The 71,888-nt window shown below is 43.7% G+C and overlaps 2 protein-coding genes and 1 long non-coding RNA gene across 5 annotated transcripts; 2 read left to right on the top strand and 1 right to left on the bottom strand.

Annotated features, from left to right (window-relative positions):
- Positions 1-13,315: 13,315 nt before the first annotated feature.
- sv2a (synaptic vesicle glycoprotein 2A) lies at positions 13,316-57,089 on the top strand. The gene is made up of 12 exons (XM_088905293.1): positions 13,316-14,136; positions 27,351-27,531; positions 27,687-27,838; positions 28,885-29,018; positions 32,899-32,988; positions 37,549-37,659; positions 39,454-39,542; positions 42,605-42,769; positions 44,753-44,886; positions 46,060-46,263; positions 46,999-47,158; positions 49,343-57,089. The coding sequence occupies exons 1-12, from the start codon at positions 13,533-13,535 to the stop codon at positions 49,524-49,526; spliced, it is 2,208 nt and encodes a 735-aa protein (XP_088761419.1). The 5' UTR covers positions 13,316-13,532; the 3' UTR covers positions 49,527-57,089.
- A 3,150-nt stretch (positions 57,090-60,239) lies between these two features.
- bola1 (bolA family member 1) lies at positions 60,240-64,806 on the bottom strand. Of its 3 annotated transcripts, none has more exons than XM_088905618.1 (2): positions 64,701-64,806; positions 60,240-62,662 (listed from the first exon to the last, which is right to left on the bottom strand). In XM_088905618.1, the coding sequence occupies exon 2, from the start codon at positions 62,642-62,644 to the stop codon at positions 62,201-62,203; it is 444 nt and encodes a 147-aa protein (XP_088761744.1). In that variant the 5' UTR covers positions 62,645-62,662; positions 64,701-64,806; the 3' UTR covers positions 60,240-62,200. The 3 variants fall into 3 exon arrangements, with proteins under 3 accessions (XP_088761744.1, XP_088761745.1, XP_088761746.1); XM_088905619.1 differs by having other exon boundaries at positions 64,751-64,800; XM_088905620.1 differs by having other exon boundaries at positions 64,759-64,787.
- Positions 64,807-65,024: 218 nt separating this feature from the next.
- LOC148815379 (uncharacterized) lies at positions 65,025-68,937 on the top strand. The gene is made up of 3 exons (XR_016086080.1): positions 65,025-65,104; positions 65,527-65,651; positions 68,793-68,937. It is a non-coding gene; the product is annotated as an uncharacterized LOC148815379 (long non-coding RNA).
- The last annotated feature ends 2,951 nt before the right edge of the window (positions 68,938-71,888 follow it).

The following is a 71,888-nucleotide window of genomic DNA, read 5'->3' as shown; positions in this document are numbered from 1 at the left end:
TATAGGTGAAGGGGATTAGGTGGGAAGAAAAAAGAAAATGTGCTCATTTAATTTTACTCTTTGCATAAGTAGCAACAAATTAACATACGTTTGTACTTGGTGGAAACAACTTTGACAGCAATAATTGTTTTTTGGGTACATCTCTACCAGATCCATCCAGTGGGAGCTCGTAATCCTTACCCATTCTGCTGGCAATATTGCCCTAGTTCTTTGTGGATTGTTGGAAGACTGCAATCTTAGGATGTTGCTTTTAAATCTACTGGATTCAAGTAGGATTTGGACTAAACAGCTCAATCTCTGTTTGTCAGACCGAGCCAGACCGCGTCTGTGGGTCTCACTGAAATGTGAATTTTTGGCACTCTTCTTGCCTGCTTCTAGGTTTTTTCTACTAGGATTCACCTGTTCTTTGCACCATCCAGTTTCCCAGAAGATTCGATTTTATTCGCAACCGGAGGTAGCATATCTCATTTTCAGTTGCACTGAATATTCAAAACCTACTATTGAAATGTGAAATATTGAGAGGAAGAAATTCTGACTTATCCCAAATTTCTCAATTGCCTTGTATATATCTGAAAGATGTGATATTACGTCATACACATAAAATCAAATGTTGTAATTTTTCTGATATACCTCTATACCCTTAACCTGTGCCGATGCTCTATAATTTTTGAAAATAAGGGCTCTGTGGCTAAACTGAAAAGCAAAGGTGAGAGAGGACACCCCTATTTAATACCCCAATTAAAATGAAAAGAACTTGATGAGCAGTTATTAATCATTGTCAGTGCTTATGGCCTTCTATATAAAATTTGAATCAATTTAATAAAATTAGGATGATAACCATACTACTCCAGTATATTAAAAAGGTAACTCCATTCGGTTCTATCAAGCTTTTTCTGCATGAACTGTGGATACAGTAGACAATGACTTAATACATTTACCATGAAGTATCAGATTATGGAATTTTCTTGTGTTGTCTGATAAATCCTCTTTGATCTTGATGTGTTAGTTTTGGTTGACAATATCTTTGCCAGAATCTTATTGTCCATGTTCATTAAAATAATTGGACGATAGTTACCACATAACAAGGGATGTTTGCCCATTTTATGTATCAATTTTATTAAGGATTCCCTGAATAATAAAGGTGGAGTACCTGTTGACCATTTGTTATTAAATGCCTGCAGCAGAAGAGGACTAAGTTGAAGCTGGAACGTTTGATAAAATGCAGCAGTGGAGTCATCTGGTCCAGGCAATTTATTAAAAGAAAAACAGGCAATTATCTCTATTAAAGGTAGTATCTTCAAGAATATTCCTTTCTTGTGTGAAGAGTTTCAAAATATTTATATGAGGATGATGTGGATATCACCTAATATACTTCAGTCTTTGGATGTACCTGTATCTAATTTTTAATAATAACTTAAAAACACTTATTTTATTTCCTTCTGATCTTTGGTGGTCGACCCACCCGCCTTGCTAATACTGCACATATTATTGTGCGCCAGACCTTTCCTCAGTCTTCTCTGCCTTTTCTCTCTCTTGACCATGCCTAAGCTGGGCTCTGTTCACAGAAAACTCTGTTTTTGGCTTTCAACAAATCATTATAACTTAGCTGGCAAGAAATCAGAGTACTCCAATCTCGATCATTAAAACTTTGAGACATCTTTGGCTGTAAGGCTTTGAGACAGCAGTACTGATTCCTTTATTTCTCTTTGCTTTTTGTCGTAACTAGCTACTCTACTAAATTCCCCCCTTCGACAACACTTGAGGGTCTTCCATCGGTGAACGGAGTTTGCATTGATCTGCATTCATCCTGTAACAATGACTTGTTGATTTCCATCTCCCCCTTAACATTTGTGTGCCAGGTGGAGTGAATTTTAATTGTAGGGGGCTATGTCCCGAGATAACAGTAGGGTGGAAAATAGTGTAAGATATCATGTGTAATAAAGAAATAATCTAATCTAGAAAAGGATTTATGTCTATTAGAGAAAAAAAATATTACATATATATAGTCCCTCTCTTTAGGATGAATGGTTCTCCATATATCTGTTAAGTTATGTGTGTTAATCAACTTATTGAGTTATTGAGTCCTTACTGAGTCAGCAGCTTTCCTGATTTATCTATATTAGGGTTCATACCCAGGTTAAAGGCTCCTCCAAGAATTATAGAGGTGTTTTTAAAATATATGAGTCTGGCTTCTGTTGCTGTAATAAATACCGGGTTATCTAAATTAGAGCCATATGAAGTATATTGACAAGCATGACTAAATGTGAGTTCCATCTACCGCTTAAGAAATAAATCTACCATTTTGATCCTCAGTTTTATTCTCTAGCACAAATGGCACATATTTATGAATTAAAAATGGCGACCCCCCCTCTCTCCAATGAATTACCTGAGACGAAAACATGACCAAACCAATCAGGGAGATACAGTGAATGTCTAAAGATTTTAAATGGGGTTCTTGCAGAAGATTCGCTTGTGCTTTAAGCCTCTTTAAGCGATTAAGAATCTTCTAGTGTTTAGTTGTATCGTTGGCGCTTTTGACATTCCCTTTCACAACGTTAATACAATCGTGCATCTTTAAATCTCAGCTATAAATAGGAAAGGAAGAGACTGCTCATCGCAGAGTAACCATTATAACAATAGCTATTATCCCTCTCACCCAGAGTGTCCCCTGCAAATTCCTCGTCCCCCGTCCCCACCAGTATCCCCTCTCGGACCTTTCACTGTGGCCCTTACCACAGGGGACCATTTCTCTCTCTCACACTAAACCAAAGCAAGACATTAATAACTGGAGGGAAAAAAATGAACGGACATGAGGGCAAAGTGAAAAAGGGTTAAATGAACTAGTCATCTCCACATGGACTTGTTTTTTAGCAGCCTTAGGAATGGTGACAGGATATACTGAGGTAAATTAGTTTTCCTCACAAGCAAGTTGTAATTTTCGATTCTCGGAAGAGCCCGGCATTAAGGTATAATTTATTTACTACAAGACAGACATTAATGCCCTGCTCTCGCATGCACTTTCCCGACTACAGCTTCCTTCTCCTCGCTGCTATCTCCTGGGGAAACCGATAGTTAAGAAAAACCCCTTTCTCTCTCTCTCCTTCTCCATCCCCATCGTGTTTCATAACGCGAGAGCCGTACCGCAGTGGGCCGTGGTTGAGCTGTTTGTGAAGGTCCTTCAGTCCTCCTTTGCCCATCATGAGAACCTCCTGAATACCACCGGCCTGAGCCTCATCTGTCACAAATGCTTTCACCCCCTCCTCCGTTTGCAGCTCTTTCTCATTTTCCTTCACCCCCCCTTATAATGCTATTTGTCCTCATGCTCCCACACCGGATGTCCAGGGCTCATTTTTATGTCATTTTGGTGAGCGCAGCGACTTTCCCACTTGGTGTTTTGTTCTCTTCCCGAAGGTCTTCAGTCAGAGTATTATTGAGGGTCATTGCCTCTCGTAATTTGCCAACGTCACTGACAACTTTCTGCAGCAAATACAGTTTCTGCAATTTGTCAGATATTAATAATAATAATTGCTTACACTTATATTTCTGGAGACACCACTCAAAGCGCTTTACAGGTCATGGGGATCCCCTCCACCACCACCAGTGTGCAGCCCCACCTGGATGATGCGCCAGTCCGCTCCCCACACACCAGCTCTCAGTGGGGAGGAGAGCAGAGTGATGAAGCCAGTTCAGAGATGGGGATTATCAGGAGGCCATGATTGGTAAAGACCAGGGGGAAATTTGGCCAGGACATTGGGGTAACACCCCTACTCTTTTGTAGAGACGCCCTGGAAATTTTAATCCCAGAGAGAGATTCAGGACCTTGGTTTTACTTCTCATCCTAAGGACAGAGACTTTTGACAGTATAGTGTCCCTGTCACTATACTGGGGCATTAGGATCCACACAGACCGCAGGGTGAGCGCCCCCTGCTGGCCCCACTAACACCTCTGCCAGCAGCAACCTTAGTTTTTCCCAGGAGTCTCCTATCCAGGCTCACACCTGAGCTTCATTGGGGTGATATGGTTGCTGGCTGAAGTTACCTTTTCAAACAGCGCATAGCTGCTGAGACAGCTTTCCTGGCTGTGCCCTCGTCAGACTCACTCAAACCCGTGTCAGTGTGTCCTGGTGTGAGTGTATAGCTGTCCGCTCGTGTTGACTCATAACTCCGCAGAAGCTGTCTATGTAGCCCTCAAGGTCTTTATTTTTAGAAGACCCACTTCTATTAGCATCCAGTTTCATCAAGCCAATTACACAGCAATTTCACATCCCGTTTTCGAGCGATCAAAGGTGGAGCCTCGGCAATTCTATTTGTCCGCCATCTTGTCTGCCTGTCAATCAGGCTGATGTCTGAAATTTGAAATCCAGCAGAGGGAATGCAGAGGGACAGATGCATTTGCTCTGATTCATTTGCTTGATTACCACTTGGATCTCCTCATGTTCTTTGAAAATGCGACTCATTTTGCATACAACCTCATTTTGCGGCTTTATCACTTTGAAGTGCATCATGTTCGTTCTGAATATAAACTCCTGCTTGAAAGTGTGCTGATGGCCAGCTCAGACAGCAACACCATGTGAATAAGTGGAAACGTCACGGGGTTGAATATGCACGGCACTGTATGTTTGCTGCCCATCCAGGCATTAACAGTGCGAGACTGGCCCACTTCCCTAACTGGCCAGCAGAATATGCCTTACTGCTCCAGTCGATGCCTTCTGCTCGATGTGGCTCCAAGTGTGCACTAGGAAAAGTCTTCACTCCCTCTGTGCTGGAGTAGGCCTGAGCCTAATTGATTCACAATTATTGATTTCAAATAGGGAGGATGTGAAACAGAAATAAATTGCTAATGCCAGCATTTTGATCATTCTCGTTCTGTTTGACTAGCACGGCAAGAGCAAGTCCATCAAGGTGTGAACATCATAACAATGGAACGGTTGTGCACCTGTGGTGACTAGTAGGTAACTGATAGGAATGTGCTCAGAGCATTGACTTCAATAGACATACTCAGATACAGTGTGCAAGTGGAGTTCACACTTGTCTATCTGAGGACAAAAACTTAAATCTGTTTTAGAAGCTGAAATTCTCCTAGTGAAGCAAAAAAGTATAAAATAATCATTATTTTTCAAATGGCTAAAATGCTCTAAAATCTCCACAACATGTAGTTGCATTGGATAATAGCTGTGAGATATCAAGCACCCTGGATTTGCATATAAAGGCCTACAGTATGTGTTCACCTATATAAAGCTTGTAAAGCCTATAATAATAATTGCTTAGACTTATATAGCGCTTTTCTGGGCACTCCACTGAAAGCCCTTTACAGGTAATGGGGACTCCCCTCCACCACCACCAATGTGCAGCCCCACCTGGATGATGCGACAGCAGCCATAGTGCGCCAGAACGCTCCCCACACACCAGCTCTCAGTGGGGAGAAGAGCAGAGTGATGAAGCCAATTCAGAGATGGGGATTGTTAGGAAGCCATGATTGGTAAAGGACAGGGGGAAATTTAGCCAGGACACCAGGGTTACACCCCTACACTTTTCGAGAAACACCCTGGTGTTTTTAATGACCACAGAGAGTCAGGACCTCGGTTTTACGTCTCATCCGAAGGACGGCGCCTGTTTACAGTACAGTGTCCCTGTCACTATACTGGGGCATTAGGACCCACATTGACCACAGGGTGAGCGCCCCTTGCTGGCCCCACTAACACCTCTTCCAGCACCAACCTTAGTTTTTCCCAGGAGGTCTCCCATCCAGGTACTGACCAGGCTCCTACCTGCTGAGCTTCAGTGGGTTGCCAGTGGTGAGTTGCAGGGTGATATGGCTGCGGATAATGAATGAAATGAAACCTCTGTGTGGTGGTATGAGGTATAAAAGTATTTCCCTGTACAGTACATGTTTGCACATTGGACTGTCCTGGCATTAGTCTTGGATGGCCCACCAGTTAGTGAAGTGGTTCTTCCTTTCTCCCTGTGTTCTTGTGTTTTTTTTTCAAATGTTCTGGTGTCCTCCCACCTTCCAAAGACATGTGAAATAAGTTAATTGTTGTTCTCCTACTGTCGCTGCGTATCTCTGTATGCTGACCTAACATCCTGTACAGGTGGTGTCTTATCTGCTCTTCTGGAACAGACTGTGAGCTCCAGGACTCTCAGTCCTCTCTGGATGTCCCTGCACTGTGTTTTATAAGTAATGAGTTGAGTGTATCCTTGAACTTTTCCTTAAAAGAACATCAGATGTTTAGACAGATATTTAGAGCCATATGACTGTGGAAAGCTATAGCTGGAATAAAATTCAGAAAGCGCCGAGCACTGCCCACGAGAGAAAACAAACCTGAGTTGTCAACGTAGACAGAGGCACACAGCCAAAACCAAACATGAAAGCCCCAGCTTTGCTTCATGGTTGAGACGCAGTAAAAAGAAAGCGATTGATAGATTTCTGAGCTGTCTGATTTTTTTTTACAGAGACATTTTGAGGGCATGTTGTCCCGGGAGAGCTGCTTGGAGCTGAAAGGTTAACAGCTCTTTGCAAAGACAGGTTAGCAGAGCTGATGAGGACTCTGCCTGAATACCAATTACTCCACATGAAGCTCTTAGAGGACAGGCTGGGAGGGAGGTGTGAATTCCTCACCCAGAAAAGAGGCCAGGACTCATTAGACTGAATTATTTCAGGGACTGGAAACTGTCAAACTACCATTTGTATCAGCGGGGTTTAATAACAGCCGGTCCCTGGGAGGAGTTGTGTGTTTTTATTTCAGCATTCCAAGTGAAGTGATGGACGATAGTCTTCAAGGATAACAGACATGAGCTGCTATTTTACAGTGATGTTAAATTATTAGTGGGCCTATTTACCTCTCAAACACTTAATTCTGCTTAGCAACTCGGAAAGGGAGTTCATTGGTGGGAGATCCTGTAACTCCTGAGGAATGGAGTTTGACATTCTCTGGTCAAGATGGTAGTAGTATTGGAACATTTGTGAATATTTAAAGACAAGACATTCAAAGTTCACTGATGGCTCATTAATTTTGTTACTAGACAAAATCATTTTTCATAAGCAAATCAGCTGTTTGTATTTGTGTGTAGACGCTAGCCATCACATAGCATCTTTCAGGACCCTATGCAGACAGCACAATCCAGAAGGGAGTGAACAGACAGGGAGGAGACGAGGAACTGGGCTGGTAGACGAACAGGGGGGCGTGACGGGGGGTGTTCCAGGCAAACAGTCCAAAGGTTGTTCGTAGGGAAATCCATAGGGAGGCAGAAGTCCAGAACCATGTGGTCCATCCATGATAAAGACAAACTAAGTAAAAAACCGGAGCAGGATCCGGCGAAGGGTCAGGGGAATAAAAAGAGGGTAACGGGGCCAGTTGCTCCAAGCCATGCAGATGGTCAGGATGCCAGGGAAAAGGCCTGCCTTCAGACAACCCGGAAGATAGGCAAGCCTTGTGGCGTCCATCTCCCAAAGCTGAGCCCGGAACAGTGGGAGCGTCTGGCTTTTAAAGGGGAGACTGGAACAGGAGGCAGGTGCAGGAGATCAGGCAAAATGTGAAAGAGCCGGAGCGCCCTTCAGGGGGAGGGATTAGAATCGTGACAGTACCTCCCTCCTTTCCAGGGCAGCTCCGAAGCGCTAAAACAAAAACAAAACCAGATGGAGTCCTGGGCTCCCGGACTGCCACCCGCGGCGTCCTGGTGTTGGCTCAGTATTCTGTCAGGGAACCGATCGGTGGAATAGGAGGATCCTTATGCATAACCATGAATCCCACTGAATGCGGAGTAGCACAGGGACAATCCAAAAGACGAAATCCAGGGGCTTGGTCAATTAGGGAGGCAATGAGTCTGGTAACCAGGGAAATCCAAAAGACAATCCAAAAACAAAATCCAAAAGGCAGGAGATCAGTCAAGAAGGCTTAGAAACACACACAATCCTATAGGAGGCTTCTCAATAGTGAGGATGGAAATGTAAATACTGAAGGAAAGGGACGTGGTTGGATAATTGGTCTGGGAGTGAGAATTTGTGGAATCTGGTGCATAGTGGGAATGTGATGGGTTCAATTAGGAATGAGATTGTGAAACAGTGGGTTTGGGAATGCAACGCCGTTTGCGAGGGAGAGTGTGGGGTGTGACACTAGCATGATGTAAAACTGAGGTCCTGTTTATATGAATAATAAGAATCCCTTGATATCTTTTCAATAGAACAAGGGGCCCAGTTTTGAAACCGGTTAAGAGAAACAGAAGAGAAGTGCATTTGAAACAACAAAATTTGCTGTTTGCCATAATCATAACTGCAGTATTACCTGCAGGGGGATCTGTCACAACCCACCTGCTGTGTCGCATAAGGAGATCAGTCAGTTCATGCCAATCGATTGTTTTTCACAGAGCCCAGTTCAGGCTTAGCATCGCCCAGATCCTGAAAAGTGTCGGACAGTAGGAGTGGAAACAAGATAATTTTATTTGCCATTAGCTAGTAGTGATGATCCAAGAAGCCTTAAGAGCAAAACGTTATAAATGAGAAGGGATAATTTAGCCAATATGGCTTAATTGTTTTTTTACTAGCACTGTGTTTCAAGAATATCAGATAGTTGTGTCTTGAAACAAACACTCAATAAGATGTATGTGGTTAGAGATTCACTGTTGATTCTGAAATCTGTATGTCAGTGCCATTGAGGTATTTGAATTCTTTAATTAAGCCCCCTCATAGCCTTCTCTTTTAATACTCAAATTATTCAATGAAACTGTTTTTTAAAGGGTTCCATGGAGTCAGCTTTAGCACAGTGTTCCTAGTGCTTGTTACACACGCCTACAACTCTCTGTGTGAGAAGATGTGCCTCCTTAAAATACATCTCAGGTACAAATTCATGTATAAACGGCAGTGATTAATCCTGTAAAATAGGCCCTTCCAAGGAATAAGAAAGGCTGCAAACAAGAGGATTATGAATGTTTTAAACATTAACTAATTGTTCCTACAAAAAATGTAATGTAAGAGGTGGCCATTCAACATCTCATGCTCATTTGGTTGCTAGTAGCTTATTGATCAAAGGATCTCACCCAGGTATTTCTTGAATGATTTCAGAAAGCATGACATCATTAGATATACCGTATATATACACAGACAGATATACATAGACACAGACAGATATACAGACACTCCGTTCTGCACCTGTGAGATTCTGATTCTATTATTCTGATTCTCTCTGCAGGATATTATCTGAGGCTTCCCTGATTGTCTGTGTAGAGTTGCCAAATGTGAATGCCAGTGTGAAATGCAAAACACGTACTGGCTTCAACTGTTATATAATTGGACTCTTATCTCCAGCCCCAGCATCTGAGCCGACCCCAGATACCTGGAGGGCTTAGTAACAGATTGAGCAGGCTGTCTGCTGCTCTGCAGCACTCACTACTGCATGGACTTAAAGAAACATTCAACTAAACCACAAAAAGAGGGTTAATCACAAACTCACATGTTTCTAAAGAGAATAAAACACAAATGAAATGTACAACAGGCTAACTCATTGCGCAGTTGATAAGGTTGGCAGACGCTGTACATGAGTCATTTTTACCTCATTATATGACTTCTGTGACTCTTTATGGTAATAAAATAAAACAACTGTTAACCTAGGGTGGAGGTGCTTTATTCTTAAACCGTGTTACAACAGACTTGTTAAAGTCCCAGCATGATAGGGAATGTGACAACGGCCTCGGCCTGCTTTTCCAAATAAGAAACAGATCAATAAGACTTCATTTCATTCGCAGACCTCCCGGCATTTTATTTTCCATCCCATTATGTCTCTCTCTCCCCAGACATATACTGTATATATCAGCCTTGCTCCTTTCTCCACATGTTTGTAGAAATTGGTCTGGAAAAGACAGTGGGGAGCATGTTTGTAGCAGGCGGCAGCTCACCCTGTCTGCAGCTGTCAGGCTGGTTGTGTGATCACGGCCCTGTGGCTGGAGCTGCTGTCAGGCATGTCCCTGGAGTCATGTACCAGCAGTCCAGCAACTTGTTATTTCTGCTGCCTCACTGGGTCACAAGTCAAGGTGTACGTTTTTTGCACAGGAGGTCTACCTTATTCCATGATATTGAAGGAACTGCTTTATAAGATAAGATCAGATCACTTTATTGGCCATATACAATTTCTTGCATTAGGAATTCGTCTTTTTGCAGACCCCAGCTTGCTCTCCATGAGACACACAGACAGGGAGGAAAGCTGGGGGTCAGAGCGCAGGGTCAGACATTGCACAGCACCCCTGTAGCAGCTGGGGTGAAGGGCCTTGCTCAGGGGCCCAACGGAGAAGGAGTTCTCTGTCGGCTGGGGGATTTGAACTGGCAACCTTCCAGGCACAGGCACAGGCACAGCTCCTTAGCCACAGAGCCCCTTTTTTAGAAAAAAAAAAATCCACACTATAGATGGGAGCCATATTTCCTGCCTGCTTCAGCAGTAGGATTATGATTATTCTCAAGATTTTTATGTATTCATTGAGCTGACAACTCCATACGAGTATACTTCATACTTCATTAGTACCTCACATTAATTCAATATCACATCTGTATTCACATCTCTGTATCTTTAAAGGAAGACCCTTCCAAATGAGGGTGCTACAGGAGACAGAATGGTCTTCAAACATTTCACTTGGTCTTCTTGCACCTATAAGGTCAAAGGTGTAGACCTGTTAATTAAGATTATTAACTCACAAGTTTCAAGTACCTGCAGAATATGGCATGCGATGAGTTAAACGGTGAAGTGTTGCCTAGGTACTGTATATTATAGGGAGTCACAGAGAATCTGGTCGACCGGCTAGCAGTGTAATCCAACTGCACTTTTTCCATTTGATTTTTAATTCCTGCATTGCAGTGTTTTACACGACATTTCCCTCCTCTGCATCTCTGGCAGCCGGACGCTCCCTGCTCGTGCCTGTCTGCTGTGTGTGTCGAACCCCGAAGTCACTCTGGGGTCTCTCAAATCTCTTCTCGAGTGTCTGAAGCCTTGTATATTAAAACATAAAGAAATTGATTTTTATGCTTCAGCATTTGAATAATTGTTTTTTTTTTAAATCTTTCATTACTTGTTTTTAATTGTTTAAGCTTGTTCTTTGCGTGTGTTTTATTGGATATTGTCTACAATTCCGTAAGACACAAACATGAAATTGTAGTTCACAAATCAAATTTGATTTCAAAGTAGGTGCTTGCTGTTACCCATTCTCCCCCTGATTTGTTTTTCTCTTTGGTTCTTACGTTACTTTCTTTACGTTAACTAAATCATTCCGACAGAAAATTTGAGAATTATTTCAAAAGTCCTGGAAAGGGTCTTTTAGCCAAGAGCAATGTCACAAAGCATTCTTTCAGGACCCTGTGCAGACAGCACAATCCGGGGTGGAGTGAGGAAACATGGGGAAAAAGACATGCAAAGGGGCTGGAAGGAAAACAGGGGGCGTGTCCACAGTGCGGTGGTGTTCGGGGGAGGTGTGGCCGAGGCAAACAGTCCGAGGAAATCCGAGGCAAATCCGAGAGTGTAGCAAATGTCCAAGATCGGGTGATCCATCCTGACTTACAAACACAGTTAAAAGCCGGAGCGGGATCCAGCGGAGGATCGGGGGAATAAAAGGGGGTTACGGGACCAGACGCTCCCAATCCCGGACTCAGAAGGTCAGGACGCTGTAGAAGCCGATGCCGTCAAGTTGCTCCTGGACTCGCGGGTAGGCGGGCTTCAGGGCGTCCATCTTCCAAAGCTGAGCCCAGATTGGCAGGAACGTCTGGCTTTTATAGCATGGGAGGCAGGAACCAGAGGCAGGTGCAGGGGATGAGTATAAAACAAGGAAGAGCCGGAGCCTCCTTTAGAGGAGGGGTTTGTCGAGCGTGACAAGCAAGGAAGTTAATATTGGAAGGTAATTTAGTGTTGTACTGATTCTAGTGCAAGGCGTTTGTGTGGTTTTCATTCCATCTCAGACCTTAATGACTTCATCGAACCAGTTAAGGGAAAAATAAATCAAAGTCTTTTCCAGGTTTTAATCGGGTGCTAATTTAAAGATGTCACTAACATCTACAGGATCCTAACACTCAAAACTCTATCAAGGTTGTCTGCTTCTAGTGCAGCTTGTAAAACCACTGTGCTACCTCCACACAACTCATAGTCTTAAGATATCTGTTCAGTGCTTATTTTTATTTCATGTATAAGATGACATGTCACTTCACAATGTAAGCAGAATCATCAATAGAGAATGGCGCAGAATGCAGACAAGGATTGTATTACTTTCAAGAGTCTGTGTAATCGTACACAGAGAATTTTATTTAATTCTGCCTCCTGGTAGGATATCACATGACAGTCATTCCAAACTTAAAACAGTTTCTCATGCTTCTAAATTTAACATGAGTTGTCAGGAACAAATATATTAATCTAAAATATGAATCCTGCGTTTATTAATATGCTATCTGAGGTACCAGGTGTTCTACAGGAAATGAAATGTGACTTACAATAGTGATATGACTATAAATGTGGGAATTTATAGTCATAAAATGCATGCTGCTGTCATGTGCATGCCAAGACAGTATCCAGAAAATTGTTTTGTAAAACTCATTTTATCCTAATGCCACTAGGAGGATCATTTTGGTGCTGGTAAAAACACACATACAGTACATGCAATATTAATAAACAGCTGTTTGATTCGTATTCATCATAGAAAAAAAAAACAGAGATATAATTCAGACACACCTTTGCAAAGACTGCAACTTCAGAACAAGAATTCTGCTCGTATTCATCGGATAGAAATAAAAAAATTAACTCTTGTACTGTATGTGGCTGTTATTACAGTGCTCTGATGCATCTACATTACACATTTGGTTGACAGATAACAATAGTAGGACTATGAATAAAAATACATTTCCATAAAAACGCATCTACCCTAAAGCGCACATACCTCTGCCCTGTTAGTATTTAAGTAGGAAAAACTCCAGAACCAGCATATGATCTGGAAATGTCTTTCCATAAACTGAATTGTATTGCTATACAGTACATTATACATTTTCTAGAACTTTAAAAATAAGAATGTTAGTCAAAAATGTCCAAATATGGAATGTTTCCCCCCAAAATGCACACATGCTGTACGAAAGCATCTAAATGGATCTAGAAAATGTGTTTTGGATAACCTTTCCCCTGTCCATCTGCATCTGTGTTCCAAATCTGATGCCGATCAGTTGCGTTTTTGAATGAATAAAGACGCAGAATGTGTTTCTTACATCAGAGCCAACAAAGTAGGTTGTCTTTAAAAAAAAAAAACATTTTACAGCCGTGCCTCTTCTGTGTAACAAAGACCTGATCTGTTCTTCCCTCCCCACCAGAATCTCAGCTTGGCAAAGGTGCTGTCTGCCGTTCCTGGTGCTGACTGGGGAGAGGGAGCTGTCCGTGGTGCTGAATCCACTAGCGCACATCGGCGCTTGCTAGAAGAGGAGACTTCCAGAAAGTTCCCTTCTGACTATCTGCATGCCTTTTGGGCTTCCCTGAAAAAGGTCAAGAATTTCCAGGTGCGTTTTGTTGCCCCGATATTTTTGCCAGCATGGATGATGGGTACAGAGACCGAACAGCCTTCATCCGAGGTGCCAAGGACATCGCCAAGGAGGTGAAACGGCAGGCGGCCAAGAAGGTGGGCCGGAGCGTGGACAAGGTGGCGGACGAGTACACGAAGCGCTCCTACTCCCGCTTTGAGGAAGACGATGACGACGACTACCCCCAGCCCCAGGACGGCTACTACCGCGGCGACAGCCGGCACAATGAGGATGAGGGGGCGAACAGCGACTCCACCGAGGGCCACGACGAGGACGACGAGATCTACGAGGGCGAGTACCAGGGCATCCCGCGGGCAGACTCGGGGAAGGCGGACGGCCTGGGGGGGCCTCAGGCGGAGGGCTTGGCGGCGGCGGGTGCCCAGTTCCGGGATTTCGGGGAGCTGGCTGGCGAGAGGCGCAAGGACCGGGAGGAGCTGGCGCAGCAGTATGAGACCATCCTGCAGGAGTGCGGGCACGGCCGCTTCCAGTGGACGCTGTACTTCGTGCTGGGGCTGGCACTGATGGCGGACGGAGTGGAGATCTTTGTGGTGGGCTTTGTGCTCCCCAGCGCTGAGAAGGACATGTGTCTCTCCGAGCCCAACAAGGGAATGCTAGGTGAGTAGTCGATCAGCAACCAATCAGTCAATTAATCAACCAGTCATTCATTCATTCATTCAATTAACCAATCAGTCAATCAATTAATCTGTCAATCAATCAACCAGTCATTCATTCATTCAATCAATCAATCCATCAATCAATCAACCAGTCATTCATTCAATCGATCAATTCGTCAATCGATGAATCAATCCATCAATCAATCAACCAGTCATTTATTCACTCAATCAACCAATCAGTCAATCAACCAGTCATTTATTCACTCAATCAACCAATCAGTCAATCAACCAGTCATTCATTCAATCAATCAACCAGTCATTCATTAATTCATTCATTCAATCAATCAATCAACCAGTCAATCATTCAATCAACCAGTTAGTCAGTAATTCAAGCAATCAATCAATTTTATTTTAATATAGTGCCCTTCAACCCCATTGCATTCTCAAGGCACTTTGCATAAATTGTACATATGAAGAAGTACAATACAGCCATGTATAACTGTATAGCTGAGAAACTAAAGAAGGAAGTCGATTATGAATTACAGGACATTACGAACAGATGCATTTTAAGGCAAGATACTCAAATGTATTATTAAGGAAGAGTGTTCCAAAAATGAAGTGTTAGCACTGAACAATGTACTGAAAATCTGACAACTTGGAAATCTAGGACAAATGAATTGACTTTTTTGTCAAGTGGATTCGTCTTTTTCCCTTAGTCTTGATTAGTCTTGAATTTGATCTAAAATCAGCTGCATATGATTTTTGCAATTTTGTGTCATTTGCAGACCTGACTAGCTCACTAACTAGAGCAGAGTCTACATCACTGATATGAATGAAGAAAGGCAGAGGTCCTAGTACCGACCCCTCCCTGTATTACTCCACTAATTACATCACCATCATTTGAGCTTCCACCCCTTAACTGTACTCTCTGTTAAGGAACAGCATCAAAAGCCTTCTGAATCTCAATACATCGCAATATATGCCCTGTATGTATCCGTTACTTGTAAGGGTGGCCATTTGGCATGTATATTGTAGCTTATTTGGTTGACAAATAATGTGAGATCCTCATCCTGTCATTTCTTAAACCTTTGTTTTCAGGGCTTATTGCATTCTCACTTCTGTCAGAAAGCATAGTCTGTGCTATAATTTTGCTATAACGTCTAAAAAATAGCAGTTTTAGGGCTCTAATATTATATATAGATAGAGCTGATAGTGATGGATCACTCCAGTTCATAAGGGTCACATGGTTCCTCCATTCCCACTTAATGACGTAATTCAGCTGGATGGGTGCCAATGAGGCTGGTATGGATGAGGAAGTATTAATGTATGGTGATACATTTTTCTGGGTGCCCAGCAGAAATACAGTGAGAAGAAGGGAAAAGACAACTGAATGCAGTTCACTAGTGTTGAACACAAGAGTAGCAGTGCCAAGTGGTCAGTAGGTACCAGACAAAGGTGGAGACTGTTTCACTGTGACTTGGGAAAGGGAGGATCTGTACCCAGAGGTTTGACAGGCACCATGTAATGGTCTGCTAAGACCATATATTGTGAGTAATTATTTTCTGAAGCAACACATTTCTCTCGAGCGTGATGAAGCTCCTAACTGGAGACTGCTTTTGACTTCAAAAGAACGGGTCTTTTTAATGTCTAATTACATCTGATGTGTTTTGCCTCATTATGTTCAATTTATACTTTTAAAACTCTGCATTGCAGATCAAGAAAAGTAATGAATGCACAAAATAAAAATGCACAAAGTGAACCCTTTGACAGATCAAATGCAGGCAATTATTTTTCAATTGTAAGCAATCTGGATACTATACATACACTGATGCCTAGATATGTGATTTAACAATCTGATAGGATTCCACTCAGATTAGAGTTAGCACTGGAATTGTGTATACAGGTCATCCTGCAGGGTGTTTTAGCAGACACATGGAGAGAGTGTGTTTTAGTGTACTGTGCCAGTTTGTGAATGCATGTATATGAGTGGGATTCTCAGGTTTCATCAGAACAGAAGAGGACATTTTGCCCATTTTGCCCATTTGGTAGGTAAAAGCTAATTGATTCAAGGATCTCATTCAGCTGTTTGTTGAAAGAAACTAGGATACTGACTTTATCAACATGCTAGCTTGTTCCACACACCCCCACCCCTTGTGTAAAGATGGGTTCTCTGTTTTAAATGCACTTCAATTTGATTTTCAACCATTCCCTCTGGCTCGTGGTCAACTGTTCATTCTGAATAAATCCACTGGGGGGTTTCTGTGCACGTTTGGGGTTTTGCCTGTGACATCAGCACCAACGCCAGTGATCCATGCTTTGTCATAGCTCAGTTCTCTTATTCTTGGTCTCTAGCAAGCAGAGCTCTCCAACTGTGATGTCAGACCCTGTTATGCAACAGATCTGATTCATGCTAGAGTGCCCTCATTATGCATGCTGTGCAGCTGGGTTCTGGGGCTCAGTACAGTCCCAACCTACATGAACACTGACACTGCTTTTGATATTCGATTTTAAAATGAGCCATTCCATCTCAAACAAGCTTCTTTTTTTCCTATTAACTGTTTGACTTGGACCAATTATTCTTTAAAAATTACTTACAATGATTGGGATTTCCAGAATTAAAGCCTTCTTAAGACCACATTCACTCTCACGTGTCCCCTGGAATATGGACCAAATGTAGCACAGACAAACAGACACAACAGCTTAGGGAGTAAAGGTCCCACAGAGGAGAGAGAGAGTCTGCTCCCTGAAACTCTAGAATGCAAATGCAAAAATTGGAGAAGTGTTCCTTAATCCAGATCCCAGACCGACATCCCAGAGATGCAAGCTCTTCTTGGCACCTCAAAGAAATTATTCGTCCTAAGTTGCATGAATCTGTATCAACATTTCATAAAAGAGAGATGTTATTTGGTTATAATTAACAAATTAACAGTTATATTCAACCATCCCTTTTCTACCCACTCTCTATCCACAATTGAGGGTCACTGGGGAGCCAGAGCCTATCCCAGCAAGCAATTGTACAAGGTGGGGTACACCCTGGACAGGACACCAGTCCATTGCAGGGCACACACAAACAAGCACACAATTCAATTCAATTCAATTCAAGGTGCTTTATTAGCATGACCGATAGGTACAATCAGTGTTGCCAAAGTAAATAAAAATTCACGTGAAACAAAACAAAAAATAAAAGTAAAATAAACTCTACTTTACAACAAAGACATATCATAAAAAAATTACATATACTGTAGACTGTACTCACTCACTGCAGGGTCAGCTAGCCCACCAGCATGTCTCTGGCCTGTGGCAGGAATCTGGAGTAAATCCACACATACTGTACACAGGGAGAACATACAAACTCCATTGAACCCAGGGCCCTGTGTTGACCACTGCACCCCAGTGCCACCCAACATGTATATGACAAGACATTGACATTCACATTATGTTAAACGTTAACAGTTTCATGTTATATTTTGAGACATTTCTATAGAATGAAAATAAGACAACCAATAGCTTGATCTGCTTTACAGTTTTCCAGTATTTGCAGTGTTTCAAGTGCACAACAAATTAACACAACCAAAGCAATGGGCTAAGCTTTATCATCATCACTATTGCTGGGCATATGAGAGGAATGTAGTGCAGTATATTGAAAGGACTGAGCCTTCTCAGTCACACTATGGATTGTATAGCATTAGGAAACAGTTTATAGTTGAAATATATTTATAACGCTTAGAAAGGATTTGATAATCACTTCTACTGTAAAATAATGGGATGTTACTAATAAAACTGCTAATCTAGTCCTGACCATAGACTGAACCATATCCCTAACCTTACTCATTTTCTAGCAGTTTGTAATATCTTTAATACCATTTTTATATATTTTTATAGTCACTTATAATGGAGATCTAAATTACAGTGTGAGCAACCTCTCACTCTCCTTGTGTGTAGCTGAGCTGTACGTGATTTCAGCTGTTGTGCCATGACTCACATTCGAGAGTCTTGAAATAGATGAGTGAGAGACGGGCGAAGAGAGATGGAGAGAGAGGGGGGGAGAGAAAGACAGTGAGAGAGAGAGGAGGAGAGAGGGGGAGAGACTGGGAGAGAGAAACAGAGACCGTGAAAGAAAAACGGGGAGAGTGAGAGACAGGAAGAGTTAAAATTTTTGAAAATATTTTTTTGTTGTATTTCGATGTCCGAGTGCTTCTCTCCCTGTACAGTCATTTGCTTTTTGCATTCTTTAGTAGATGGTCTGTTATAGCCTTAACAGATGCTTGTGGATTTTAAAACAAAATGCACCTTGCTTGTCACAGTCCGTTCTACTGTTTATTTTTCCTCTAGGAAATGGTTGCAATTTCATAACACTAAAAAAGGAAAGAAGGTGATGAACCAGTAGGAAAACATTTACATATGCAAGAGACAGAAAAAGACTATTTTAGGGCACTGTATTCCTACTGTTTTGCCCTGAATTCCCAGTGTCCTGCACTGAATTCCCTGCGGCAGGACCTGCAGCTCCCAGCCCCGCCAGTGGAGCAGCAGTGGACAGAATTGAGGAGAGGACGAGACCAAACGAGTCAGAGAGGAGCTGGCAGACAGCAGCCAAGAAGAAATGTGAGAAAGGGAGTGAGGGAGAGAAATTCAGAGCAAGAGCGTGACAGAGAGAGAGAGAGGAGAGAATTAAAAATGGAAGTTTTCACACGGCATTGATAGCAGCAAAAGAAGAATCATAACCAAAATATCCTCTGCAGATTCGGGCAAGCGGTGTCTGTGCCTCTGCCTCTTGTTTCTGACGGTCAGCGTGCAGTGCTTTGACGCAAAGCCCCCATTCTTGCAGAAAGGGGGGCAACGGATACAGATAGGCAGCCCCTCCCCTCTCCTGTCGGTCCACAGCCCTGCCTGCCCTGAGGCATCAGTTCTGTCACTTCGCTGAAGCTCACAGGCCCCTTGCGTAGTCTGTGAACTGCTACACTGTCGGCCCTGCTGTTTGGAGATCTCTCCTGGGCTGCTATTCTTGGAGCATCCCGGTCCATCTCCTGCCAATCAGCAGCCTGACACGACCCTGGAATACAGACAGGATGTCACGATCGCTAACCCCTCCTCTTAAGGGGCGCTCCAGCCCTTCCTTGTTTTCTCCCATTACCTGCACCTGTTCCCTATTTCCTTTCCCCCTTAAAAGCCAGACGCAGACCTCACTCCTGGTTCCTCATTGAATCCCGCTTCGTGAGAACCCGGGGTCCTGCTGCGTCTGGCTCCGTTATGGTTTTAACCTTCAGTTCCTGATTCCCCCCGCCGGTCCCGACCCGGTTCATGGTTTTATTCTCTGGATGGATCCCCTGGCCTTGGACACTACCTTCTGTCTTGGATTACCTGTTTGGAGTTACTCATGGATTGTTCGCCCCGGATTCACTCTCCCTGGACACACCCCCCTGTCGCCATACCCGTCTCCTGCATGACTTTTTCCCCAGTGTTTCTTCACTCCCTTCCGGATTGTGTCGTCTGCATAGGGCCCGGAACGAACTGTTCGTGACACAGGAAATGTTATGGACATTAGAGCTTAGGACACTCTCTAGCAAGAAAAATTCAAAATGGCACATTCGCTGACGGCTTGCTTGAGCCTGTAAACCCAAACACAAGACACAGAGCCTCTTCTGCAGCGTGTTGTAGATCGAATTGGTCGGTGAGGGTTTGCTGGGATAGGCTCCAGCTGCAGCACGAGCCTGCATTTAAACGAAGCGGTATGAGAACGGATGGAAGGGGGTTGGTTAGGCAGTTCGATATCTTATCTCTGGTTTTTGGTGGATTTACAGAGTAAACTGCAGTCGTTTTCCGTCCATCCATCTTCTAACCTCTTCATCCAATTCAGGGTCGTGGGGTTGCTGGAGTCTATCCCAGCAACTATCGGGCACAAACTGGAACGCGCCCTGCGCTGGACGGGACACTGATCCCTCACAGGACACACTATAGTCCAGCAGGTCTTCAGCTCACATTATAAGATAAGATTAGCCCTATACAATTTCTTGCATTAGGAATTTGTGTTTTCGCATACCCCAGCTTGTTCTCCATGAGACACACAGACAGGGAGAGAAGCTTGGGGTCAGAGCGCAGGGTCAGCCATTTATATAGCGCCCTGGAGCAGTTGGGGTTAAGGGCCATGCTCAGGGGCCGAACGCAGTAGGATTCCTCTGCCAGCCACAGGGTTTGAATCAGCAACCTTCCAGCCACATGCTCAGATCCTTAGCCACAGTGCTACCACTACTGTAGTTCTCATTACTAAAAGCATTTCAATGGAGCACTTCACTGGCGACTTTGTCCTCTTCACCTGTTTTGTAAAGCCACTTGGCAGAAACCACCCTGTCTGAGACCAGAACTGGGCAGGTTATTAAGCAAAGGACATTGCTAAATTGACAAAACCCCACCCTGTGTTCCAGCTATGTGTGAACCGAGGAATTAACTCTTCACACTGAAGTAGTTGGTTTTTCACTTCCAGCTACAATTTTCAGCGCTCTGTGTGATACAATCACTTGGCGTTTGGTAGTGTTTGTGAAAGCAATCCTCACAAAGCAATCAGCATGCGCTACAAATTCTCCATATGCTGCACAGCACCCTGTACGTTTCAGTGACAATCTCAATGTGTGAAATGACTTGGCAGCAGTAGAAAATACCAGCTCTTTTGTCAAAATCTTATATACATGTGCGTCCCACAGTGTGTGTACTGCACTGTGCAGAATTAGAAGTCTACATAGGGTTTTCCTAACAATACCTAAACCACTTAGTGGAATATTGAAAGGACACAAATGAGAGGCCATTTATCCCAGCATGCTACTATGGTTCTGTTTTCTCTGTAGTCTTATATTCAGTATAACCGATACTGGTTGTACTGAAACAAACTCCTTCCTTGAATGTAACCCTCCATCCCACCTACGAAAGGAACAGTTTAGAGTAACCAGTCAAAACAAATCTACGTTTCTTTTGGGAGAGGTAGGGAAGATGGCGAAACACAGGGAGAGTGTGCACATTCCACATGGACAGGAATCCCAAACTGGAAATAAGCCTAGGACCCTGGAGTTGTGAAGCAGGAGTGCTCACCACCACCCTGTGATAGCATCACAACACCCTGGCACAGAGCGCCATGTGGAAGTGTGGAGCTGAAGAGACCAACAGGCGGTGTTTACAGATCTGCTGGTCCCTAAAGAACAACAGGCTGTTTGACAACAGCCGAACAGATTTGGTTTGAATCTGGACCAGATGCTACCTTTGACTTCCCATTTATAACAGTAAGAAGGTCTTCGGAGCTATGAGTGTCATGTATTACTGGACGCCCTAGTAACAGATAGAGGCCTAGGAGGCTGATGTAGAAGAGAGGATTCCACCTGTAAAAGTAGTAGCAGTAGTTGGCTTTGACTGGGAATCCCCAAGTGGCAGAGCACTGCTGAGACTGGGGTGATCATGTCACGCCCAACATCCCTCCCCTAGAGGGCACTCCACTACTCCCGTTATTGTTCCTGTGATTGTTGCTAAGCTCCCCAGGTGTACCCTGTTATGCGTAATATTTAAAGACCAGCTCCTCCAGTCCTCGGGGCTCATCATTAGGGTAAAGATGTCACGAGGCCCGCCTAGCACCAGGAAACCCTACGTCCGTCTCCTGAGGGCATAGGCCTCATCCCCGACACCTCCCGCTTCCTGAGCCCGGGGTCTGGAGGATCTCGCCCCGTCACCCTTGGACCTCCATGTTTTGCCCGTGTTCGTGTTTTCCTCCTTCCCAGGGATTTTAACCTTGTCGCGTCCCAGGATGGATAACTTGTTGATGGACTCCAGGACTGAGCCCTGCCCTGCCTTTGGACCTGTTTGGAATTGGATGCCATTCTCCCCCGTTCACTGTCTCACGGACTGTCACTCTTATTTTGTGCACTATTAAACCCCTGTGTGTTCTCCCATACCACGCCTCCTGTTTCCTCCAGCTCTTACCGCATCGCATAGGGTCTACTACAAGACCCGACACGGACTTCTGTCCGTGGTCGTAACAGAGCCTGGGCTCTCGTGGTTTTCTGGCCAACAGCAGCTCCTACACCTTGCCGCAAGCTTGCCGTGATGTTAATGCGAGATGTGCAACTTCTCCAACTGGGGCTGCCTCTCTTGCCAGCCAGGAGCTTGAATGCCAAGTGCTGAACGGCCCTGCAGGTTGGCGTAGGTTGGCACAGGAGGTATGTTTACAGTGTTGGAAAGATGGGATCAGCTAGATTTCCCTCACTACTTTCTGAAAGCCACTGAAACCCCATTTCCTGGCACAAATCTAGCAAGAATTGGTAATGATATAGAAAACGATTATGCTTCCCCCTTTTGTGCCTAGTTGTGGAAACTAGGCTTCATATTGTTGCAGGATTAGAACTTGGAGAATGCAGAGCAGAGGTCTGCACTGCGCAAGAACTGTGATGGTCGCTCGGTATCCATCGATATGACGTTGTCAAGGTTCTTTACCGTGTGACTGCGCAGTCTGAGGCATGTGAATGAAGTCTGCATTGCAGAGATGGGAGGCTTATCTGGCCTTTTTATCATCTCCCTTTCTTCTGCCTCCCGAGTCCTATTGTTGAAGAAGGTGACTTGAGTGTCCTGCTCTGATGGCTGCCTCTCTTTTCCTCAGTCACCTTCGCACAACGATCTGGAGGGAAACTCACCACTGCAGCACTGTCATCCAACAGATCCTACTTTATTCTACAGCAGACTCTCACAAAAGCTGAGCTCTTAAGCTTTGGAAGGGACCGTACCATCCTATAAGAGCAATAAACAGGGACTTTGTCAACAAAACCTTTAAATGAAAATGTAATCAGCATGTATTTTTGTATTTTACTGGTTATCTTTTTTTTATCAACCTATGGCCAGTACAATAAGTAGTGAGGATTGTGCGTGACTTTCTGGCACACTTTAAGTATTAATCACTTGATATCTCACTCGCTGTGAACTCCAAATTCATCACAAGAGAGATCACACTGACTGACGGAGGGATGCTTTGTCAAGTGCAGTGCAGGGCTGTAGGAATGCTCCCACTTAGGAAATCCTGGCTTGTCACAGGGTTGAACCACATCTATTCTGAAGGGGCTCAGCCTGGGTTGGAATCATGTGGGAACACTAAAGCAAGGTTTGCTCCCATTGTGCATAAGTGAAAATGAGTGTGGCAGAAGATTTCTCTCAGTTCCACGCAGGTGTGCCATGCACACAGCTTAACCAGGTGCCTGTGGGAGTGCAGTGCAAAGCTGCTTCCTCACCACACTCACAGCCATGTGAATAGCCCTTAGGGCCAGGTTGGCATAGTGCCACTATTCAAAGCTGACCCATTGGGCAAATGAAGGAAGACGAATCTTGCTGACGAGCTGCTGAATCCAGTAGCTAGAGCCCCATGAAGGTTCAGATACAGGCGAGAAGGACGGAGAATGGTAGCATACGGGACTGTTCTGTGAAAGCAGGCGAGTGCAGCTGTCAAGGCTGAGCCAGGCTGGGTGGCTGGCTTGCGGCACAGGATTCGGGATCTGTGCCACTGATCCGGTGCTTGGCTGAAACAGACAGGGTGCAGACAGGCAGAGTGGGAGCAAGACAGACGGAGACTCTCTGGAGCAGGGTTCAGAATGAGCGTCCTTCTGAGTTGCAGGTTAGTAATGGTGCGAGCACCACCCAGGTTGAAGGAAGCTCAATGACAGAGCACCAGGTCAGTGGCAGAGCAGGGTTTATATATCCTGGGCTTGGTGGAATTAGCATCCATTGCAGTGGAGGTGTTCGATGTCGTGAAGATGCTCCTGGTTTCCCAGGAGACCAAGGGTGGTGAGCTCTGGCTCACCCGGGCATGACAGATAGTACACATTTTGGCAAATTTTGTTCTAATTTTCTTTGTTATTGGAAATGGCTAAATCTCGCAATAAATAATATTTGGAAGGGATAAACTGAACATTGTGTTTTTAAGCTCCACTTGCAAAAATATTTCTGTATCTTACTTAATACGAATAAGAGACAACGTGCACAATTGTGCTCTGGATCAAAAGGCTTTGTTGGTCTAAGTCAGGTCTAGGTCAAATTAATGTGTGAGTGAGAAAAATGTATTTCATGGAGAATTGTGGGACTTAATTCCAATTAAGTAATCGGACTGAATTACTCAATTAAATCTGGTGTGATTTCCTTACCTGGTCAAGAAGAAACCTTTCCCCATGGAGGATTCAAGGTGCCTAGAGCATCTCCAAGACCCATTCTGTGTCTGTAAAACACCAGCACGGTATGGGTCCTGCATGTCTTGTGTGCTTCACCCCAGAGCCCACAATGCCATGAATCTTATCATGAAGAAGTTTAAATATTACTGCTGCTTGATATGCCTGATACATCAGATCCATCTGATTTCAGATCGGACGTCCACCATGTTTTAATGCCAAGTGTCCCTTTTAGTGCTTCCTTTCAATCATGCATTGCAAAAGGAAAACACTCCATCAAGAGAGGGCACAGGCATGATCTTCTAGATCACCCACACACACAGACGGTGGTGGACAATATTCCGGGATTTGAGGTAGCCTATTCCACAGATGATGTCGCCTCATGCTGTCTTGTTTGATAATGATGAAAGGTGCAGCAATAGTCCTGACTATTAGGAAATGTCAGGAAATGCAGGATATGAATCGCCCTTTGTTTTTTGCTGCTCTGTTCACCGGATGAGTCATTGGATCGTGTGAGCCTTGCAGACACACGTTTCAATCACAGACATTTTTAAACGCTAGAGCCTACAAACACAAGATGAGCTCCCAGTCCTTGTTCTGGGGACTTCGGCTAGTAGAAGTACTTTAGACAGCTTATTTTAGTACAGGACATTGGCTTTATAAACTACTACTGTAGTTTTGAAACTAGGCACAGAATGCAGGAAGTAGTCTAATTAAACAATCAGTTAGACTAGGCAATTAGGAGCTAAACTGCATCACAAACTAGAACCCTAGAACTTCCTGCGGCCAGGGTATCGTCATAGAAGGGGATCCCCAAACCCAGTGCTGGCAAGGCACAGCCCAGCAGGGCATGTGGGTGTCTTGAACACATCTTAAAGTCTGAGAGAAATGGTTCACTTGGTCCAGATTATTCTCGATTTGCTTCTTCTCCACAAATATGTCAGTTTGTTCTCGATACCTCTGTGCAGACTATATAAATCAGTGCGTCCTTTATATGCCCTTAATATGCTTGTGTGCCTGGGTTCATTTTTCATTGATGATGCTGAAGTGGTCCTTCGGGTTGACCTTTGTAATTCCTTTCAGGATTTTGGATACTGGTGTCCTTGCCCTTCACGATCTCCTCAGATACACTTCAGATGGTTCTCATTCTCAACACTGGATTGTATTGTCTGTTTTATGAAAACAATGAAATACTGTATGTGTGCCAGAGCTTTATATTTTAAAATACACCTCTGACGGCCACGACCACTCTAATCTCTCCGTCTGTGTTCTCAAAGACGGTTTTCCGAACTCATACGTCAGAAAGACAACCGAAACCAAACTTATTCTGCAGCTAGGATCACACCTTCCCCCTTCTCTTAACGACAGACTACTCTTCTTTTAAATTTTCTCCATTCATTGGAAGTTTCATTTCACACCTCTCTTCACATCACCTATCCTGACTTCACACCTCCTGATTGGCCTCTCTTTCTGTCCCCTGCTCCCACCTCTCGCTCCTCCTCTCTCCCAGCTTTTTTTCTCCTGCTACATTACCTTTGCCTACTGCCCTGTCTCTCTCACACCTGAAGAAGGCTCCACGGCCGAAACGTTGTGTTTTCTTTCTTCTTTTTTTCAGCGTGGAATAAACCTATTACTTGTTCCTTTATATTTTAAAGATGACAATCACAAACCACACAATTATGAAGAGGTTAAAGTACAACTTCTAATACTATATCAGATCTATGATGGTACTGTATCTCTTGCATAGCCTGTAAGAGGGCATTTATTAATCTCTAATTTGTAACAATTTAAACGCTAACCAAAACCCTGATTTTTTTTTCTGAATACAATGTCATGCCCTTGGATGATATGATATTATTTATGACCAATGATAAATATTTCCCCACCTGGAAGCAAATGAATAAATAATAAATAATCATACACCCAATTTTCAGGTAATGGTGAACAAGGTCTTGGCAAAATGACTTCTTTTAATTTTCGGTGAAACATCTGGTGGTCGAAAAATAAACAGGTGCCAGTTTCAAAGATAAATATTGTACAGCTGCACCAGCAAACAAAACACAAACCCTTTCAGCTGTTTACAGAAGGGGTAAGTCATACAGTTCTTATTCAGTCTTTTTCCCCCTTGACACCTGGCCTTGAACAACCTAAAACACTCAGACCTGGACATCTCTGCGATCAAGGAACTGACTTTCAGTCACACACCGTAATGCATCCTGACTGGAGGATTTACAAAAGACATCTTAAATAGCTCCAAAGATCTTAAAATACTTCTTCTTTCTATGAACCTAGTAAAAGTTCCTTCAATGCTCTACCTCAGGGGTTTCGGGAAGAATCCAGTGCTCATTTCGGATGGTTTGTTGTAATTCACACACGCCTGTCTCCTGCTCTGTTGCTTAAAATAATCCTCATTAAACTGCTTTTCATCCTTATATTTTGTCAACCTAGGTGCACCTACAGTAGCTACAGGTCGTCTCTATAAAATTCTGAAGTGTTCTAGTCTGATGATCCCGAATGGCCCTCCTGTCAAACTAGGCAGTTATTATCAAGCTAGATAAAGGCACAGCTATGTAAATATATTATCTAGTGACGTCTCACACACTGGAGCCTCATGTCAGGAGAGACGGATTTTCTAAATAAGTGGCAGTGATTATTAAAACGTACTGAAGATCCCCTGATCTGTAACACAGTATTTTAATACCCCAGCCTCCAGTGTCTCTAGCGTTTGTATCTGCCATTGTATATATTTCTACACTCACAGACCAAAATATTAGGTACCCCCACTGGACAACATTGTGGCCCTTTGTGAACAGTAAGGACAGTTGGGAAAGAATGTGGGTTAATGGTGTGTGACATGACACAATGATCTACACCTTCCAGGATGGAGATTTTTGACTTATTCTGGCTGGAAATTCAACACCAGTCATGCTTTGTCTAGACTGGGACAATTCACTTGCTGTAGTGGGGGGTTGTGATATTTGGGCCAGTTTAGCGTGTTTGGTCCATGGCTGAAGGCGGTGTCTGTGTGCCGACCCAGGGCTGATCGTCTATCTGGGAATGATGGTGGGAGCCTTCCTGTGGGGCGGCCTGGCGGACAGGATCGGGCGCCGGCAGTGTCTGCTCATATCCCTCTCCATCAACAGTGTCTTCGCCTTCTTCTCCTCCTTCGTCCAGGGCTACAGCACCTTCCTGCTCTGCCGCCTGCTCTCCGGGGTCGGGTAAGGGACTCTCTCTCGGCCGGGGCCTGCTGGGTTCAGCGCCTGGGGGGGCAGCTGGGGGCCGAACGTGTCCTGTTGAGCGAGTGAGCAGAGTACTAAAAGATGAAACACGCATGACAAGGTGGACGAACGAGAGGTCTGTGTCTCTCCTGCAGGATCGGCGGCTCCATTCCCATCGTGTTCTCCTACTACTCGGAGTTCCTGGCCCAGGAGAAGAGAGGGGAGCACCTCAGCTGGCTGTGCATGTTCTGGATGATCGGGGGCATCTACGCGTCTGCCATGGCCTGGGCCATCATCCCCCACTATGGTGAGACATTCTGCCCTCTGTGTGAATTTCACCTTGCGTTAATCCACCTCTCCCACCTTGTCCGCCTGTAAATTCTCAAGGGCCTTTAGCCTCGTAGAGCAACTCTGAGGCTCAGATCTGCTCACGCCTGTTGCCCTCTGTGTTCAAGTGGTTTGCCCGGGAGTGTCGAGTGCCTCATGAGTGGCTCCTCAGTTTGTTCAACCCAGAATTAGCTTCTGTGAAACCTGTCCAGGATCCCACTCCTCCTGGACAGCACGCTCTACCGTTGGGGAGAGAACTTGAGAATTTAGTTGACACCTTTGTCCAAACCCGGGGGAAGATGGAAAAGGGTTTTACTGAAGCAACGTGAGAAAGAGAAAGGACCTTTCTCAAGGGGCAGCACAGTGCCCCCCAAAGGAATCAAGCCCACAGCCTGCTAGTTACAACTGCTGCTCCCTAATCACTCCACCATATTGCTGAGCAATTCTAAACGCCTCAGGCTCATATCTATATTATACTCAGATAATACACACTCAGGTGAGCTGTTGCCTGGGACAAACCTAATGCCATAAGCTTCCCCAACATTAACGGCATCAGCCAGATCAAATTGGGAAAGTATTTCATCCACCTTCTGTTTTTAATGACCTTTTCGAGAGAAAACCCCGGTCTGTGTGACCTGTAACCACAGCCTCAGAGAAGCTATGTGGCCATTTCCCCTTGGAAAGCAGCAAAGTGAATCTCTTCTCTCTGAGAATGAAGATGTGCCTCTACGAATATCAAGAAGTGCCTGGAATGGAAACAGGATGTTTACCTTCCTGGATCCACAATGACTGTAAAATTGAGTAATGGGAGTCAGTACTTGTCTTCATTGCCCATTCTCCAGCCACCAGAAATGTTACATTTGTGTGCAGCCAGCAAACATTCTAATGAACGATCCTGCTGATCCACTTCGATTTCTCTCCTCTCTCCTTCTCTTCTCCCTTTCTCTCCTTTCCTCCCCTCAATCTCCCCCGTGCCTTCTCCTTCCTTTCCTCGCTCTCTCGCCCCGCCTTCTTGCCCTCCGCCAGGCTGGAGTTTCCAGATGGGCTCGGCTTACCAGTTCCACAGCTGGCGCGTCTTCGTGCTGGTCTGCGCCTTCCCCTCTGTCTTCGCCATCGCTGCCCTCACTACCATGCCCGAAAGCCCTAGATTCTTTTTGGAGGTGAGTGAGCAACTTCCGTTTCGAATTTGTCCCTGCTCCATCCCTGCAGCATTGCAGACCCTTCATAGTATTCCATCTTACAAGGACACAGAGAACATCAGAAATAAGAGAACGCCAGATGGCTCATCTTCCTTATTTAGTTTGTAGAATCTAATTCAGATTATTGATCCGTGAAGCTGGTCCTGGTATTTCTAAGCAAACTGTGTAGTTTGTTCTAGACCTTTACCATCCCTGATGCAAAGAATTGGCTTCTGTTTTCAATCTGTAATGCAGAGATTTCACTGAGTTTCCACTCGAGCGCTTGAGTCCTGGGTGGCATTGCTGGTTCTTGCCATAGTCTGCATTGAGTTGATCATTATCTGTTCCACCCCATGTCTTTGTTTTGCTATTGATTGCTGCTGAATGTGACATAATCCCCTGGGTTAAACATCTATATCCTGTAGGATCTTATATACCTGAATCCATTTTCTCTCAATCATATCAGACTAAAGCCATTCAGCTCCTGTAGTCGTATCTGATGTTCATACAGTATCTGATGTTCCCCAGAGAGGAGGAGATCTTATTACTATTACTAGTCCTTCTGTGACGTGGTAACCAAAACTCAACACAATATTGTGTAAAGTGGGGTCTTGCTGCCGTGCTTTAAATATTTTCAAAATACAGTAAATTGTTTTTTAGTGCTTTTATTGCATATGTTTAGTGTCTATTCCTACTACCAGCGCGGATCACTTTGCACTTCCCAATGTTAAATATAATTTGCCAAGTACAGTATGTCCCCAATTCATGAATTAGTCTAAATCTGTTTTGACAAATTTTCCCTTCCTTCCCTTGCTGCTGTATGTATCCTATGCAGATTTAGTTTGCTTGCTACAGTATATCACAATTTAAAGATTTGCTATAAATCAGGAAGAGTGTGCCCATCACCGCTATCGTCTGGCGAATTAGAAGTTAGAAGACTGTCAATTGTTTGTTAACCTCTCCTCAAACCATGTGCACTTATTTCCTTGTATTATTATCGCTTATAATTAGAGAATCTACTTTTTATGAGGGACCTGATAAAAAAGCTCTCTGGAAGTCTAAATATATCATGGTGTATGCTTTAGTGGCATCTGCTATCTTTGTTGCTTGACTGAAGAATTCAAGCTTTAATTAAGCAGGACTTTACTTTCAAAATCTGTTAGCTGTCTCGATCTTCTTCTTTCTAAGCACTCTTATCATTTAGCTCTCATTTCCAAACTATAGCTTCCTGGTGGATTACTCTTTCCTTTTTTAAAAGTTGGTGTTTGGAGATGTCCAGTTCTGTGACCTGTATGTACAGCTCATTCTAAATTAGAGTTGAAATATCCCAAGTAAGGGCTTATGAATAACCTCTCTCACTTTCTTGAGTATGACTAGAAGAATGCCTCGGGATTAATTCATTTCTATCCACACTAGATCCTGTAGAACTGCCTTTTTTAGTTACAGTAAAATCATCTAGAACAAAAGTAATTATATAGAATTGCTGTGTAAATACATTGAACCATACAGGTCCTGTTGATAGACGCAGCTGAGCTCTTAACCAAACTCTTCATAAAATCTGCAGTTATGTTTTATTTCGGCTTCCATAGGTATTTTTATCTCTTAAGCAGTTTGAGGTAGGAAGTGATCTATACAGTCCCTCAATCAGGTAGTGAATTTCAAGCAAAGATTCAACCACAAAGACTACAGAGCTTTCAAAACAACTCAGAGATAAAGTTATAGAGAAGCACAGATCAGGAGGATTATATAAAAATCGAATTCACTGAATAATTCTTTGAACACTGCAAAGATGGTCATTAAGAAGTGGAATGTGGATTATATCACCCATACACCCATAAGGCTACCACCAAACTGAGTGGCCAGGCAAGGAGGAAATTAGTGAGATATTCAGCTAGGATGCTCATATTGACTTTGAAAGAGTCGCTGAGCTCAAGAGCTGAGATGTAAGACGAGGTTCTTGCCTAAAAAAATCTCCACAAAGAGGGTTTGAATGGCTTTGTTGCAAACTCTTGCATGGGGTTTACAATAAAGCACCAATGTCATGCTGCAAATATAATGTAAGCAAATGATTTTGTTGTCAGAGAAGCAAAAATTGGAACTTGGTGGTGTAAATTCAAAGTGTCACATCTGACACAAATCCAACACAGTGCATCACTCAGTCACCTCCATCCCTACTGTCAGGCATTGTGGTGAAGCATCATTAGCAGCCATATCACCCTGCATCTCATAACTAGCAACCCACTGAAGCTCAGCAGGTGTGAGCCTGGTCAGTGCCTGGATGGGAGACCTCCTCGGAAAAACTAAGGTTGCTGCTGGAAGAGGTGTTAGTGGGGCCAGCAGGAGGTGCTCACCCTGCAGTCCATGTGGGTCCTAATGCCCCAGTATAGTGATGGGGGACCTTTGGATGAGACATAAAACCGAGGTCCTGACTCTCTGTGGGCATTAAAAATCCCAGGGCGTTTCTCGAAAAGAGTAGGGGTGTAACCCCGGCGTCCTGGCCAAATTTCCCATTGGCCCTTACCAATCATGGCCTCCTAATAATCCCCATCTATGAATTGGCTTCATTACTCTGCTCTCCTCCCCACTAATAGCTGGTGTGGGGTGAGCATTCTGGCGCACTATGGCTGCCATCGCATCATCCAGGTGGGGCTGCACATTGGTGGTGGTGGAAGGGCGCTTTGAGTGGAGTGTCCAGAAAAGCGCTATATAAGTGTAAGCAATTATTATTATTATTATGTTATAGTTCTGCCTCTCTTCAGCATGGACTGGGAAGCTGTCAAGACTGAAGGAGATATAGACAGAACAGAGCACTGTTCAATCCAGTGTTAGAGTAAAACCTGCTTCAGACTGAGACAAAACCTCACCTTTCAGTAGATCAGTGACCCAAAGCACAAAGCCAAAGCACACTGGAGTTGCTTGTTATTTCAGTAGCCCAGTCAAATTCCTGAAAATTGAAACCTTTTGTCAAATTATGGCAGGACTTGAATACTACCGTCTGTAAGTGATTCCTAAGCAACTTAGGAATGCTTGAATAAATATGCCAAGAAAAATGAGCGCAAATTCCTCCAAGCTGGTGTGCAAAATTGGTAGAGATGTGCACAAAACAAATTGCAGTTGTAATTACTGCTAGAGGGTCTTCCACCCGATATTGAGATCATGGGTCTGAAAACTTATCCAATCAACATATTTCAGTTTTTTCTCTTTTGTTTCTGCTGACATTTACTTTAATGTACCATTAGACGCCTTCGGTTTTAGCATTCAGGTTTTGAATAAAATATCATCAGCATCACTTTCAGTAATCGCCTGTCTAATTCAGGGTCAAGGTGGCCCAGAGCCTCTCCCAGGGAGCTTTGAGTGCGAGGCAGGACACGTCCTGGGCAGGACACCAGTCTATCATGTGACATACGCACTCACACAGGGCCAAATTTAAACAAAACTGCTGAACTCACCAGCATGTCTTTGGACAGGGGGAGGAAACACATGTGAACAAGGGCAGAACATACAAACTCCACACAGACAGCACCCCAGGAAACCTAGGGCTCCGGCATTTAAAAAAAAAAATGTGAATGCATCATTTTGTAATTTTACAAAAGGGGACACTGTACACAGCTTTATAAGTGTAAATGAAATGTTCATCACAAATTATTAGTGATGTTCGGTTGCTGGGAGCTGGATGCAAACTAAAAGCAGGCAATGGCTCTTTACTTTTGGGTTTAGGCAACAGGTGAGACAGAATGTAATGGAAGTGTTCCTCATGCTTTCATTGGGACGTAATATTTGTATGTCGAAGAGCGAGCACACGTGTGTTTCTGCAGTCTGCAGGCGTCTGTGCTAACCAGGTCCGGCTGTCTCTCTCCAACAGAACGGGAAACACGATGAGGCCTGGATGGTCCTGAAACAAGTCCACGACACCAACATGCGAGCCAAGGGCTATCCTGAGAGAGTCTTCTCCGTAAGTCTGACCTCCTCTTGCTTTCGGCTTCAGAAGCCACCAAGTTAACAGATGAAAAAATGTCCCTCAGGTGGTTAGAGCTCAGAGCCTTCAAGAGTTTAAAAGGCAAGGCTATGCAGGGCTCATTTTACAAAGGCACTGGACCCCAGAAACACTCCAGCTGCCTTCAAGGTAATCACAGGGATCAATGATGTTTTTGGACTCTGAATTCTGTAGAATATGTATTTTGTGCATCCCGTCTTTTGGATGAGACGTAAAACCGAGGTCCTGACTCTCTATGGTCATTAAAAATCCCAGGGTGTTTCTCGAAAAGAGTAGGGGTGTAACCTGGCCAAATTTCCTATGCCTCCTAATAATCCCCCTCTATGAATTGGCTACATTGTTCTCCTCCCCCCCTCCGACGGCAGGCAGAGCGACGCGCCGGTTGGAGTATTCTCGGTCACATTTAATGGCAACGTCAGCTCAAAGATTTGGTTCAAACCACCAAATGGAGACGGGTGTGCCGTCAAGCGGACCCTGCTGATGTGGGATTAACGCTAGGATGAGAGAAATGTATTATGTGCATCAACTAGGTGTTTGTAGGGGGTAGCTGCTTTGGGTTTCAAGATCTGAAGGTTATAATGCTTCATACAGTTCAAAGCTCTGTATCGTTCGATGCTGTTATGCTGCTATTACGGCATATTAAATAATCACCCCAGCCTTTGCAAAAAAATCTGTGGTCTTGACTAACTGCAGAATTATCAAACATACTATATATCTAAAATGCATGCATACAATGTGGAGATAAAAATACAATCCCCCTAAACTAATATGTTTTTGTCTCATAAGATTTTATACACTTAAAGAGATGTGTCACTCAAGTTCTTTAGATAAATTATTTAATACTGTTAAACCTATCCTTAAATTGCCCCATAATGCTAATGTTTTGTGAAGCTGTCCTTAATCGCAATACTGAAAATGAAAAGATGAATTACACCGAGTAGGAACATAAACTTCATACAGTAGAGTAGTGCCTCATTCAGTGCAAAGCACACGTTCCAGAGGGTCTTTGCCCTAACCACATTCGTGCTCAAAAATGCCTTATAACATATACTCAATAGGGCTCAGTTTATTATTAAATTCAATAATTAAAGATGGTTTAAATACAGAAATGGCATTTAAATAGTGCTTATATTTGCTTAATATTACAATATTCCAATTATAAATATCACATTACATGAATTAATTTATTTTAGTTAATAATAATGATTTATTACTTCATATTGATTTTTATTGCTAATACAAATAATAAATGCAGTTATTCAAGTAAAGCTTGAATTACCACAGATTGTTTCAGAATGGACTAGGTCCCTTGTCCTTCTTTGATATAGCTCCTACATTAAACTGACGATTTGTCATCTTCTTCATCCTGGTGTTTTTTGCTACCTGTCTGTTCCTTGTAGACCAGAGTTAAACCTCTGGAATTTATACTGCAGTACTGCTCACTCTCGGGATTGTTTTAATTCCTCTATTTTATTATTGTTATTGCCCAGTGCACCCCACCAAACATTCTCTTCGTGAAACATGAGCCTTTTTTATTTTGCCCAGTAAATTAAAAATGACTTCTCCTGGAGACAAATGCCAAAATTCTACTGTACAGTAATTTTGAAATTTATTCTTGAAAAACAAATCTTGACATCCTGAAATGCTAGTTGCGCTGAAGAAAATAAATGAATTGAACCAGGCGTTAGTGCACATCCTTTCCCCCACAGATGTCAGGCCCTGTGGGTCCTCTGAAATATTAAGTTCTCCTTTCTGTCCACAAGTTAAGCAACAGAATCACACATGTAAACGCACAGTGAGCTCTCACCAAACCACGCTCTTCAAACTAGAGTACATTCTGATCCCTCTGAATCCCAGCAGACCCTCAGTTATAGTCAGAACGCCACACGACACGCAATTTCTTAATCAATGTCATGGAGCAGCGTGGATGTGAGAGATCCAGTATCTGCTGACATGGGCCAACTTGTGAGCTCCAAGGATGATATCACTTAGGCCAATAGTGGTTTGGAACACTGTTATTAGTCTTTTAAAATACCTTACACTTTAAAAGTACAACTAAGTTCCTTTAGATATTTTCTTTACAAAACTTATGGGCATAGAGCAGATGAGTACAATGATGTTGACAAATACATATCCATATTGTGCACTTGAGATATTGAATAATTTAGGTGTTTTATACAGCCACCAGGAAGGGAAGTAATTTGCAGACAGCAGATAAAGTTCTGTTTCACATCATGCAAATCACAGGGACATAAGAACGATCACAAATGAGAGGAGGTCATTCGGCCTAATTAGTTTGTTTGATTGTTAATAGCCAGTTGATCTGAGGATCTCATCCAGCTGTTTCTTGAAAGAACTGGCTGGGTAGCTCGTTCCATACTTTTGCGTAAAGAAGCACCTCCAGTTCTTGGTTTTAAATGCATTTCCATAAAGTGAATAATAAAGGAAAGTTTTTTTTTCTGTAAATAAGCCATAATAAAACAAGTTGAAGTAGGTCAGGTGGAGGAGCTGCTTCAGCATGCGTAGGCTGCAAAGGAACAAGTAATGGGTTTATTCCATGCTGAAAAGAGCAGAGAGAAAACACAACGTTTTGGCTGTGGAGCCTTCTTCAGGTGTTTCAGCATGGAATAAACCTGTTACTTGTCCATAATAAAACCAGAACAGTGATGAAGAAGGTGAGCTGTCATCTGGAGACAATGAAACTGGAATAAGACAATGAAATCTGCAAATCCACTGGAGTGACATGAACAGGGACAATTGGAGTCACAAGAAATGAAGATGGTGATGATGATGACATAACAGGTTTCATAGTGTAGAGTTAGTCTGCTGGTAATTACCCATATCATGGTAATGATATTCACCTGGTGGCCAATGCATAACACATCTTATGTGAAACATCCCCTTAAATGTTCCCTAAAGCACATAAGTGTTCCTTGAGTTTAAAGCTGTGGCACAGAGGGAAAAGGGGAAAATCCAAATTCTGTGAGCAAGAAGTTGCGTACTTCAAGTGTCTAATGCAGACAGGGCCTGCGCTCTCAAGTGCGGAGATTCCCCATGTCAGGGAGCTCTCTGCTCATCTCACATTATTCTGCAGTTGACCAATTAATTATAACAAGGAAGCAAAATGCCCTCAGTTTTATAAGCAGTATGGCCCTTTACAAACGTGACACATGACCCCAGAAATACCTCTAGGATTAAAGCTGTGCTTTTTTTAAAATGAAACACTATTGAAGTGATTTTGCAACAGAACCAGAGCCTTGCACCTGAGGAATGACTTGTTTTGATTGGGTTATTTCCAAAACACATCTTTTCATTGCTGTTATACTGCCGACAGGTTCTATATATCACTTTCCAGCACTGTACTGTACATAGCAGCAGTCAGGCCCCACGAGGGTAGACAAATGAGGGAATGTGCCGTAAAACTAACTCCTGCAAGTGCAATTTTATTGAGGTGACGAGAGAACAAGTTTCCAAGACAAAGCGATGTTTTACAAAAGAGAACATGGACATTATTTTCACCGCAGCTGTCTCCTTACCTATAATAACTGATTCTAGATCATTGCTGGTGCTCTTCGCTGGTCTTACGAGCCGATTCCAAGTCATTAATCAGGCAGCCAAGCGTGTAGCAAAACGCTGGCAAGAGTCCCGCTTATCACAGTTCTTGTGAACAGTTTGGCCACATGTGAAACATCATCTAGCTCATTTAAAACCAGCAAGGTTTGTCACCTTCTGGATCAATCATTTTTTATTTCTCAGATCTGGAAAGAGAAACAACAAAAAGTGTTCTTCTTTCCAAAGATTAAGTCAATTTCCTTGTAATCTTAAGTGTTCACAATTAACACTTAATGCTGTGGTCACCCTGGGTTCAATTCCTGGGCTGCTGTCTGTGTGGAGTTTGTACGTTCTCCCTGTGTTTGTGTGGGTTTCCTCCAGGTGCTCTGCTTTCCTCCCACAGTCCAAAGATATGCTGGTGGGTTAATTGGCTTCTAGTGTGAGTGCATGTCTGTGTTTGTGTCGGTCTGCCCTGCAATGGACTGGTGTCCAGAGTGTATCCTGCCTCGAGCCTGTGGCTTGCTGGGATAGGCTCCAGCTCCCCCTCAACCCTGAATTGAATAAAACAGTTTGGAAATGAATGGATGGAACATCCTGATAAATATTCTACCACCAAAGTGGGACATCTGTTCAGGATGGTTTCAAGATGTCCCCTCTCTTGCTCTCCGTTTTCAGTAGAAGGGCCTTGGTGTGCCAATGTCAGTCTTCCAGACCAATATAACATAGGTCACAAGCAGGAGGCTAATTGAGCAGGGCATCAGTGTTCCAGAGACCCACAACCCTTTGTGTAAAGAAATATGTGAAGTATTAAAATGCATGGACCCATAGCTTCTGTTTGTGCCTTCTGGTTTATGTGTTTGATTGTAAATCCAGGCGCTTCAATTTACTAAGACATTTCAGAACTATTAAAAAAGTACAAGGCATTAAAGTGCCCTGTTATTTCACATCCTTGTCCACTGTGCCCAGGTCACCAACATCAAGACGGTGAAGCAGCTGGACGAGCTGGTGGAGATCGGGGCAGACACCGGCGCCTGGCATCGGCGCTGGAGAATGCGCCTTACCAGCCTCTTCCACCAGGTACCACGCGAGGCTCATCGGAGCTCATCAGTCACTGATTAATCAAGGACCTTAATCTGCAGAAGGGACCCCAACCTGGAGCCCCTGCTCCACAGGCAGAGAAGGCATTGCTTTTCATAGCCAATGTCTTTAATGTTGTATAGTGTACTGTAATGGTGGCTCTGTGGCTAAGGATATGCGCCTGTGGCTGGATGGTTGCTGGTTCATATCCTTCAGCCGGCAGAGAAATCCTAATCCGTTGGGCCCCTGAGCAAGGCCCTTAACCCCAACTGCTCCAGGGGTGCTGTACAGTGGTTGACCCTGCACTCTGACCCCAAGCTTCTCTCCCTGTCTGTGTGTCTCATGGAGATCAAGCTGGGTTATGTGAAAAAAGACAAATTCCTAATGCAAGAAATTGTATAGGGGCTAATAAAGTGATCTTATCTTATACTTGATATTCAGATGATGCCCTCTAGTATGCCACAGTGTGCCTAACTGGGGATTTTGATAATCAGACCCTAGTGTGCCCACCACCGTGGTCACAAGTTAGACTGGCACATCAGCCAGAGGAGCCCAGAGCACTTTGTTTTCCTCCATCATAATTATTTACACTTTATTTTATGAAGACAACAGTGATCTCCCGATTTTATGAAGACATCCTCCAATGTGAATACTGTCCTTACCTTCAGTATTTTCAGATTCCTGGGAATTGCATTTGACAAAAGGAATTGGAATCTTCTTAACGACTATAATTGCTTGTTTTTTTAATGGAAGGTGCTTGTGTGTTCTATTACTGTGGGGATGCTGAAAGTTCACCATCTTTCATGTAATCTGTGGCTGGGTCCTTGCTTTATCTCTTCTATTTAATCTTCTCTTTTAATCAGATGTGGATCTTAATGTTTTAATGGATTGTATGAAGAAAGCTTGGGAGAGATGACAACAGCCATTTTCAGTCCTCCTCAGCTGTCAGTAATTAGCAATCACGCCCGAAGTCATTGCCTCTCCTAAAACATTATAAATACTGGACATGATCCCCTTCTCTCCTTCCCAGCCCACCGCCACCTCTGCAGCTGCCCCTTGGTCACCCCTCCCTCAGCAGGGGTTCTCGGGCCCTCGTGCTGTAGCCAGGAGGCTGGCCTTCAGCACGCAGGTTGAATTCAATTTACTGGGACTAACGCAGTCCGCAATCCTTTCAATACGCTTGATTATTGGGTGTAGTTATTCCTAGTGAGTCACACTTTAGGTTCCATCTTTTAGTGTGTGAAACGTTAGCCAATATAATCAACAGTACAATTGCTTGTTTTGTTGGATAAATCAGTGGAGAGATGCAGGGCTGGATGGCTTGATTAAGATTTTCCTTTACAGTTGTGCTTGTTAGGGAACTTGTTAAGGTAGATTCTCATCCAGTTCTATAAAATGCTCATTAATGCCAAGAACAGCTGAACGACATTGCAAAAACTGATATGCCATGATCTTAAAAAACTATCAAATCACTTAAAATCACTTGTTGCATACCAACATGTTCTGTGGTTTAAATTTACCCTAATTTTAATACAGACATGGAACATCAGTACAGTACTGACATGATCACTTAAACATTGAACAACAACTGGACTAGTGATGGTCTCTTCTGACATAAATTTCGTTGCTAAAGTGCTTGAAAATGCACCGTTTTCCAGGGCCTTACAAACCGATCACGTCTAATGCCTGAAGCATTGTGGTTCGCTTCATCCGGTGTAGAGGAAAAAGTAAGACTGGTGGGCTGAGTACTCAGCTGTCTTCATAAACCCTTCCTTATGTCTCCATCTCTGGTAGGTCTGGGGGAATTTCCTGGCTTGCTTCTCACCAGAGTACCGCCGCACCACTCTGATGATGATGGCTGTGTGGTTCACTATGTCCTTCAGGTGAGAGTGATGAAAAACCGCTTCTCTATACAATGTGAAATTCTCCACCCAGCATTTAATAGTTTTTTTATTTTGAATTGAAATGTCTGTTTTTATTGTTTACCCACCCAATTCAGAATCACAAGCTGCTCCAAAATGCCCATCTCTCAGGAACATTGTCATTCACTGAGCTCCACAGCGCCTGTTAGGCGAGTTTGTGCCCATTGGTGGAGCTCTGCATCTCTCACTTATGCCACACCAAGTTGGCCGATGCCCAGGTTCTCCCAGGAGAACTGAAACCTGTGGAGGCCTAGGCAGCCCGGACAGCAGCAGAGCTGTGTCTGCACCCACTTAAGAGTGTTCATCTGCTTTATAGTAGATTTTATGAGGACATTAATTGATTAAACTTCAACCTGATGATGCAAGATCATTTTGTGTTATCTTAAAGGGGAACTGCAGTTCCAAATTCTCAAACCAGTTATTTAATCTTAATAACAAAAGAAATTCAACATTTTACAAATTTTGTAACCAGTGGTTTGAGACAACATGGCGACTTACAGAACTTATATAATTTTGAATTAAGCACAAAATCGTGAACTTTGTGAAAGTTCTGTAAGTCGCCATGTTGTCGCAAACCCCTGGCCTCACCACGGGCGAGAGCAAGAGTTCCCAGGATTTGTGATGTGAAGCCTCACAGCCCTTCCTGCTCACTAGTCACTGCAATGACTCATGTAATGCAATGTACAAGTGAATATGTACAGGTTGTGCAGCAGACATTTCACAAAGAAATACTCCAACGTGATCTGCAGGCAGAGTTAGCAAGTAAATTGTATTTGTCGGCAACTGTCTTGAAATCGAGTGCAGTATTTCTATTGGATTAAAAGAGATATATGCGCAATCCTGCTTGTTTACAATGTAAAAACTTCATCTCACCGGAAGTTTTGTTGCCTCGTTTTGAATTGCAGAATATGGCACTGCGCATATCTGGAAACGTCATCTATTTGGTGATGTAGATAGGAGTTTTTACATGTTGTTGTCTGCATTTTACTTCTGTTATGATTTGATATGCTGGTCGACGCTGATTTTTTCTAACCCTGAAATATGAAAATAGTGCTGCAGTTCCCCTTTAAAAGAGAGCCCTGAATCCTTGTGCTACAGTTTTCTGAGAAGCAAAATGCAACTGTTAATTGGAATACAACTTTATAGTGGAACCCAGCTCCATGGCTTGTAGGCAGGTAGCAAGGCCATTTTGGAAAGGACAGTTACTACACGTCCCACTTGGAAACACCAATTATATTTCTTTGTTGCCATCCAGTTTGGAACCAGCAGCTATGAATGCTCACGCTAGCGGGAGAGAATGAGAGCCGTGAACGCTGTCCTTTGGAAAAGTGCTTGTCAGGGCTCTCTGGCTTTTTCAACCTCTGAATCCCACAGTCTGCTTGCAGGTTGCTTGGAAGCAAGCTCATAATCGGCACATCGCTCACAGACAACACCACCGGCCCACAGGCCAGTTTTGGCTTAAAAAATCGAGAATCTCCTGGCGAAACCAACCCCACACAGCCCCAACTGGCCAGTTGTAGTAGCATTATCCTGGTCACCATCTGCTTATGACACAGCCCAGACACCATCCAGTGATGGCAAGATTACTTCTCATCGAGCTCTGTGATTCTGCCTGCTGCAAGATGCTTTTCACATCTCCAGTGACCAGTACTGGACTGGTACTGGACTGGTGCTGACCCTGTATAACCTGGGAGAGAAGGAAAAGGTGGGAAATCCAGCTTGGGATTCAGATTTTTTAACAGCCTCCTTGTTGTTCAGTTGGTATCCAACATACTGAAGCCCGTTTAAAGGAGAGGATAGTTGTCCTTACTGTGTGCCTCATCATGTTCACGTATCATTTGAAGTTCTTGCTTCTTTGATTTGACTGACAGACAATCCGCAGAAGACACAAACCTACCCGTATTTATACTGAACTTCCATAAAAGGGAGTGGCACAGAGTAGGGGGTAAGGCTACTCTAACCTCATGGTTATGGTTATGGGTCTAATAATCCATTTGGGTTATTATATGGGTTATGGGTTGTGGGTCCGAGTCCCCACTACAGACTGCTGTCACTCTGCACTAGCTGCTCCAGTCCACCCAGGGGCCTCTGCATGGCATCCCGTTTGGAGATGGATAGGCGGAGATCAGAGGGGGAGCAGCTGGCTAAGTGCAGTGCCAATCAGGATGAGCTCTGGTCAGATGAGCCACTGGGCTCTGCTATGGACATGACTTGAACTGGCATGAATACTGACAGCAGGCTTGCAGTTACCAACAGTACCAATGTAGGAGAAACATTCTTGGCAATCAGGTACTAGTAATTATTGATTACAGGTTGTGCAAGCAATGATTTTCAAGAATAATTCAAGCCACACAGTCTCCTGAAAAGGATGGGAGTTGTGTTAATGACTCTATTGTATAGGAATGGACGTCGTGCAGATGTGTGGGTGGAAAATTGCATTGCCGGTAATGAGGTTCCCTCAAAGCTTGCAAAGTTAATTAAGAATATTTCATTTGCTAATTACCTACATCAGTAGAATAAATAGCTCCACCAGGCTACCAGTCAGATAGCTGGTATGATTGTAGTTTTCTGAGATTGTGAGGCTTGTCTTTAAAGGATTTCACAGGCTGCGTTTCACCTTCATCATGGCTCCTGATGTCTTATAGTTGTTGGACTGTCAACTATTGATATTTATTCCCAACAGAACTTCTTGCTTTCAAACTTACAAACACCAAATCCTTTAATAAAATAAAGGTTAATAAAGAGATTAATAAAAGCTATTTTTTTACTCTTTATTACAGAGAAAATGCTTCTAAATGTCTGCTAGACATTTGCCACTGTCGTTTTTTTAACAAAGAAATTTAGTTTGTGATGGTGCAGGAGACATACTCTTCACAGCTGAACTAGAAATCTGATTTTCCATTTTCCTTTTGTCCCTTTCTCTCACTTCTGTCTCCCTGTGTTCCCTGATGGTGTCTCCCTCTGCCCCTCCCTCCCTGTCTCCCCTTCCTCTCTCCCCTCCTCTCCTTCTCTCCCTCGCTCAGCTACTACGGTCTGACAGTGTGGTTTCCAGACATGATCAAGTACATGCAGAAGCAGGACTACGCCCTGCGCACCAAGTTCTTCAGCAGGGAGAAGGTGGAGCACTTCACGTTCAACTTCACTCTGGAGAACCAGATCCACAGCAATGGAGAGTTCTTTAACAACAAGTGAGTAAGCAGTGGCGCGTCGCTGGCCCCCTCTGTTTCGTCCTGTAAACTCGAAACACCATGACAAGCTTTTACTGGCCACTTCCAGTCCGTGTCTTGTGCTTCCCTGTTGTGAGAATTGTATTTTTGCTGACCTGTGGCTGGGCTTCCTTCTTTGGTCCCAATGTCCCTTGGAACCTGTAGTGTCTAATCTACAACCCAGAGCACTTTCAGTCCAGGAGCAGACACCCAGCCTTCAGTGACACCCCATTACAGTGCAGCACCAAGAGGCCGAGGCAGCAGCCGCTCATATGCCCGTGGAGATGGGAATGGGAATATACCAATGCAAACAGAGGAGGGGGACATATAACATGACACTTAAAATTTTATATTGATTTTCAGGGATTTCATATATGTTTGTATTACACTATAATGTCGGTGTATTATTAATAGATTGTCAATGTATGTTTGATATTTGTCTATTTTATGATTCATGTTATTCCATTATGGTAATGGTATGGCCCAAAGGTATATAAAGGGATGCTGGGAAATGTTTAGGCAGTCAGTAATAGTGACTCAGGGAGGAGAGCTCGAGGAATATTGAGCTAACTAATGATTACTACTATTTTTTGATGTCACTGTACCTTGTCTGCAAATTATAGTATTTTTATCTTTTGATTTTTTTTTTGTTCATTGTGGTTGTTGCTGTCCCAGCTGGGACACACACGTGCAAATAAAAGGACAAAGCGGTTTTTTTAACCGAACTGTCGACTTGGCATGGTGAGACTCTTTCATCAACATGCCTGGAAGCCGGCGCTCACTCCATCATTCTTGAGACGAGAGGAGACTGCTAATAAGCATCAGCATCAACTGCTTGTACATACACCTCTTGCACATATCCCCCAGTCTCTTTAATAACCCTACCACAATAAGTCCACCCCTACATAGTTCTCCAGATGCCAAATCAATCAACCAAACTCCCCCCGATGACAGCTGCCCTGTTACTATCACCGATTCTATCTTGTTGTGTATTGTTTTACAACTCTGCGTATGTCTAAGAGTCTACAGACACACTGCCGGCTTCAGATTGCCCTCCTGGTGGGTTAGTGCCACCTGGAGGAGGCCGGGTGTCACTGCATCACTGTTTTTCTGGGAGCCAGAAGACCCTGGGTGACCAATGCCCACACCTGCTCTGCACATTGTGTGCTGATGCTCGGAGTCTTCTGGTCACTGAATACAGTCAAGCTTGAACCAGTGACAGCTGAGCCTTAGGGCTTTAACTGGTTGAGCCATCTGGGAGTCTTCACTATCCTTTTTATGTGGGCAAGAAAACATTGCTTCTCAGACTTCTTGCTCAGGGTATTGGAGTCTGTTTCTCCAGGGCCCAAAGTGACCACTAGATTACCTTGTTTGATCAACTTGTTTATCTAATTTTGGGGCTCCAGTGTTTTTCTAGCTGTAGAAGAATAAGAGGTTGATGCCCTTGTAGAATACAATCGTGGAAAAAAGCACTGACATTCTTCATTTGGTACAGTTAAATCTACCGCCCCCTTCTTTTAAATAAAATTTAATTACTTATCAGTAGTGTCTTTTCTAAATTTGTTCAGACTTCAAACACCAAGTAGTATAACAAGTAGTAGTGATTCATGATGAAAGGACAGAGGACATACTTGTGCCTGGACCTCTATAGTCTACTATACATACTGTAATAATGCATTGAAGAAATGCATCTTTAGTAATGATCCAAAGAGAATACGCAGTATTCCAGAACATCAAAGGTGACTAAGACAGCCCAAGGGAACACTTGAATATCAGCAATGAAATGTAGATCTTAGGACACAGGTGGAAATTAAGAGGTGATTCCTTCTGGACTGAAGGTAGGAGGGTTTTTTTTATATATATAAAGAGCTGTAGCTGCTGGGCGCAAACCTCCCCAGTCCAAATGACTGGATTAGATTCGGCTGCCCGCAATGTTTGCGTGTTCCCCCTCCTCTGTCCCCGCAGGTTCATCAACATGAAGATGAAGTCCATGGTGTTTGAGGACTCTCTGTTTGAAGAGTGCTACTTTGAGGACATCACCTCCAGCAACACTTTCTTCAGAAACTGCACCTTCATCAACACACTCTTCTACAACACTGGTGAGAGGGGGTGGAGTCGGGGGTTTGGGTGTGAGGGATGGGGAGAGATGGGGCAGCCAGAGCCGTAACAGGAGGAAAGAGGGGTCAAGTGGTCAGTTTGTTCTCTGGCGGCAGAACCATGTCTGTGTATCGGCCTCCATTGCCTTACATAGCAAGCAGATACTCTATAAAAACAGTAGAGCACTTTACTGCCATATGTACAGATACATTGCAATTCTTATTTTGGGACAGACACCGTACAACAGACAACACCACACAGTGTAGACAATACGTTACAAGGTACTGTCTACACTGTTAGAAACAGAAAAAATAATAACGACAGAACAATAAATATGTACAGTAGTACTGAAAAAAAACCCACGGTAGACCATGCAAAACGTGCAGATGTGCATTGAGTCTGAGGAATTGCAGTTAGCTGTTAAGGATGTGTATACTTTATATGAGCAAAATAGCATGAATAAATGGGGAAAAAGCATTCTAATAAGGTTTTTCAGCTATATTATTATACAAACTTGCAATGAACCAAAGTCATGGTGCAGGCTGAAATTTGGACGCCTCACAGGGCAGTGTGAATTTGAATCGGAATGTTCAGCAGTTGTGCCCTTTTTTCTAACTAAGGAGCAGGAAAGAAGAGACACCTACAAGACATGCAGCTGCTACACACGGACTCGTGCACAAAACTACAGTTCCATTCTTAAAATCTCCCAGAAACACAAACACAAACCCAAAACAACCTAAATAAATATGAAACAGTTTTAGAGTTCTGTTTTTCAAGTACTTTAAATTCTCCAGTCCTTCAGGAACTTCTTTGACCTTGAAAGCAAAAAAAAAAGTATCCCCATTTACCCATTATTGCCCAAGTATCCCCCCAAAAAAAAGTATTCCCCATTTCCTGCTCACACCTGAAGAAGGCTCCACGGCCGAAACGTTGTGTTCTCTTTCTTCTTTTCTCTTTCTCTTTCTCTTTCTTCTCTTTCTTCTTTTTTTCAGCATGGAATAAACCTATTACTTGTTCCAAAAAAAGTATTGCTTTCCAAAATGCATGCTTGAAATTGGACTTATTTCATTTGGAGTAGAGATGTCTTTCTCCCACAATAGTGCTTTTTTCCCCAGTTTCTAGAATTCCTTTTGTGCCCTCTCATAGAGAGCCCTCTCTGTGATTCCCTCCGCCAGATCTCTTCAAGTACAGGTTTGTGAACAGCCGGCTCCTGAACAGCACCTTTCTGCACAACAAGGAGGGCTGCATGCTGGACTTCAGCGATGACAACAACGCCTACATGATCTACTTCGTCAGCTTCCTGGGCACGCTGGCAGTGCTGCCTGGCAACATCGTCTCCGCCCTGCTCATGGACAAGATCGGCCGCTTGCGCATGCTGGGTGAGACGTCCCCTGCCTGACCTCTGACCTGTCCTTTGTAGTCTGTGCCGCCTAACATCAGTTCCACTCCTCCTGTACAGTTACTTCACTCTGGTCAACATCTGCAGCATGCCTGAGGAAGCATTTTACTGCAAACACTTCCAAAATGTTTCCCCTTAAAATGGGCCTTCTTAATGCTATTAAACATGATTCATTCTCTGTTTGAAAATGGGGAACTAGTACCCTCCAGGAACCAGGAAGGGCACTAGGTCTTATATGCTCATGACAAAGAGCATCCAGTATGAAAGCAGCAATCACATTTCATTAATTAAAAACACACAACAAGACCACATCCCATATCATTCCATCATCAGGAATAAATTGTCATCGTCCATTAGCATTGGTAATGTTGTCTTTACAGACTAGTTACTGTTTAAACCCTTCAGAAGCTGTAATTATATGTGGAATTGCATTTGTTATTTATCTCACTTGGTGCGGTTATGGTGACGCAGGGGTCAGCATTGCTACCTCTCAGCACTGGGCCCTGGGTTCAATTCCAGACCTGGGGATACTATCTGTGTGGAGTCTGCATGTTCTCCTTGTGTTTGTGTGGGTTTCCTCTAGGTTTCCAGTTTCCTCCCACAATCCAAAGGCATGCTGGTGGGTTGATTGGCCCTGGTGTGAGTGTCTGTCCGCCTTGCGTCCTGTCCAGGTTGTCTCTAACTGCAGTCCTCCTGCTGTGTGTTCTCTCCACAGCGGGCTCCAGTGTCATGTCCTGCATCAGCTGTTTCTTCCTGTGGTTCGGCAATAACGAGTCAGCCATGATCGCTCTCCTCTGCCTCTTCGGGGGGATCAGTATTGCATCCTGGAATGCCCTGGACGTGCTGACCGTCGAGCTGTACCCCTCAGATAAAAGGTAAGAGCCATGCTGGTGTGCCAGGTCACTGGAGCGGCTCATGGTCTCTGCAGCTGTCATCTGTGGTGCCCTGATTGTAGAGAAGCATCCACATAAGAAACTAAGGTAACCGATGAGAGGAGGCCATGTGGTAGTTGACTTCTAATTAATTCATCCAAGGATCTCGTTCAGTTGTTTCTCGAGAGAAGCCAAGGTATTACTGTGTTCAGCAGCATGGCTGGGCAGCTTGTTCCACACATCCACCACCCTTTGGGCCTTGGCCTTTAATTCCCATGCATATGGTTTCCACACATATCCTGACAGAACGTGACAAACTGGAGAGGACATCAGCAAGTGTTGGAGTCTGGGCAGCGTCACTGGCCAGCTGTTTCCCTGAGTGTTGGCATGCTAGCGGCTGCTAGTGTAGAGCACTGCTCCTGCCCAGTGCCCCAGTGCTCCTGCCCCAGTGCTTCTGCCCAGTACTCCTGCCCAATGCTTCAGAGCTCCTGCCCAGTGCCCCTGCCCAGTGCCCCTGCCCAGTGCCCCTGCCCCTTGCTCCAGCCCCTTGCTCCAGCCCCATACTCCTGTCCTGTGCTCCTGCCCCAGTGCCCCAGTGCTCCTGCTCCAGTACACCTGCCCAGTGCCCCAGTACACCTGCCCAGTGCCCCAGTGCTCCTGCCCCAGTGCCCTGCTCACAGTGAGGCCCGACACAGGCACACCAGTGACCAGTGCTGGCCCTCCTGCGGGGCTGCAGCACTGGGCTCTTCCTCTGGGGAATACAGGTGCAGCAGTCGACTGCTCCCCAACTGTACTGGGCCTTTGAATTAGGGAAAGCCATGACAAATCACAACTATCACTACACTGCTGTTGTAATATTATTCAACATATAATTATAGTGTCAACACAGCAGGTGGATTCACAGAAAAGCCCAAGTAATTCAATATTTTAAGACATCATGCTGTTCTGTGAGGGAAAAGGCCGATGGAGCTGGTTTTGTATTTTAAGCCACTGATTCCAAACACTCTTCAAGGAAATACTCAGCTATGTGTTTATTTTTCAGTCAGTGGTATGTAAAGCAGTGTAATACTGTATATAAGTTCAGGTGGGTAGCTGCGTCAGCATGCGTAGGTTGCAAAGGAACAAGTAATAGGTTTATTCCATGCTGAAAAAAAGAAGAAAGAAAACACAACGTTTCGGCCGTGGAGCCTTCTTCAGGACACCTGAAATAAACCCATACTGTATATAAAGCAATGTAAAGCACAATCGATCGTGAAGTCATAATATATTAATATAGTTAATCTATTATTAACCGAGGTCTTTCTGAACGACAAAGAATTCCATACTTGTGTCATGTGAACTAGAAGAGTCCTTAGATTTTGGTTGATCATCCAAGAAAGATTTAGAAACCTGTTTGCTTTCTGTTCACGTCACGCTGTTCTGCCAGATTCTCAGTGTGACCGGGTTGTTTAGCCGGAAATACGTCATTTGCAGGCGCACAGTGCCACCTAGTGGACTTTCTGGCCTCCTGCATGTTGGCCTGTGTGGGAGTTGAAGTACTGTTATTCCTCACTCCTGGTGCTGTAGAGCCCAAAGCCACAGTGGTTTAAAAGGAAATCTCAACTCTTCAATGAGTGACCATGTTTTGAACATGCGCAACGACATGTTTAATTTACTTAATTGAATTATTAAGAGTTCGCATGTTTCAGGTAAAATCTCCTTTTTTTCCTTGAAAGGACCTTGGATTTGCAATTACAATAATAATAATAATTGCTTACACTTATATAGCGCTTTTCTGGACACTCCACTCAAAGCGCTTTACAGGTAATGGGGATCCCCTCCAGCACCACCAGTGTGCAGCCCCACCTGGATGATACGACGGCAGCCATAGTGCGCCAGAACGCTCACCACACATCAGCTATCAGTGGGGAGGAGAGCAGAGTGATGAAGCCAGTTCAGAGAGGGGGATTATTAGGAGGCCATGATTGGTAAGGGCCAATGGGAATAGCATAGTTGTTATAGTTGATAGAATTATCTACAATTAAATAACGGCAATTAAATAAATATATGACAAAGATACTATAAATGCAACGAAGCAACGGGTTAGTCAGATCTAACGCCTCTCAGACTTGCATGTCGGTTAACCGATAGACCGACATTAGAAAATTCAACTCACCGTTTTGTTATTCATATTTTTTTTTTTTTTAGAACCACGGCATTTGGGTTCCTTAATGCGCTGTGCAAACTCGCGGCCGTCTTGGGCATCAGCATCTTCACGTCCTTCGTGGGCATCACCAAGGCCGTGCCCATCATGTTCGCCTCGGGCGCCCTGGCCGCCGGCAGCTTCCTGGCGCTCAAGCTCCCCGAGACGCGAGGGCAGGTGCTGCAGTAGCCCGGCGCCGCCACCAGAGGGCGGTGTGGAGCCAGAGAGGCGACACTGTGACTAGAGTTACCCACCAGGGCGCCATAACCTCGGGACACCTGGATGCAGCCGCTAAAGCTACATTTCCCTTTTGTTTTAACCTTTGTGTGCTCTTTGAGTTTAAGGGTGTTTCAAAAAGCAGCTTAATATGTTGACGTCAATTGCATAGCTAACTGAATTAGGATCAATATTTTACTACACGAGCTATTTAGGTATTGTCTGCAAACAGGTCTGGGCCAGTTTAAATCGTGCTAAATAATACCATTTCTACACCACACGAGCAATTTATTGGGTTTCAAATACAGTACTTGTTACTAGGAGGGTAATCAGCTAGATTGGGATTTTTCACGCGTTAGTTTGGTAACACCTGGCCCCCTCCTTTGGAAACATGCTATATTAAGACAAGACAGATCAGTAGCACATTCGTCACAGAGTTTTAGTCTTCCTGTGCAAAACCTCTACATTAGAGAAGCCTCTTGGTGAGTAGAATTGCCCCCTCTCTGTAGCTTGAAAGCACCCTTAGGTCTTAGAACAAACACCTCCTGCACTGCCATGTTTTCGACAGCAGAGGGCGATGTTGCTGGGGAGCTAGTTTACAGACCAGTGTGAACACCATCTCATGACGTGTCCTGAGGCATTATGGGGCCAAGGTGGGAAGCCTGGTAGTGACCCATCTGCGTATAGCTCTTTCCCTCCTCCCTGAGCCGGCCCAGCCAGCTGCTGTGGGAGCCACTTGAAGTCCAGTCATCTCTTAGACTCGTGCTGCCCAGTTCTGGGTCAAGACAGATCAGTCTTGACCCCGTCTGCCGAAATGGACACGATTGATGTAAGCCCTCAGCCGAAATTAACTGCAAACCCCCCTGACAGAAACGTTCAATATTACCCGACATTGTGGTACCGCGATCTTAGAGGGCTTTCACCACAGCCTGTTCCTTTTTCCACATGGTTCAGATTGAGAAGGAAAAAAGCAGAAGAGTTGATGTTTGGTTTGTTTCGGAGGCCAGAAAAAAAATGCCTAAAAACTCTCCAAAATCAATGGTTAATTGTATTTGAAAGAGTATTGTACTGTACCCGGAGAACAGTCCGTGCTTTAAATAGACAGAAATCTATCTCATCTCTGTAAATGAAAATCAAAACATGCTTACCATTTTAGCACAGAACATAGCAGCAGTACTGGTGTAAACATTTTTAATGAAAAGTCGATCCCGAGTCACTGGTCTCCCTCCCTTGTGCTTTCACTTTAAGACGGGGAGACAGTGGCTCTCAGAATGATGAGAGGAGACTTGGTCCTCCTTCCGCTGAGCTTCGAGGAGTCTTTCTGAATCCTGTTCACACTGCTGAGAACACCGCCTCTCCAGCTCTCTCCAGACTCGGCCTGTCCTGGGCTGAGTGTGGCTGCAATGCCAACGAGAGCTCAGCATCTTGTACCGCCAGCCTGTTGACTGGACCAATCTATTCAATTTCAATTCAAGCTTTCCTGTCCCCTAGGGGGAATTTGTTTTATGGCACAGTCAAACACAACACAATGACAAACACACATCATATTTGTCATTTATCATATTTGTTGTAGACACTGAGAAAGACCAACAGTGGGTTTACTGTGCTCAGTAAGCACAGCTCAGTCCTCTCTGACAATATACAGTACCATCCCTTTGGTCTTCTCTCTTGTGGTCTGACTGCATGTTCACTGTTCTGGGCTACAACTACAGACATTCCGGACTCCATGATTGGCCATATTAGGATTAACATCGTAAATATTGTTCCAAGGACAACTTGGCATTATCATGATCTAGTGCAGCCAATTAAACGAATGCTGATCAAACCAGGTAAAACACGCATTAGAAAGCCATGGTACGAGGACTAAATGACCTTTCATCATTCTGAGCTATGTCCTGTCTTTTGAGTTAAAGGGCGCCAGGTCACAGGAAGAGAACACATTCCCTCCAAAGAGAACATGCTAGAACACCACCAGGGAGTCAGGCAAGGTCTGGGCTGCTATAAACCCGGCAGGATCCGTCGAGGTGCAAGCTGAGCCCAGTCACTGATAAATTAAATATGATTCCTTTAGCTCTAGTATGTTTGGAACTTGTTGGAAACAGCAGTGTTTGGAGCCCATTTCCTGCTGTTCAGAGAAGGCGTTCTGGCTCAGCGTTTGTCGCGTGTCGGTAGCTAGTTCTGTCCCTGTTGGGGTTTGGGGTGGCCTACTGATCAGGTGCGTCCTGTACAGGCGAGTGCTGGGCCAGGGCCTCACTCCCATGTCAAACCTGTCTCCATGGATACATCGTGGAGGCCTAGGTTTCAAGGTCCCCCTCTGCAATCTGTGGATTCATTTTATGGCCTCAAGGTTCGAGACCGGGGCCCGTCTCTGAAGAAACTAGCATAGACTCAAACCGGGCAGCATTAAACCAGAGTGCTCCTAGTGTATCTGATGAAATGTGTCTTTGAAGGCCCAAATTCCAGTTCCCCTAGCACTGAAAGAAGAGTCCCACAGTGCAGGTTTCTGTGCAGCCTTTACCCGGTGGCTCCCCCTGCTGTCTGATGCCAGTCATGGCTGTGCTCCGGCGTTGCTCTGTCTCACGTGTGGGCCGTCTTTCAATCCTCGTTAAAGATGTTACAGAAGAGTCACATTGTACAGCACATGATACAAGCAGTTAGCCCAGCGGCTGTGCAAAATTAGAAAGTGGTCCCTGCCTCGGGTCGTTCAGGAGCTCCTCCAATGTCGTGCAGTTCATCTTCAGCACATAACACAGCCCAGCGCAGAACCCAGACGGCAGTATGTCTCTGTCCCGTATATTGCTGTGCGTGGCACTACCGCGACTAGCTGAGTCTAATCGGTCTCTCGGGACCTGTCCTGCCCCTCCCGGCTTGCCCCTGCCTCCTCTTAGCAGGTCTGCGTCGCCATGATTTTTCTAAAACCACATTCCGGCTTTGACTCGACACTCGTGGCCAGCGATCTCGCCGCGGAGACGCCGGAAAACCGAAACAAAATAAAATCCAGAGGGGAGACATTAAAGCACAAGGCCGTTCTGACGACTAGGGAGCAAGACTATCTTTTTCTTAGCAGATAATGTAAAATATATATATAAATACAAAGCTTATTAAGGACATAAGTTTGATTTAGGTGTGATACAAAAGTCCGTGTATAAACTTGTATTAGCTGTTAAAAAAGGGAAATATTGAACAAAACCGAACGTCCACTTTTGGCTCACAGTAGCAAGACAGTAGTCTTAAATAGTTTTCCATAAAATGTATATATACATTGCGTTTTTTATTTTGTTTGAAGGTGGGTGAAATGTACAAGTGTAAAAAGCCTGTTTTATCGACACGCAGTGTTTCCTTTTTACTTGCTTTCTCGTCACTGTTCATGTGGTTTGCCAAGAAAACAGAGAGCCTGAACTATGTGCATATGTGTGTGTGTGTGGAGAACTAGATTCTATACTGCATTTCTGTGTTCACTTTCCTCTGAAAGGGGCGTGCAGGTTCAGAACCTAGCTGTGTCTCTCTTTGTAGAGTAATCTCAGTCTCGCAGCATCAGATAAATCAGGTTGAAAACTGGCCGTAGGTCTAAAGGTGAGCTGAGTGCAGCACTATCACTGCCTTAGCTTTCCAAAAGGTCAAATAACATGGATAATGTGGGGATTGTGTAATGCCATGTGAGACAGCTGGGCCACAATTTAGTTTTGATGTTGAGGTAAAAGGGCAAGCAAACTACTGCTTTCTCGCCCTGGACATAATGCACATTCATATAAGAGGGTCATAGTAATTAAATAATTACTGTAAGTCGATCTAGAAATATACATCTTTGAATCTCTTTTGCTACCAATTTTTTTTTATCAGTTAACTGGTATCAGTCAGCTGGAAAGGATTCTCTTGGACACACGTCGGGACCAGCGGGGCCAATACTGGCTCAGGGTGCCCTTAACCAAGCCGGCCAGTGAAATTCAGACATTGCTGGACCCTGAGTCGAAGGGTCTCTACATGAGCGTCCGTTCTGAAAGCCATCGAAGTCTTTATCTGCGCAGGGTCTGTCGCAGCGTCAGTGAAAGCAGCCGGCCATAGAAGCCTTATTTCTTTTTGTTTTCATTCTGAGCTTCAAATCTGTAAATAGAAAACAGTGGTGACTTTTGGTTAACTTTGGGCGTTTTTAGTCCCCTCAGTGTGCGGGAGTTGCTTTCGTGGCTGGTGCACATTCATACAAGCACACAGGCAGAAGAGCACAGACGACATTATGCCACCCTCTCTACTAGAGAGGTACAAAATCTACCACTTTCTTGGGCTCTTTTTATTTCCGCGTATCGCTACTGCCTTTTCTGGCTGAGGACACTTGTTCTCCAGTAGATTTTTGAAAGACGCCAGGGTATTAGTTTCAACAGTGAGGCTAGTTAGCTTGTTCCATACTACCACAAACTATAGCGTAACGTACCTCATGTTAAACATAACAAAAGCCACAATAAAAATGTCGTTCAGGCTTTGCCTTGCCACTCATTTCCAGTGTATTGTGAGAGTCGAAATCATTTCCCCTCAACCCTCGGTTGCTGCAGACTTGCGCTGCAACAGCGAGACAGCAAAGGAAAAGCCAGCTTGTGGCACTCATTGGCGCACTGGGGGGTGAAGCCTATATCGAGAATGGGAATTCCTGGCCTGAATATACAGTACAGTAGCTCCTTTCACACAGAATCTGCAAGGCCAATAACCCACTCCTCTCAATATTCTTCATTCCAGCTGTAAGGATTCGCTGTAGGAATGAGAAAGGCCGTCCTGAGGAATCCACAGAACAAGTATGAAATTAATGTGACAAAATTACATCAACTCTATTATATGATCACTATTCTTAAGGATAGCAGCCATGAAACTTCATTAAGCTAGAAAAGCACAACTCAACAGGAAGCACAGGTGTTAGAAACTGCCTTGGGGACAATTTAATACTGCCATTACTTTAATGCATAGTTCCTAGGGGGAGAACATTGAACATTTAAACATCATAGTACTCAGATTAAGCTGTCGGTGTCTTGGCTTTAGCCGAGAAAGTGGTGATTTCAGTCACAAGTCTCAGAATAGATGGAGTGAAGATGCTGCTTCATTGGACGTGAGCAAAAAATTCAGAAGTGACAGCTGTGCGATGGGCACATTCACCAGCAGTGAGCCCTGCTTTGAGGAACACTCGCTGCACTAAAATACAGTTGAACCTGTCTCTATTTTTTTACCACGCCAGTGGAAAGAAACTGGCGAGATTAAACACTTTTCACACTGCGACGTGAAGCTGACACTTAACCCAATAAAGATTGCATGTGTCAGATAAAACTGGGGGGTTTCTTAGTTTAATTTAAAGGATGGTTTAGTTATAAATGATTAATCCTGTGTAATCATGTTGAGATCGAACATATATGTGAGCTAGATCTTTTCAGATCTGAACTGTGCTGAGTTTTATCTGAACAGTGCTTTGCAATAGTTTTTTTTTTCTTATGGGCGTTTTATACTCTACTTTATACTTTTATTTTAAACGTACCTTCTCCTTTGTACTATTGTAGATTGGATGATAACATAGAAAATAGAATTCCATAACCACTCCAACACATTATGATGCAACAAAAAACTGCAGATAAGTCTTGTGGCCTGTGGAACCAAGCCGTGTAGCAGGCTTGTGTGGTCTAGAAATGCACGGGCATGGCTATGAGTCACGTCCCCTGCTGACTGACGCTTTGGGGACATTGCTCGATGTCACTTTGTCCAGTGTGGCGGAACCTTTAGGGCTCGAGGACTGAAAACAATGATCCTTATCCTGCTCTAGGAGAAAGGATGATCTCTCTCGAGTGTCTGGCAAAAACTCTCCATTCTGTGTGGGAAACCTAGACCATTTTGAAACTTGGCACTGAAAAACTGCGACATTCATCAGGCACTGTGTCCTGAAAGGGTGTGAAGTCCACAACAGTCAAGCACAAACGCAGCCAGACGTACCTGCCGTGACACACGTCTACACCAGCCACACACACATCACCACCACTGAGACTCCCAGGGGAAGGGCCTGGAATTACTGACCACTGTCTTATTTTTTCCTTTCAAACCATGACTGACTGTTTAAAGGAGTGGACTGATTCTTTCGCTAAATTTGTATAAAACTACTGTATATGCAGGTGAATCATACCATACCTTTTTATGGCAAACACATGCCTAATTCATGCTACACTAATCACATTTTGAAGGAAACTGTTTTGTCAGACAATGCCAATACCTTTTGCTGCCTATGGAGTATTTTTAGACCATTTTTAGGCACTTTCTGAAAGGGCTTAACTTCTCAACCGGTGGCATCTCAACATCCCTGGACTAGAAGTTATGTTTGAAATCATGATAGGGTTTCATGACAATAACAGAAGACAAAATGCAAAGGATTTATAATTTAAGAGCCATCTTGATTATTCTTGATGTGCAGCTGTGGCAAAGACATCAGTTTCTGGGGACCTGGAAATATGGAATTTTTTAAGAGTTTATCTATGAAACTGACTGCAGGTCTGGAAGGGACCCAAAATCTGACCCTTCCAGTAACCTTCCAGGCATCACCTGACAGAGCAGACGATAAGCTAAACAGGCCAGATCCTTCCTTGTGAGCCACGTCATTAGAAATTCCATGGATACGACCAGGAAATCTGGGATTCCTATTGGATTGTAGTTCCTTAGGATGAGGGAAGGCCAGGCCCAGTCTCCACTGCTGTCACCATCGTGCCCTTCATTTTCCATCCCTGTGTTTCCTGACACACAAACACACAAGTGTGCACCAGCCACTTGGAAAACCCGCAGGAGAAATGTCATGTCGGATCAGGCTTGTCACAGACAGTGTGGTGACAATCAGTGTGTGTGTGCGTGTTTGACATCACTTGTTGTTAATTGCCAAATATTTTTCTACTTTCCTGGGTTCTGTTCTCTCCTCCGGTGAAATAAAAACTGAAAGAAAGAAATAAGCAGATATATTTAAAAAAGGAAATTAATGCAATAGCTGTAGACAACATTTGATGTTCTTTTTTTGGTAACTTAGAAAGTGGCCTAGGGTACTCTTTTCATGACAAGATCTGGTGTATGGGGCATTTTTTATGATGTATTTTTTTTCTCCTTAAGCAAAATGTTAAAGGGAGCTGGTGTTCCAGGTAGCTTAGGAAACACACATCTCTATACCAGCCCTCGGTTTATTTCAGAGGACCACAGTTTTAGTTCTGTTTGATGCATACAGCACATTATTGGGGAGTAGACTTTTATGGCTTTAAATAAAAGCTATAAAACTAGTGTCTTAGATCATAAACCAGCAAAGCTGTTAAAGGAACAGACCATGCCGGCCTCTGTATACATTCTTGAAAACTGCGGATTTGTTTTGGTAAAAAAAAAAGACAATTCTCCTGCAGCAGGGATCAATTAAACTACCTAGAAGGCTTTTCATTTCTTAAATGTGTTTTTATATAATATGGAAAATAGAGTAGCATTCCCTGATCTATTGGTAGGTGGTTGAGTAGCATGACGTGCAATTTAAGCAATTAACCAAAAAAAAAAGATCCTTTAATACACAGTGAACTATCAAGGCATCACAACTGCATGTGCACATCGGCTGTGCTGAAAGATAATGAGAGATCAGGTCTTTATTTGACATGAGAGTTCATTTTTATCGTGGAACTAAAGAGATGAGTTGAACAAACGCCTGCAGTGACAGGGGTTATACATATCAGAAGAAAATTAGAAAGACTGCAAACCGAAAAGGAGAGAAAGGCCATTTTACTTGCTTTGTAATGAGTAGCAAATTGACCCAATCTTATAGGCCTGTACCAATGGATTTTAGAAGTACTAAATGTTTTATTTTGATAATCATAGATTAATCTTTTTTTAACAACGAAGGTGTAAATAAACCTGCAATTTTCAAACGTGCCGCAGAATACCCTGAGCATAAATTATGTCCAATGAAGACACTGGTCTTTTGAAATCAATGCAGTTTTTTATTTCAATTGTTCTATATTCTAAAATATTGCATTTTTGTTTGGCAAGTGTAAACCAAGAAACGTCTAAGATCCTTCACCCTTATCAATTATTTTTCTTTTTTTCTGTAAAAAAAAGATTTACGAACTGAGTGAAATCATGGATCTCGTGTAATCGAAGCAATAATCGACAGAGAATTTTGTTGGCTCAGCACTGCCTTTTAAAAAACTTGAGTAAAGCACACAGAGAAACTTTTACCAGCCCCTGCATCAGGTCTTTTACCTAAAGAGTCTCCCGGGTCTATTTTAGCTTCTGTCGAAAAACCTTGCCATTATTTAAATGTGACTAAAAAAAAAAATGAAACGTTATCATTGTACTGTGTCGTAGATCTGTAGGTGTTTGTATGTACAAGTATAAATATGTGAAAAAAAATGAGTAACAAAAAATCCTTAATGAATGGACACTATTGTATGTTGTCTTTCTTTTGTGTGTTTTGTAAATGACAATTTAAAAAAGTGAATAAAATCAATAACTACAACTAGATATGGAGAAGATTTCAGTGTAACACCATCATGGTGCCGTCTTGAGGTTTGTGTGAGATTGTGTTCTTTGATGCTGGAATCTGCAGTTGCACTTCCCAGTGCTACAATGGGTTAAAATGAATAAACTTACTTAAATAAGACTGGGTAAGAACGTATGACTTCTTTTCCCTACAAGAGCATTTCTAGTTTTCTTGCGGTTGTTTGGCATTCACATAATAATAATTGCTTACACTTATACAGCACTTTTCTGGACACTCCACTCAAAGCGCTTTACAGGTAATGGGGGATCCCCTCCACCACCACCAATGTGCAGCCCCACCTGGATGATGCGATGGCAGCTATAGTGCGCCAGAACGCTCCCCACACACCAGCTCTCAGTGGGGAGGAGAGCAGAGTGTTGAAGCCAGTTCAGAGAGGGGGATTATTAGGAGGCCATGATTGGGAAGGGCCAATGGGAAATTTGGCCAGGACACCGGGGTTACACCCCTACTCTTTTCGAGAAACGCCCTGGGATTTTTAATGACCACAGAGAGTCAGGACCTCGGTTTGACGTCTCATCCGAAGGACAGCGTCTGTTTACAGTATAGTGTCCCCGTCACTATACTGGGGCATTAGGACCCACATGGACTGCAGGGTGAGCGCCCCCTGCGGGCCCCACTAACACCTCTTCCAGCAGCAACCTTAGTTTTTCCCAGGAGTCTCCCATCCAGGTACTGACCAGGCTCATACCTGCTGAGCTTCAGTGGGCTGCCAGTTGTGAGTTGTAGGGTGATATGGCTGCTGACATCATCAGAGATCAATGAGAACCGCATCCCAGTGAGTTCTGCGTCTTACAGCTCTGAAGGCTGTTAAAGTGAGCTGCAACATCATTTTTATATTTTGGGGTTTGAAAGAATCAACATTGATGGGAACATTTCAAGCCCCAATGAATATAAAATGTATACAGTAACGTGTTATAGCTCCAATTGACATCACAAAATAGATGGCATTTCCAGGTTTGCGCAGCGCCATGCTGGTGATATTGTCTGTGATTCCGAACGAGGCAACAGAACATCCGGTGAGGTTAAGGAGCCCGGTTATATTGTGAACAGGCAGGCTTGTGAAGACTTTTAAATATTGCTCTTCATTTGGAGACTGTTGTGCCGACCAATACTATTCACTTGCAGATTACGGTGGAACATTTCTGTGGTGAAATGTCTGCTGCACAACCTGAACTTAGTCGCTTGTACGTTGCATTAACTAGTCATTACAGTGACTAGTGAGCAGGAAGGGCTGCTTCACGTCACAATGCTCACAAACTCTCTCTTGCCCGTGGAGAGACCGGGGTTTGCGACAACATGGTGACTATACAATACAAGTAGCTGACGCAGCCTGCAAAGGAACAAGTAAAAGTTCATTAAGCACAAAATTGTGAACTTTGTGGAAGTACTGCATAGTCCATGCTGAAAAGAAAAGAGACATAACATTTCAGCTGTGGAGCCTTCTTCACCTCTGTTGTTTCTTTTCTTTTATGCAGTACTTCCACAAAGTTCACAATTTCGTGCTTAATTCAGAATTTGTGAATAAGATTGCAGGGCTGCGGTCTGGCCATCACTAGCCTTACTGATCACTATGAAGGAGGTAGGGCAGATTTGTGAGTGGCTGGCACACTCAAACCACAATGTGATTTCTGGGTCTCACACACATCTGTGCTCAAAGTTTTAGAATTCAGCTGCTTACAAGATTATTTGGCTGGATTCTTTCCAAGTGAGAGTAATGGGGCTCATGCTGTATGTGTGCCTGTTACAAAGATGTCCAGTCATGTTGAGTTCTCCTGTGACTGGGGTCAAGATTTGTGGGGTAGCAGAATTCGCTGCTGGTTGGAGGAGGTGCTGAGGATCACGCTGAAATACAACGAGAGTAACCACTGATGGAAAACTTCAAGGTAGAAGAGTATGCAGCTTTTGCAAACTGGAGAAGCCGTTTGTGGTATTTTGTATCTGAATTGAACTCAACTAAGCCTGCAGCACAGGATGTCAGGTAGTCTTAAGCTTTGCATATTTGCTAAAAATGTTCTTTGACTGTACTGTATGTCAGCAGAGACAGAGTACAAAAGCTGTATCCCAGTGCTATTGCAACTGCCCACCAATACAGCACTCTGCATACTTCATAGCTCAGCACACAGCTGGAAAAAAAACAACCAATTTCATTGTTTTGGGATCTTATTCACTTTTATACAGGACCTTTCACATGTCTGAAATATAACAGTACTTAAGATTGTGACCCTTACAGATTTTAGAGTCTTGTCAAAATGTGGCCACTAGCCAGTTTTCATTAAATAATCAATTTCAACTCAATCTTGCATCCCCAAAAGTATGGGATAGGTTTGGGAAACATTTATTTTTTCATCATATATTACTCTTGACATTTCCATATTATAAGAATACTGCCTCATGTATGTGTTGTAGTTTTAGAAGTATACACTCTAAATCAAGCTTGTATCCATCTCCATTTTAAACCCCCCAGGCCTTGACACTGAAACTACCAGACCCTTCCGATCTAAGCCACCACAGGGCTTAGGCACACAACGCGCTCGAAGTGATTCATCGTTAATTAACCTGATTATAACAGTAAGGAGCTGGCTTTACTACAGAACACAGTACACAGTAAATAAAACAGTAAAGCAAAAACAATACAGAGGAAAAGAACACTCATTATCCCATCAGATGCTTTAAAGAGGAATTGATAAGCAGAGGCTTATAAATAGGGAGCTGCATCAGCAGGCATAGGCTGCAAAGGAACAGGTAATGAGTTATTTCTCTGCTGAAAAGAGAAGAAAGGAAACACCGTTTCGGCTGTAGAGCCTTCTTCAGGTGTGAGCTGAAGAAGAAGGTTGCTCACACCTGAAGAAGGCTCCACAGCTGAAACGCTGTGTTTCCTTTCAGCAGGGAATAAACCCATTACCTGTTCCTTTGAGGCTTATAAATGCTTTGAAACAGATCAAAGAAAATCTCCTGGTTGAAAAAAAAAATCTGCATTATTGAACATGTATACAATAGTTTTCTCATTATGCAAAACAAGTTAATCTATATGTGTTCAGGTGCTTTGTCCAAAACCCTGAAACTCAAAGGTCACTTAAGTTAAGTGTAAGTTAAAGGGTTTTATGCATCTGGTCACAGGATGAAATTACTCGCTATAAGATACAATGTTGAAAATTAATTTCAGCTCACAGACGAAGCCTATGTAAGACCTAGACTGGGAAATTGGGTCTTCCAAACAGAAATCAAGAAGAAACACAAACAAGAGAAAGTATGTTTGGTAGCTTGTTGCCGATCTGGAACTTAACTTAAAGGGGAGCCTGCATTTTCCACAGCAAAATCCAGAGAGACGTAAAGTTGAAGGGCTCATCAGAAAGGGTCAGTTCTCCTAAAAAAGGGCTCAACATTAATTACAACTGGATATGTCAATAAGAAGTGGACTTTTTAAAATCCAAGTAGAACCCTTGTGCCTCTTAACAGGATTTTTCTCTTTAAAAAGATGACATTTCGCAGAGACACAAGCTGCTCCACAACCGCTGAATACAGAAAACGTCCCAACGAAAAATGAGAAATAATCCAACTCAACATTAGCAACTACTGGTCCATACTGTTCATGGAGAAGCGCCGTTTTGACAGGTCAATGCAATGAGAACATCTTTGTGAGATGACAGGGAAATAGACAGGCTTGTTTTTTCTTGGCAAGAAAAAAAGTCACTTTGACAAGGCAAGGAGTACGTTTCCTGCTGGAATGAACTGCACCTCTGCTTCCTCAAGTGTCTCATCAATGACTTGGCTCTATCAAGCAGTAACCACTCGTGCCAGAAGTTCACTGACATATGGGTATCTATAAGAAAAATCCACTGGCTTGTGGGGTGTGACTCCCATCTCTATAAGATCCTGGGAAGATATGATCACACAAGCAACCCATTAACCAGAATTTTAAAAGGCTGGATGGTTTTACAGTTTACGGCTAAGAGGTGTTAAAATTAACAAGTTACTTTTAATATCATGGATACACTTAAGTCGATACAAGTTAAAAATGAGATCCAAATGCCAAGTGCAGTTTTCTTTACTTCATATCAGGAAGTTGGGATCCTCGTCCCCGTAGACTGAGGGTGGCGTCAGTAGTTGGGGGTCAGTCCTGGCCAGACAGCTTGTGCGCGGCGCTGCTGTCGTTCTTGGATCCGCCCAGGCAGGGGGGGCTCCTGGCCAGCCGGGGGTCGCTCTCCCACTGAGCTGGGGTCTTGGCCTGGATGGCCAGAGCGTGGACGGAGGCGGCCAGCTCGTCCCGCAGGGCCTCGTTGACCAGGCGGTGGCGCTGCAGCAGGGGCAGCCCTTCGAAGCGCTCGCTCACGACCAGCACGCGGAAGTGGGACTCGGAGCCCGGGGGCACGGCGTGGAGGTGGCTCTCGTTCCGGACCTCCAGGTGGGCGGGCGCCAGGGCCCGGCTCAGCTTGGCCCGGATGGCGCTCTCCACGGGGCGGCTGGGGTCCATCTGGGGCGGCCGGCCGGTCACGAGACGGAAGGGGGCAATCGTGGACACGAAGGGGCCGCTCCTTCCGAGAATCCTCGGCAGCATGGGCCCGGACACCGGAGGCTGGAAAAGGGGAAGAACAAGCAGGTCAGACACTTCCACCCCAAGAGCTGTCACAGCGCTCGTATAATTCAGCATCGAGACCAGGGATGAGCCGGACCTGGTCCAGGAAAACAGGGATCTTTAAAGGGGATCTGCAGTCCCAATTCCTCAACCACTTATTAAATCTCAGTAACAAAATAAATCCACTGACATTACAGAAACAACTTCCAAATTTTGAATTAAGCACAAAATAGTGAACTTTGTGGAACTACTGTAAGTCCCCAGGTTGTTGCAAACTCACATTCAAGCTCCCACGAATTGTGACGTGAAGCAGCCCTTCCTGCTCGCTAGTCACTGCATTGATCAATGTAAAGAGTTAACAAATTAGTATTTGTTGGTAAAAGTGTCTTGAAGTCAAGGGATTTCTACTGGATTAAAAGAGATGTATTAACAATCCTGCCTGGCTTGTTAATAGAGCCGCTTCACCTCACTGGAAGTTCTGTTGCCTCATTCTGAATCACGGAATATGGCATGACGGATACCTTGAAATTTAATCTATTTTCTGATTTAAATCGGGTTTTACAACTTACTGTGCACATTTGACTTTTACTGAGCTTTAAAATTCACTCATCAATGCTGATTCGTTCTCACCCTGAAATATGAAAATAGTTGCAGTTGCCCTTTAAATCTGTTTTCTAACTACTTTATCCCATACAGGGTCTTGGGGGGAGCCGAAGTTTGTCCTGGCAAGCAACGGGCACCAGTCCACACACAGGGCTGAATTTCACAGAAGCCATTTAACCCACCAGTACGTCTTTGGACTGTGGGAGGAAACTGGAGCACCTGCAAACTCCACACAGACAGCGGCCCAGGTCTGGAACTGAACCCAGAGCCCCAGCTCTGCGAGACAGCAGTGCTGGATCTTTAAATCCCCAGTGGCAATGCAAACACACACGTGTAGTGCCTGCTTTTGAAAAGCAGTCACTTGTTGATTTGTTTTTCCCCATTCTTCATTGAAAAGTGATATTTCCTTTACTTATGTCAAGTAAGAGAGGAAAATCTCTCTCTCTAGATGGGAGACTCCTGGGAAAGCTAAGGTTGCTGCTGGAAAAGGTGTTGGTGGGGCCAACAGGGGGCGCTTACCCTGCAGACCAGTAGAGGGTGCTCACCCTGTGGTCTATGTGGGTCCTAATGCCCCAGTACAGTGACGGAGACACTATACTGTTAACAGGCTCCATCCTTCGGATCAGACGTAAAACTGACATTTTGACTCTCTGTGGTCATTACAAATCCAAGGGCATTTCTCGAAAAGAGTAGGGGTGTAACCCCGACATCCTGGACAAATTTCCCCCTGGCCTTTACCAATCATGGCTTCCTAATAACCCCATCTCTGAACTGGCTTCATCACTCTGCTCTTCTCCCCACTGAGAACTGGTGTGTGGGGGGCGGACTGGAGCATCATCCAGGTGGGGCTGCACACTGGGGGTGGTGGAGGGGATCCCCATTACCTGTAAAGCGCTTTGAGTGGAGTGTCCAGAAAAGTGCTATGTAACTGTAAGGAGTACTTCTATGCTGTCAAAAAAGTGTATCATTCACTTTGCTAAGCTTGAGGTTGTGGAAGAAACACCATTTGACAATTAATGTAACCGTAGCCGGCGGCACCTACCGCTGTACACTTTATTTCCCTTATTAGAAATTAATCCCTTAGCGCACAGGGGAGCGCGTCCGTGGCTACATTTGAAATGGACAGTAGGACTTGCGTACAGTCAGTAGCTGTTGCTTTTAGTCAAGTATAAACACTTTTCACAAGATTGCAGTCGTATACAGTGACTAGATATTCGGTGATGTAATGTGTAGAATTCTGTAACAATTTATATAATACACGTACATTGCAATAATGATAAGAAATATATTACTCGCTCTTGGCCAATAAACAATTTCGGTGTGACGGATTCATTATGAAATAAAAAATACAGAAGCCTACCTACTTCTAACAGTGAAAACCCACAGATATTAATCAAAAAATACTCGCAGCTAAAGGGCAACAATTATAACCTACCCGTATTCACGCCTATTAGATTGTTTTCCAAACACAAAATACCACACGACCTGCTCACCGACACTGTCCTCAGCAGTCCTGAACCACGGCCACACGTGACAGGAAGAACCCGCGCGGTATATGCTGGGATTTGTAGTTTGATCTGTCGTAGTCGGTATCGCACATCGAAGGAAATATTTTCAGCGAAATACTACATAACCCAAAATGCAATGCACAAAGTAAGTGCGGATCGGGTTGTAATAGGTAATTGTAAGCAGCTATTGAATAAAATTTTTGTTGCGAGGCTTTCAAAAAATATTGTAAAATACAAGAAGTACGCCTCCAGGAAGACGTTTGATTGCAGCTGGGATGGGGCCAGCGGCAGTGCATTTCATCTGTCGAATCGGTGACTTTTTCATTAATAGGTCTGTCGTGGCGACATTTTAACCATATGCAAAAACAATTCACACATTAAGAATTGTTTGATACCGTAGGGTATTTTTCATGTTTTTTTTCCTACAGGAGATACTTGATAAATGCCTTGCTACTGCGATGTGAGTGCTAATGTTTCGTTGCATAAAATATATTGTTAAAAAATAATATTGACTTGCCTGGTCTTGTAAGTTTTCCGAAATCCTAAATATTAACGAGAGATTCAGGGAAGTGCCAGAGCTTGATTAAAGGGAACTGGTCTTCTATATTGTGTCCGTGATACACCGCAAATACAGTATAGCTCCAGGGAATCTCAAAATGTGTACCGTTTCCAAATGTAACCAAAAGGGGGCGTCGCAAGACAAGGTTTAACGATAGGGGTCCTTAATTGTTCACGTCATTTCTTCATGAATAGAATTTTTTACGACATATTGGAGACCTGCTAGCCGTCCAGTAGTCCTGCTACCACCACCGTGGTCGGAAGAGTAGACCGTCCAAGAAGTTCTGTCATTCGCCTCCAACATCAATCGCTAAATGTCGGTAAGAACCAACAGATTTGTTAATGCAATGGAAGAACAGACACAGAAATTAATATCACATTGGACTAAAAATAATGCGAGGTTTTACAACATTTACTACAACAGTACAGGAGCTGTAAAAGCGATAGTACGATTAGGAGATATAAAGGGATTAATAATGAAAGACCATAAAGATATAGTAAACGTGCTAAATGAATATTTTACACAAGTGTTTACAACAGAAGACTTTAATAACGTGAGCTTCTACAGCAACTAGGACAGTTAAAAAATAAATCACGAGATCCTGGTGGTATTTTCTCAGTCATACTCAAGGAAATGAGGAGGAATGGTATTCATAAATATATTTTGCCTATCATTTAATATTTACAGATTGGAGAATTGCCGAGGTAACTAAAGTTACTTCTAGAGTACTTTAAATGTGAAAGAGGCCAGTTTCTCAAAACAGGGACGGAACCAGGAGACTACAGACCCATCAGTATAACCTCTGTTAAAGGCAAAGGTGTACTAAGAATAAAAAAATCGTCAAAAAATAAAGTCTTAGTTGGACTAACTTCCCTGAATTCTTTGAATATTCAACAAGGACAGCAGATACAACTAAAGCGTACACTGTGGTACATTTACATTTTCAGAAAGCTTTTGGGTGGATCCCTCATAAAAGATAGATGATCAAATTAAAGGCAGTAATTATACAAGGTAATGTGTGCGCATTGATTGAGGAGAGGGTCATCACCTTCTAATAAGATAGATGTTAGCAGTGTGCTACAGGGATCTGTTGAGGGCCTGTTGCTCTTCCTGATTTATAGCAAAGCTTTAAATTCTGATAATAATAATAACAATAACAACATCACTTTATTAACCCTATACAATTTCTTGCATAAGGAATTTGTCTTTTCACATACCCCAGCTTGCTCTCCATGAGACACAGACAGGGAGAGAGCCTGGGGTCAGAGCACAGGGTCAGCCATTGTACAGCGCCCCTGGAGCAGCTGGGGTTAAGGGCCTTGCTCAGGGGCCCAACAGAGTAGGATTCCTCTGCCAGCCACAGGATTTGAACCGACAACCTTCCAGTCACAGGTGCAGATCCTGAGCCAGAGAGCTACTGCTCTGCCCCATGATACATTAAGCAAACTAAATTTGTGTATGATACAAAAATAGGGGAAGTGACCAACAGAAGAACTGGAGTAGCAATGGAATTGTAGCGCTTTCGGGTTCTTGTGGGTATGCATCCTCGCCGCTCCCGCCTCAGGTCGGCCCCCCAACTGCTGGGGCTTGAACCCAGGCCTCAGGTGTCACTAAACAGGGAACCAGCCAGCTGAGCTAAAGGGAGACCTCCTGAGCTGAGGTCCCTGCTATTCACAGGGAAGGGCGGTGATGTCACCGCGCTGGCAAGCTGAGTCGCACAACCAGTAATGTCGGCCGTATGTGTTACAGTATTAAACAGACGATCAGACAAAGCCATGACCACCAAGAATACCGAGTTCAGTTTCTGTCACCACAATATCAAAAGGATATTATAGCCTTGAGAAACATTTGGAAAGAATGAGTGGCAAGAATGAATCCTGGTTTTAGACAAGGTAGCAGGTTAAGGGTGTTAAAATATCTTCATAGTCAAACAAATGAGGAAATTTGATTGAATTATACATGACCCTAAAGACAACAGAAATCCAGGAAACAATTTCACGCTTAGTGAAATCAAGGACATTAACCCACAATCTGAAAATAAAAGGGAATTAATTTAGAACGAAGAAAAAAAAATCGTCTTTTTTAAGGCGTGGTGAGTGTCTGATACAGGCCGTGGGGTTGAAGCCCCATTTTTCAGAACTGGGTGGATGAAAATGTAACATTCACTGAATGAGCAATCAAACAAGATGGGCCCAAGTGAACTGATTTGTAACAAAAATTGAAATCCCTGTGACTTCAGGAAATCTCTGTAAAATACGTTCTCTGTGACCTCATTGTAACACCAGTGAGAGGGCACTGGGTATAAGGGCTTATTTTAATGAAACCAGTTTATGCAGGAGAACTGGCAGTAAATGATTTTGCCTAACTTAAAGGAGGATTCCATGGCTTGAGATATCCTTTTTGTATGAATATCAAATTATTCATATATTTATATATCAAATTATTTGAATACATACTGTACGTTTTGTGTGACTGTCAAATTCTCTATCTTTTCCTGATTCTTTTAGAAATGACGTAGCACCTTAGCAAAATCCAGACATTCTAAGTTGCCCTACTTTTTTTTCAGTGACCTACATAAATGGAGTTCAGGGGCATTTAGCATTTTAACCTATTTCCAACCTTTCTGGATTGTAAAGATCACTGAATTCATGGTAAAATACAGAGAGCCATGGCACATTATTGTGAAATAAATGTGAAACAGATTTCACATTTCAAGTTCAGAGTGATAGACCTTAATTCGGGAAAAAAATGTCTTAATTGACTGATTGATCAAACTCAGCAATTATTAGGAGTTAATAATAATAATTCAGGGATGCCATCCAGCTGTTTCTTTAAAGAAGCCAGTGTGTAAGCTCTAACAATATGGCTAAGGAGCGTGTTCCATGCTTCCACACCTCTTTGTGTAAAGAAGTGTAACCTGTTTCCAGTTTTAAATGTGTTTGCTCTTAGTTTCCATTTGTGTCCTCTGGTTTTCTAGTCGATATTTTACAGATATCAGTTCCGTGTTACAGAAATGTGTAGTATTTGCTGTACACCCATGTTTAGGTTCCACCCAGTGCACAATTTTAAAAAGGTTAAACCGGGCTTCTTTGGTATCGTCCACAATGCGTCTTCATTTACACTTGCCTTTGTCACTCACCGTGTTTAGCTGTAACTTGTACGTAAGCTGTATATAACATTTAAATCGGAAACGGACTCAGAAAAATATGCACTTATAGCCAAGTCTCTTTCTATACATTGTAATTCATGACTGCACAAAGCAAACATTCCAGGTAGCTGAATCGGTTCTACAGGCGAAATATTCTACCTTTAATATGAAGTGAAATAATCGCTAATATAGCCAGGCAAGATTCACTAGACCACAGAAACACTTTGATTACATTGTAGATTAGTGATGTACTAGTTTGAAATGACAAAAAATGCATTTTATCTAATTATATCGTTTTCTTTCCCAATACAGGGTGACGTCGTCTGCATCTTTGATGCCCAAGAGAGAAGTGGGACTTTCTGCTGTCTTGAAGATTATAGATGACAGTAGTAATTGCTTAGTGAATGTTAACCTCCTCTGTAGTCACAGATTAAATAAACATAAAAAATTGCTTTAATCTGTTTACTATTGTTTTTTCAGTCAGATGTTTGGTGTTGGAGCCAGTCCTGCCCAACAAATCTATTACAAAGACAGCAGATTTGCAATAGGATCCTGCACATAGATGTACAATTTTAATGTCCCCTTAGCCACAGTGTCTCTTTACTGTTTCTCGGCAGCCTTTTTCGTCATTGTCCCTTTTATTCTTCGTCAGAAACAGGCAGTGTCATCAGAGAATATTAGGCAGCCGAAGGACTGAATTTGAAACTGTAGATAGACCCGGACTAATGGCTATTTTTGATTAATTAAATAACTAAAACTAAACCCCAAAGAAAGTGCTGGAATGCTGGTCAGTCTTTGAAAGAGTGGGTTGTTCACCTCCGAAAAGACAAAACTGTAAAGAATTTATGTGAAGTCATCGGCAGGGAAATGGGGAGGGAAAGTGGGAAGTTAGAGGAAGAGGACATGATCTCTCCCGAGTGCAGGCGGGGAGCCAGGAGTGAGAGCGAGAGGGAAGAGTGAAACGAGAGAACGATCTGATCTGTGAGATCTGTGACCCAGTGCCGTGTTGTTCTTGGCCCGGGCACAAACACTCTTCCCCCAGTTAGGAAAACAACCCTGGTTTTTGGGAAGAGAAAGTACAGCTGGATGTCAACAAAACAACCCCCCCCCCCCATTCCCTCATGTGCTGTGATGATTCAGCCCACGCTGAGACCGGAGCCAGGAGTCGCTCGGCCTGTTTGTCCATCTTGCTGAAACACAAATGCACAAACGCACAGAAAAGTGAAGAGTTGGGTGGGGGAGGCAGACCCCCCCTCCCTGTCCCATTTTTGACTCTGAATCCAGCTCTGGCCATTTTTAGAAAGATCCCCTGTGTGGGAGACTCTACAGAATGACTCAGCAGTGTGCTGCACAGCTGTAACATGACTGCGAATGACGTCTTGTGCCAACTACTTCTGCAAGCGGGGGTTTAACTCTGGTTGTGGAGCTCCTGCTCCTATCGCCTAATTCAGGTCCTGAGTGAAGTTCGTTTTGGAAAAACCTTTTCTTCCGCGCATGTGTTTTAATATTTCTTTAATAATTTATGTCCAAAATTCAGCAGCCAGAATCCTGACCAGGTCTAGTGCAAGTGTTCACATTACTCCTATCCTGGAGTCCTTGCACTGGCTTCCGGTCAAATTCCGTGTAGACTTTAAAATCCTCATGCTCACCTATAAGGCTCTGCATGGCTTGGCACCTCAGTACCTGTCTGAGCTATAATCACCCTACTCCCCACCTCGCAACATTCGCTCTTCTAATTCTGCTCTCCTTACTGTCCCCCAAGCCCGTCTACATTGTATGGGTGACAGGGCCTTCTCCTGCTGTGCCCCCAAGCTCTGGAACTCTCTCCCCAAGGATATCAGAGAGTTACCTTCTCTGAACTCCTTCAAATCCAGACTCAAAACCCTCTTCTTCAGGAAAGCCTTTACTGAACTGGTTCCATTCTTCACCCCTCTGTTTTTCTTAGTACCACCACCCACAGTCTCCTCTATATATTGTAATTGTGTTTTATCTTGTGTATTCTTTTTATTTATTGTTGTCGTCATCCTGTATAGCGCTTTGAGAAGCCACCTTTAAAGGCGCTATGTAAAATAAAGTTTATTATTATTATTATTATTATTATTTTATTATTATTATTATTATTAATAGATCTCTACACTTCAAACCATCACACTTGCAGATGGAGAACCCAGGAGCAAAAGTTACTTTAAAGCCAGGGTGGGCAGGGTTCTGGAGTCTGCCTTCTCCCTTTGATCTTAATCTCGCCCGCTGAAGTAATTATTTGAAAATGAAGTCAGATCACCTGTGTTGTTAAGTGCTGTTTGCCATTGTTAACTGATAAGCACCTGTGAAACCTGCAGGAGGCTGGCCCTTGGCACTGGACTCCAGACAGACAAATGCAATGCCTTCTTTCCTCGTAAACGAGGAGCACACTGTTCTCAGTTATCAGATCTGCTTTTCCCAGTCCTTGTGTGCTGAGGGGCAGCTGAGGGTTGCTGGGGTTAAAGGGACTAAATGTATCGAAGGTGTCGCACGACAGAGAGAGGTTCCTCTAACCTTCCGAGCACCTGGGAGCTACAGCAGCACTTTCATCACAGAACGCTGCAGCAGACCTCCGACAAATTCCCTGATATTTCACATTTTGGAGGAGGGGTGCCTGTTGTCTTCACTGGTAATTTAATTTGAAAAGGAAACACAAAGAGATCAAATGTAATGAAAGGGAACCACCCCCTGCTCCTTTCTGTCCCAACTTTGTTTACTGAGCTATTTTTTAACCTGGATGTGTGAGATAATTCTCTTTGAAAGTAGAAAAGACATTCTTTCCCTTTCTTCTCCATTCCCCAACCCAACTCTTAACGGATACCGTGACAAATGTTATTAAAGAAAGCAAATGTCTCTCTCCCGGGCCCCTGGATGTGCTAATTAACCTAAAGAGGAAATGTTTCTCCTTCTGGTGGGATTTATTTGTCTAAAAAACCCACCCAAATCTTTTTAAAAGTAGAATGGAGGAGTAGGTATTTCAGTTCCATAACTGAGCCACAATAACCCGATGGGCCAGATCTCATCACGGTTTCCATGGTTTCCATGGTGTTAATGGGATCAAAAAGTGTCCAACCCACCCCCCAACCCCCAGGGGCACAGGGCACCAGTCCGTTGTGAGGATTACTCCCTAACAAACACTGGTTCCCATTCGTACAGGTGGCTGGTCTCAATCAAGGGTTCAACAGTTTTGTCTGAAGCCACAGACCTCCAGGTGGAGGAGCAGAGACACACCCACTTCACCATGTTGTCTGCAGAATGGAAGAGAAGGTCAAGCTTTATAGACAGAGGAGGAAAGTGTTTGAGGTTTGCTAGCCTAACGGAATCTCTGACCAGCTAGCAACCAAATGTGCAAGATAGCTCTTGTGTTCTTCAATGGGATAATGTGGC

The sequence above is a fragment of the Atractosteus spatula genome, chromosome 25 (genome assembly GCF_055471065.1).
Source record: "Atractosteus spatula isolate fAtrSpa1 chromosome 25, fAtrSpa1.hap1, whole genome shotgun sequence".
NCBI lineage: Eukaryota > Metazoa > Chordata > Actinopteri > Semionotiformes > Lepisosteidae > Atractosteus > Atractosteus spatula.
Note: the sequence above shows the minus strand (reverse complement) of the source record. Positions and strands in the feature narration are given on the sequence as shown.

What these genes read in the sequence shown, in the direction of transcription:
- sv2a (XM_088905293.1), top strand. Translation starts at nt 13,533, where the DNA reads ATGGATGATGGGTACAGAGACCGAACAGCCTTCATCCGAGGTGCCAAG. An exon ending in GCCCAACAAGGGAATGCTAG is followed by an intron (nt 14,137 to 27,350) that starts GTGAGTAGTCGA and finishes GTGCCGACCCAG; the next exon opens with GGCTGATCGTCTATCTGGGA. An exon ending in ATCCTGAGAGAGTCTTCTCC is followed by an intron (nt 32,989 to 37,548) that starts GTAAGTCTGACC and finishes CACTGTGCCCAG; the next exon opens with GTCACCAACATCAAGACGGT.
- bola1 (XM_088905618.1), bottom strand. Translation starts at nt 62,644, where the DNA reads ATGCTGCCGAGGATTCTCGGAAGGAGCGGCCCCTTCGTGTCCACGATT.